Source organism: Hyperolius riggenbachi, chromosome 1 (assembly GCF_040937935.1).
Source record: "Hyperolius riggenbachi isolate aHypRig1 chromosome 1, aHypRig1.pri, whole genome shotgun sequence".
Lineage (NCBI taxonomy): Eukaryota > Metazoa > Chordata > Amphibia > Anura > Hyperoliidae > Hyperolius > Hyperolius riggenbachi.
In genome coordinates this window covers 75,646,735-75,718,823 of record NC_090646.1, presented here as the reverse complement: position 1 = coordinate 75,718,823, position 72,089 = coordinate 75,646,735, and the positions used below count along the sequence as shown (strand labels likewise).

Below are 72,089 nucleotides of genomic sequence, written 5' to 3'. Positions count from 1 at the left end.
ACTTTTCTGAATATAAATCCCAGTCACCCAGTATTCAACTGTGCAAAGTTTGAGAACACTACCATTAACAATGTAAGAATGGCTGCTGATTACATTTTCCTAGTGAAATTTGTATTTTGTCTCCGCCCACTGATGACCAAGTTGTTGCCCGATTATGTATCTGGCTGGTGTTGGCTGCACCCACTTTTCCTAACCCTAACACACAATTAATCAATTACTCAATTACCAAGTTTGTGAGCTTTGCGGTGTTTGGCATCAATAATTTGCATTGGAATGAAACAAATCTGATTGGCTGTTTGTGACTCCACCCCCTTTCTCAATTTGAACCCTAGTCACCGAATGATCAACTGTACCAGGTTTGAGGCCTGTGCCATTAACAGTGCAAGAATGGTAGCAATGTACATATTCCCCTTGAAAATCAATAGGTGTATTTTGATTGGCTTTTATAGGCGCCACCCACTTTTCTGAATATTAATCCTAGTCACCCAGCGACCAACTGTGCAAAGGTTGGGAACCCTACAATTAACAGTGTAAGAATGGCTGTGGTTTACATTTTCCCAGTAAAATTTGTATTTGTCTCCGCCCACTTTTTGGTTATAGGTATAAAAAGTATCCTATTCTTTATTCCAGGTAGTGTACTATGTGTGTGCCAAATTTCATTCAAATCCGTTCAGCCATTTTTGCGTGGTCAAGTAACAAACATCCAAACATCCGAACTTTCCCATTTATAATATTAGTAGGATGTGTGTCTTTGTTGGACGTGTGGAATAGTTACCCAGCAGCAAAGAAAACCACACTCAGATCATGTGACTCAATGCAGTGGCTGCTTCTGCTCATGCTAAGGGAAGCAGAAAATTTGGGCACTGGTGACTAACAGACGATTTGGGTGCTGAGCTGACGTAGGTGCTAATGCAAATATCAACTATTGGGCTATGGGCTGTGAAAGTAGAAATTTGGGCTCCCGGTAGATATCGTTCTGAAAATTAGAACGTTATCATTTTTGAAAATGTTTTAGTTTTGATAACATTAGAATGTTGTCTTTTGTGAAGTTTTTTTTTTTGAAGTTTTTATCGTTTTGAAAATTGAAAAGTTATAGTTATTGAAATATTTTGTAGTTAACAATTTTTCTTTCTTGCAAATTATTGTTTTCAAATGTAATTAGAAAATTATAGATATTGACAATTTTTGTCTTTTGTATTTAACAGGTTTTCCTTTTTTGATACACCCTAACCCTAATGTTTTAGGGTTAGGTGTTAAGAAGGGGGGTTTTAGGGTTAGGCTTTAGGAAGGGGGGTTTAGGATTACGCATCAAGAAGGGCAATTTTAGGGTTAGGCATTAAAAAGGGGTGTTTTAGGGTTAGGCGTCAGAAAGCGGGTTTAGGGGTTAGGCATTAGGAAGGGGGGTTTTAGCGTTAGGCATCAGGAGGGGAATTTTAGGGTTAGGCATCAGGAAGGGGGTGTTTTAGGGTTAGGCATAAGGAAGTGGTGTTTTAAGGTTAGGCATCAGGAGGAGGGGTTTAGGGTTAGACATCAGGAAGGGGGGGTTTAGAGTTAGGCATCAGGAAGGGGATTTTAGGGTTAGGCGTCAGGAAGGGGTGTTTTAGGGTTAGGCACCATGAGGGGGGTTTAGGGTTAGGCATCAGGAAGAGGAGGTTTAGGGTTAGGCTTCAGGAAGGGGGGTTTTAGATGCCAGGAAGGGGGGTTTTAGGTTTAGGCATCAATATGGTGGGTTTTAGGGTTAGGCTTTAGGAAGGGGGGGGGGGGGGTTTAGGGTTAGGCATCGTAGGGGGTAAGGTTCTGTGTGAGAGTAGTGTTAGGTTTCGTTTTCATCTGTCGACCTAATTCACCACGGTATTTATCGTTTAGGCTTATGTTATCTTCACCTGGTCCCCATTTTTCCTCGTGCCTCTATTTCATGCACACATGCTAAGTGCTTGCAAGTGCAAAGCTGATGCACAGGAGCAGATGACAGGCAGTGGATTCACCACCTTTAGCCTCCTGTATCAGAGGCCTCAAGCTATGTGAGAGAAATGCTCCCCTTTCCGCATCCCACCCCACTTCTAGGGCTGTAGAAGGCAGTACTGTATTTGTCTGTGCTCGGTAATTGTTTTTGGCTACAAAGCGCAAACCTTGTTCCGAATTCTGCCAAACGTGAAGGAAAAAGTATGTGAGATCTGAAACGCAACGTGGAGGACAGTGCACAGAGGTGGTGACCAGGGTGAGTTGACAACCCCTGCTGCGGAGTGCATGCACTTAGATTCAGGTTCAATTTGGCAGAATTCAGAACAAGGTTCCGAAATATGCCGAATTCACCAACACCATTCACAATACTCCATTCCCAATACCAAGAAATAATCAAACTTTTTTTTATTGCAGGTTATGACCAACAATGACATTGTCTACAAGAGAATCAGCAAACGAGTCTCCTAGAAGACCAATAATGTATCGCTTTTACTGTGTATAATAAAACGTTTACATGGTAAAAATAATCTCTTTGGCTTGAATGTTTATGAGCATATTTGTAATATAAGAAGGAATTTTGCAGTGGATGATGATCACACAAATAAAATGCCATCATTTATTCTTACAGTAGCCTCTTCAGGGCTGACCCGGGCTGTAGTTTATCCAGAGCTGTGCTACTACAACAAAGAAATTGCAAAGTGCTGTATATTTCTGAAATCATGGAAGTGCGCTATTTTACTGCAGTTCCCAGAGCAATCGCGATTTGGCACTGCAAACCCGCTCCCAAAATGACCATGCGGTATTTTGTGATCGCTCCATAATCACAACGCAGCAAGTCGAACCACCCCCATAGAGTTCCAGCTGCAGCACTTTGCCGTGTCAATAAGAGAACAGCATGGGTATCCTGACCTAGTAAACTACCTTCACTTGGGAGGCAGTAGTTGGGGTTAGGAAATTACTGAATGGAAAACTGCTAGATAAATAAGTAAATCAGTGGCTTCAGCTGTGATTTACTTATCACAGCTTCTGCATCCTCTTCTCTTTTCTTTATCCCTACTGTAATCTTCAAGTGGAACTGAAAGGAAAAAAAATTGTGTGTGCAGAGCAGGCTTGATATACCTTCTGAAGTTATAATAGCATTGGCACTCTACATTGTTCTAAAAGTCACTCATGAGTCGACATCGATCAAAAGACTATGGACTGGCCTAAATAAGCAGCACCCGTGCACATTGCACAACAGGAGAAGCATAAAGCAGCAGGTGATGCTAATAAGGTGATATTAATACAATATTTGGGGCCCGATCCAATTTACTTTTTCTCCTAAATTTTCTCCCAGGAGATAATTTTTCATCCTTTTTTTAACCATTTAAGCCGCCTGGATGTGATTGTCACGGTTGCTGCTGTGCTTCTGCGCGTGCCCGTGTGCCCGTGTGCCCCCCCCGGTAGCCCGGAGATCAATGAATGGGAACATACAGTAGTTCCCTTTCATTGATCTAGTCCCCAGCAGAAAAAACAACAGCTTATGCCGTTTCCCATCCTCCTTATGCTTCCTGGAAGCAAGCACTTCGCTTCCAGGGATAAAAAAAAAAATTCATCTTGTGGCCAAATAGTAAAACTACATCTACATACATTTTTTAATAAAATAAACCCACATTATTACATTTAAAATTAACTGTTTACCTCCAACACCAAAAATTACCCAAATAACATTTTTTAATGAAAAAAAAATTACAATAAAAAACAAAACAAAATCATAAATAGTTACAGTGTGGTGCGAAAGTTTGGGCAACCTTTTTAAACGTCATGATTTTACTGTATAAATCGTTGGTTGTTACGATAAAAAAATGTCAGTTAAATCTATCATGTAGGAGACACACACAGTGATATTTCAGAAGTGAAATTAACTATTTTGGATTTACAGAAAGTTTGCAATAATTGTTTAAACAAAATTAGGCAGGTGCATACATTTGGGCAACACAAAAAATAAATGAAATCAATATTTAGTAGATTCTCCTTTTGCAGAAATTACAGCCTCTAAACTCTTCCTGTAGGTTCCAATGAGAGTCTGGATTCTGGTTGAAGGAATTTTGGACCATTCCTCTTTACAAAGCATCTCTAGTTCATTTAGGTTCGATGGCTTCCGAGCATGGACGGCTCTCTTTAACTCACACCACAGATTTTCAATTATATTCAGGTCTGGGGACTGAGATGACCATTCCAGAACTTTGTACTTGTTCCTCTGCATGAATGCCTTTGTGGATTCTGAGCAGTGTTTAGGGTTGTTATCTTGTTGAAAGATGCAGCACTGGTGCAGCTTCATCATCATGCTGGCCACACAGCCCCACAGCATGATGGAACCACCACCACATTTGACTGTAGGTAGCAGGTGTTTTTCTTGGAATGCTGTGTTCTTTTTCCTCCATGCATAATGCCCCTTGTTATGCCCAAATAACTCAATTTCAGTTTCATCAGTCCACAGCACCTTATTCCAAAATTAAGCTGGCTTGTCCAAATGTGCTTTAGCATACCTCAAGTGGCTCTGTTTGTGCTGTGGGCTACCTCTGCATCACTCTTGCATACAGCATCTCCTTGTGTAAAGTGCGCCGAATGGTTGAATGATGCACAGTGACTCCATCTGCAGCATGATGATGTTGTAGGTCTTTGGTGCTGGTGTGTGGGTTGATTCTGACTGTTCTCACCATTTGTTGCTTCTTTCTATCCGAGATTTTTCTTGGTCTGCCACTTCGAGCCTTAACTTGAACTGAGCCTGTGCTCTTCCATTTCCTCAATATGTTCCATAACTGTTGAAACAGACAGCTGAAATCTCTGAGACAACTTTCTGTATCCTTCCCCTAAACCATGATGGTGAACAATCTTTGTCTTCAGGTCAGTTGAGAGTTGTTTTGAGACCCCCATGTTGCATTCTTCAGAGAAAATTAAAAGAGGATGGAAACTTACAATTGACCCCCTTAAATACTCTTTCTCATAATTGGATTCACCTGTGTATGTAGGACAGGGGTCAGTGAGCTTACCAAGCCAATTTGAGTTCCAATAATTAGTTCTAAAGGTTTTGAAATCAGTAAAATAACACATTTATGCACCTGCCTAATTTTATTTAAACAATTTTTGTGCACTGTCTGTAAATCCAATAAACTTAATTTCACTTCTGAAATAGCACTGTGTGTGTCTCCTATATGATATATTTAACTGACATTTTTTATTGTAACAACCAACGATTTATATAGGAAAATCATGACGTTTAACAAGGTTGACCAAACTTTCGCACCCCACTGTACCTAAGGGTCTGACATTTTTTAATATGCATGTGAAGAGGGTATATTGCGATCATTTTTTAAATTATGAGCTTGTAAATAAAAAAAAACTGAAAAAAATGCACCTTTATTTCCAAATAAAATATTGGCGCCATACATTGTGATAGGCAGGGGTGTTTCTAGCCACTTTGTCACCCCAGGCAAGAAAACCTGTGGCGCCCCCCCCCCCCCCCCCCCACACACATAGCACCAACCCTTATTCCACCCCCGTGCCCCCCACCACAAGCACACACACACTGTACACACACTGTACACACACTGTACACACACACACACTGTACACACACACTGTACACACACACACACACTGTACACACACACACACACACACACTGTACACACACACATACACACACACTATACACACACACACACACTGTACACACACACACTGTACACACACACACACACACACACACACACACACACACACACACACACACACACACACACACACACACAGACACTGTACACACACACAGACACACACACACACAGACACACACACACACACACACACACACACACACACACACACACACACACACAGTACACACACACACACACACACTGTACACACACACACATTCTACACACACACCCTGTACACACACACTGTACACACACTGTACACACACACACATACACACACACACACACACACACACACAGACACTGTACACACAGACACACACACACACAGACACACACAGACACACACACACACACACACACACACACACACAGTACACACACACACACAGTACACACACACTGTACACACACACACACACACTGTACACACACACACATTCTACACACACACCCTGTACACACACACTGTACACACACTGTACACACACACACATACACACACACACACACACACACACTCTACCAACCAGGCCAGCATCAAGTGAAAGTCAGGGTCCCAGTTCCACCCATAAGCAGTATGCGCCGGTGACTTTCTGGGGCAATTTGCGGAAGCTGCAGGCAGCGGAGGTATGTATAAATGTATTTTATCCCCCATTTCAGGTTTACTTTAAAATTAGCCCCCCTCCCTCCCCCTCCCCCAAAAAAATCACACTACCACCAGGTTTAAGCTAATGTCAGGGCCCCCCTCCTGCCTCTGGTCCCACCCACACCATATCGCTACCCTGCACCTCCCCTCCCCCCAAAAACAATCCCATAATCCCACTACCAACCACTGTGGCAAGTTAAAGTCAGATCCCCCCTACCACACCATAGACCTACCCTGCAACCTTCTCACGCCCCCCCCCTCCCGAACCAAATTACCAGCCTGCATCAAATGAAGATCCCACCGACACCAAGTTAAGTTAGAGCCCCCCTTTAACTCTGTCAGCTCCACTCCGTCCTTTCCATTCCAATCCCTCTTGTCCTGCAGTGCATACCCCTCTCTCTGCTCTGCCTGGCCCAATTCAAAGACTACTCACCACCGCACCACAATTCGCAGCAGGAACACTGTCTCGGGCTCAGCCAGGCACTCTCCTCTCTTCCATAAGGCGCGCTGTTGGCCCGGGTGGTGTCGCAGTCTGTCACTGTCAGTGACTCTCACATGTGCCTCGTGCTCTCTCCTCCTACTGACGTGACGTCATCGCTGCCGACGCTGGGCAAGTTTCTCCTTGAGCAGCCACGTCTCTACGTCGGGTTGGCGTTGCGTTGTTGCCATAGAAACGCGCTGCACCGCCGCGGGGGGGGGGGGGGGGGTGTCTTTCTCAGTGGCACTGGCTAGTGGCTACTATGTGTCCCCCTGGCCCCTGGTTAGACCTGCAGAAACAGATCCACCCCGTGTCAGCGGCGGATGGCCACAGTAAGCACGCAGGCACATTTAGGGTCATTTTGCAGCACTGGAGGAGATCGTGGGAAAAGGGGCCTATGAGACTAACTTTCAAAAAGGGGGGTGCTGTAGCACCCCGAGCACCCCCTGTACACGTGCCTGCCTTCAACCACGTGTGACAGGCGGGGGGCGGAGTTAGGGGCGGTGCCAAGCCGCCGACGTATAAACAAACCAGCGTGCGGCGATCGCACGCTCTGCACGGAGAGGGGGCGGACCAGTAGGCGGCAGCATGCACCGCACATATAAACTAACGTGCATGCTGCTCGGAGGCTCTGAATGGAGGAGAGGAAGGGGGCGGACCAGTAGACGGCGCCGGGCACAGGCTGACCTGCCTGTCACAGCCGGCGCCGACCTGGCTGAAAAAAAATTTAAAAAATAAACACACGCACAGAGCGCCCACTGCCACCAACTGCGCCATAGGCAAAAATTTATAGTTGCCTAATGACACAGACGCCTCTGGTGATAGGGACAACATTTAAATGGTGTAATAACTGGGACAAATGGGTAAATAAAATACACAGGTTTTAATTATGGTAGCATGTATTATTTTAAAGCGATAATGGCCCAAAACTGAGAAATAATGATTTGTTTCCATTTTTTCTTCATATTCCTGTGAAAATGCATTTAGTAAAAAAATAATTCTTAGCAAAATGTACCACCCAAAGAAAGCCTAATTGGTGGCGGAAAAAACATGATATAGATCAATTCATTGTGATAATTAGTGATAAAGTTATTGGTGAATGAATGGGAGGTGAAAATTGCTCGGATGCATACGGTGAAAAATACCCGAGGGTAGAAATGGTTAAAATAACTTTTCAGCACTCTTCCATTGAAAATAAACAAAAAATTGGATGAAAAAGTACTATCAAGTATTTTTTTTCTTGCTGGTGGCTAAAAAGGCATTTTATGATAAGATGGGAAAATATCACCCAGGAGACAACTTAGGAGAAAAAGTGAATTGGATAAGGCCCTAGTTTTTTTTTTATAAACTGCCCTGTTGCAATAAACATGGGAGCTCACAGTTTGTAATTAAAGTCAAACACACTAAAATGAAAGCTTTTAACCTCACTTTGCCAATGTTGGAAGATGATGATCCCCTCTGCTTCAGGTTAGTTATGTATGGACATTGTTGTGATCGTCATGTGTAGGAGAACTCATGGAGAAGCATGTGATTTGTTGGATCAGCTGATAGATTTGCAGAGCTCTGATTTGCTGTGATCATATCCCGCTTTAGCACATGATCATGACTAGCAAATCAGAGACTTACATATCTATCTCCTGGCCAAACTGATCAAATGCTTCTCCATGATTTCTTCTAGACATGACCATCACTGATGGTCATGTAGTATGAGATACAAATCTTCATGCTTACGCTGGTAAATCTGGATTCCATTCTCGCACAGGAACTGTGCTGGGTGCATTAAGTTGGCACCTGGGGTAATTTGGTCACGGTGACAAAGAGGGAGCACTGAGAGCAGAGGCGGACTATGGCTGACCACACACCATACAGTCCTGGTTGTTCAATCTTACCACTTTCATGAATTTTAAGAGCTAATTAAAATAATTGTTTCAAAGTACTTTTAATCTGTTGACCCTTATTCTCCATAGATTTGGAAAATGTGTACATTGAAGATTGTGTGGTGCATGACCACCCTTACATTGAGGAAATGACCTGCAACACAGTAGGTAGGAGGTGGTTTGAGCACATGTGGCAGTGTGTCCTGCTTTCAGAAAATTGGGGAACTAAGCAGAACCTCTTTTGGGTTCCTACTGTAGTCTCTATTGGGAACAAAGATCTTTCCTTCATGTCTCAGGGATCTCCATGCCCGCCATGTGAATTCTGGTGGTTTGGGGGACAGATCATTTGGGACAGCACTCTACTGAAAAATAAACATTTTATTTTCCCTACCTTTGTGTTTTATAGGAAGGGCATATTGTTTCCAATAGGATTAGAGATTATAAATACAGTATATATAATGCAGGGATGAGCAGTGCGAATTTACGCATCATAGTTCGCATCTATGCATCGTAGTTTGTAGGTGAAGTTTCAAAACTACGCTTATGAATTTACGCATAGCGAAGTAACACGTCTAATTTTCTGCGTGTGATTGTATGCTTACAAATTTATGCATTGGAAAGGGGAATGTACGCATAGAAGAGTTCCCGGTATAAGCATTTAAGTAGGAATTAATGCCTACAATTTTCTGCATACGGGCATACGCTTACACTAGGCTTCGCACTACGTGTAATTGCGTATTTAACGCGTATTCTACGAAATGCATAGAAAGCGAATATTTGATTTCGAAGCCGTAGTTTGGAGAAGCGTAATTTCGTAAAACTACGCGTAGTTCCAGTGTAGCGAAGTTGACTCACTACGACCATCCCTGACATTTTTTAATGAAATGCTGGCTTGATAAGCAAGTATCATCTTGATGTACAAACAAAGCACGTATACACACATCACAACATCGCAACTGAGTCCATGGTTTTTGGCCCTGCAGGATTGTACTTTATTGTACTTAATCTGAGTATAGAGACTGTGCAAAGTCACATTTTTGTAAGCTCCTCAAGAGTAACTGTCATTAGATAAGTTCCTTGTTAAAGCCGCACAAAAAAAAGTTGGTGTAAGCGATGATTCTGTGAGTTATAGAGAAAGTCTTGTTTACCTTTTTACTTTATATAGTAGTACAGTACTAGGGATTAAAACAATGTCTAATTCAGCCAAATTCTCAAGAAGCATTTATTAGTCATTTTTTGGCATCAGAAAAAGCAAAAAATAATGGAAAAAAATCAGAAAAACTAAAAATCTTGTGATTGGTCTAAAATTAAGATCTTGCTGAAAAATTCTGCATTCCCTGATTGGTTCACGGCTTCTGAGTTTTGTGATTGGGCTAAAATGACTGAGTTACAGTAAACCAGATTTCAGCGGAATTCCGTTTTCCGATTGGAAATGCCGATTTCTGACCGGTAATGCGGTAATTTCAATACCACGGAATTGGAATGAGCATCTCTATACAGCACTTTTTATTAAATATAAATGTTTTTGGATTGAGTAATGGTTCATTTGATTTTCCATTAATCCTTATGGGGAAATTAGATGTGATAGGAGTGGTTTGAATTACAAGCATGTTTCCGTAACGAATAATGCTCACGAACCAAGGTTCCACTGTAGGTAGATGTAGCCAGTGAGTTTTTATATTCAGGGCTGGATTTGTACTTTTTACCGCCCAAGGCCACTATCACCAGCAGCCCCCTGACAAACAACTAACGCCCTACCACACACACACACACACTTTTATTGATCCCAGTAATCAATGTATTTAAAGATGCTTATTAACGATGCAATTTTACTACAAACGACCAACTGTCAATTGTTTTATCGGTCTGTTTTGTGGATCCATTATATCTGAAATGATCGGAATGGTTAATAATTTTTATTCCATTTATGGACCAAATCGATACTTTCCACTCTGATAGGTTGGAGCTGGTGGAGGGTGGAGTTGGACTCGAAAAGCGATGAGTGACAGCTCAGGTCACAGACAATAAGCTGCCCATGTTTGATGCCCCTTCACTCACTGAGTTCCAGACACTTGCCCCACTGCTGCAGTTCACATGTTGGCAGGTTGACTGCATGAGTGTGCCAGCCCACTGCCCACCCCTTGCTTCCTGGTGCCCTAGGCCCTGGCCTATGTGGACTTGCCTTAAATCCGGCCATGTTTATATTATGTAAAAAAACAGTCAGTAGTTCACAGATAGCTTGTGAATGATGTGAAGCTAACATTAGCTGAGCTCTAGAGGTTTCCGTTTGGTCAGTGCAACCTCCAAAGTAAGGACCAATAGGGAGGCTGTGGAGGTGGGAGTGTTTCAGGATCAGGAAAACTTTTATAAGAGATATCTAAGTTTGAATATCACTTTAGCAAATTATAATTTTGGAACCATAAATGATCTGGACAATTTTCACTGCAGGTTACAGCTAACATATTTATTTATCACCTGCTGCTCAGTTAAATTGTCAAAGTTTTAGAGTGTTGAGCTTTTGAGCAGGGTCAGATTTACTATATGGCACTGTAGGCTCGTGCCTACAGGCGCCTGATGATGGAAAAGCGGCTCACACCCCTCCCCGAGTGCCTCCCTCCCTCTTTACCTATGCAGAGTCCTGATGAGAGTGTAAATGAGAGATTACTTACCCAGCTCTCTGCATTCTACTGACGAGATCTCCCTTCCTTCAGGGGCATCTCTAGCTACCTAATACTTGGGGGCACCTCTATCTACTTAATATTGAGGGTACATCTGGCTACCTAATATGAAGGGAGACCTGTAGCTTCCTATGATGGGCAAAGGAACTAAGGAGAAGTGACAGCTGGGCCATTTCGGTATATAATGTGTCTTTACAGGGCTGCATTTCCATAAAGCATTTCCATAAAGCCCTATTTATTCCATTCCCGTGGAAACAACATGAAAAGGTGCATCAGCATTTAAAAATTGTGCTAGCTCTTTGTCTTGTCTGATCATTATGACCCACGCCAAATTAAAGGCCTTTTAACTTTAAAGAGGAACTCCAGTGAAAATAATGTAGTAAAAAAAGGTGCTTCATTTTTTACCATAATTATGGATAAATGATTTAGTCAGTGTTTGCTCATTGTAAAATCTTTCCTCTCCCAGATTCACATTCTGACATGTATTACATGGTGACATTGTTACTGTGGGCAGGTGATGTAGCTGCTCCTAGCTGTTTTGGCTGTTAGAGACAGCTGTAAACAGCTAATTCCTGTCTGTGAACCTTGTTACATTGTGACAAACTACCAAAAGTACCGCGGTACTCAGAGCTTCTTGTGGGAGGGGTTTCAGCACAAAATCAGTCATACAGCGCCCCCTGATGGTCTGTTTGTGAAAATCATTATATTTCTCATGTAAAATCGGGTATCAGCTACTGATTGGGATAAAGTTCAATTCTAGGTTGGAGTTTCTCTTTAAGTCAGTTGCATTGCGTCGCAATGGATTATATTATCTCATCTCAACTCAATGGGGCTTTCAGATTGAGTGCAGTGTGTGTAAGATTGTAACTGCAAATCATGGGGTCCCCAAGCAAAACTTTAGTATTCACAACCCTTCCTTTGCCTCTTCTTGGTGAACATCACTGCCTCGAGGGCCCATCTTACAAGGCTCAGAGGCGTAGCTATGGGTGGGTGAGGGGGGACATATGTCCCCGGGTGCAGCACTGTGTGGGTGCTCCGCATGACTGCTGCACCCCCACATGTGTTAGAGATGGCTCACTGGCTGTCCAAAATGCCCCTGCAGAGGAATGCAGAAGCATTAACAGCAGCAGAAAAATCAGAGCACATCTGGCTGTTAATGGGGGGGGGGGGGGGGGGGCTTCTGGCTATGTAAAGGGGAGCACATTTGTCTATTTAACCACTTCGCATCCAGACCTTGTTTTCCCCTTATTGACCAGAGCAGTTTTGACGTTTTAGCTATGTCCCTTTTTAATCAGCCATAACTTTATCCCTACTCACGACACCTAATTGATCTAGGTATCGTTTTTTTCAGAACAAACTAGACTTTCATTGGCGGGTATTTTGTCCCTAGACCAAAAAAGTTTTCTATGCATTTTAATGGGAATAAGAGGGGAAAAATGAAAAAAAAATGCATTTTTGCTCAGTTTTTATCAATTCCAGTTTAAAAATAAAAAGTGCCACAGAAGATAAAAACACCAGTATTCTGTCCCCCAGTATAGATAGCAAAATGTGTCCCGAGTATCAGACCCCCCCCCCCCCATAGCCAGATGTGTCCCCAATATCAGTCACCCCCAGTATAGCCGATGTGTCCTCTGTTTGGCACCTCCCAGTATAGATAGACAGATGTATCCCCAGGATTACTGCCCCTCATTATAACTAAATGTGTCACCAGGAATAGTGGTCCCCCATTATAGCCAGATGCCCCCTCAGGATTAGCGGGTGCACCCTGGATTAGGGCCCCCCCACCATTATAGCCAGATCTGCCCCCAGTATAAAATGATGCACATTAAATAAACTTGTACTCCCTCTTACTTTATCCTCCCCCCCCCCAGCTGCACATTTTACCCCCCACCCCCCACCAGGGCTCAACAACTCCCATAAGGGCCAGCCAGATGTCCCACCCCCCACCCAGGCAGCCCCCTCGGTGGCCAGATCTGTTAAAAAAAAGGATTAGAAAGTAGCCTGACTCCCCTTTTCCTGTTCCAGCGACCAGCCTGCAGCCCAAGCCTCCGATCGCCGCTCTGCACGCAGCCCTTTTTTTTTTAGCAGATTTTTGTTTGCTACAGCGGTGATCGTTCATCCGTGGAGGGGTTACTAATTGGCTACAAGGGAACATTTTCCCTTTCACCAATTAGTATTGCAGCTGTTAGTGCCGGGAGGTGCGCTCTGAAGCACACCTGTTCCTGCACAACAGGGCTGCAAGCAGGTCAGTATATCTACGTCGCTGTGGCTTGGAGGGAGCCATAGCTGACGTAGATATACTGTATTGAAGGACAAAGTGGTTAAAGGGGAGAAAATCAGGCTGTCTGAATTGGGAAGGGGGCACCTTTAGCTATCTAAACGAAGGGAAGGGGGGCACATTAAGCTATCTAAACAGCATTTGTATTTGACTCCACCCATGACCATAACCACATTCTGATGCGTGGCCACGCCCATGGGAAGGGGGGGGGGCGCAAAAACTGTCTTTGTCCCTAGCTACGCCTCTCAGGGGCGAATCCAGGATTTTCAAGGGGGGGATTCCTGAAATGTCTCCCTCAGCCACGCACAATGCAGTATAATAATATGGTAGCACATCATGCCAGGTACATATAATGCAATTTCCAGTCCGACTGACAGGATCTGATGATTATTTCCTAGATGTCTAATCTGCTCCCAATCGACAACACAATCGATCAGGAGCAGTTTGGATACAGATAATAATGAGGACAGCCGGCATTGCTAATGAAGGGAAAGTGAAGCAATCACACAGCAAGGAACAAGGCTGTGCTCATATGTGACTCTGTGAAGTTCCCCAGAGCTGCTCCATTCTCTGTGCACACTCTGCTGCTCCATTCTCTGTACACACACTGCCGCTCCATCCAAAGTCAGCTGTAGCCGGGAAAGAAAGGGGGCAGTGCTGTGAGCTGCAGGAAGCCTGCAGATATTTCAGTGTCTTAACTTGTGCCTGTCCCCAGACACTGCACAGGCTCTGGTCTGAGGGGAGATTCTGGGCAGCTGTAACCCCCCCCCCTGCGGTTGCCTATGCCTCTGACAAGGCTCATAATACAAGTGTGGCCATCAGCATATTTACACAAATGAGATCAGGTGTTTTTTATGGCTACACTTGTTGTGAAGATGTGATGGCCACACTTTTTTAATGACCCTTGCAAGATATGCCCCCCAGGCTGTGAGGGTCACCCGGGGTGGACAAGGAAAAGGGTGTGATCATTGGGGGGGGGGGGGGCATCAAAGTTTTGTAGGGGGCCCCATGATTCATATCTACGCCAGTGTCTGTAGCCTTTTCTCTGCAGGTTCTTAATTGGTTGTATGTATGTCCCAGTATTAGGTTGGTATATACAGTAAATGACACAGAGCAATGCTTTATATTTTGGAGGCATTTCTGGAAAGGCCTCAAAGGCCAGGGCCTTCTGCGGAAGCAGCCCAAGGGGGCATTTGGGCACGAAAGAGGAGTTGCTACATATAAAAGAGGAGGCTGAAAATAGGGAGCAACACAAGAAAAAGGGAAGCTGAGGCCCAAGGGAGCTGTTCATGGATAATACACATGGAAGAGGGGACTGCAGATGTAATAGGAGGAGTGCTGCTGCACATAGAAGGAGAACCACAACATACTTGGCCTAGGTGCACACAAAGTCCTCGATTCATAAAGCATTCCCGCATGTGGTAATGCTGAAAATAGCTGACTTTACCGAGCATGTCAATTCATAGAAGCAGTTACCGCATGAAAAGTAAAATTCCCAAGCAGTGAGGTAAATTACTGACTTGTGCGGTAATTACCTCAACACGTCAGTAAATGTCAATTCATAAAGATTAGAACAGACGGTAAAGGCACGGAACATGCCGCCTGCTTTGAAGTGGTGATAAGAGAGCAATAAGAGCGAAGTCTATGCGGGACTGTGTGATGTTAATGGAGACTCCCAAGCAGAAGCAGTGCGATCTCCCTCAAGCGAGCAGCAGAGTGACTGGAACAAACAAGGCTTCCCCTAAATACCCTAGGCTGTGTTTTTAACCTCTTGGGTACCTGTTTTTCAGATGTGTATTTGCTGGAAGTGAACATCACAAAGCATGGCATGTGTAAAGTTTCTTGAAGTTCTTCTAAGCTGTGGCAATTAAATATATTGTTGAGAAAAACTAACAGACAGATTCAGGGCAAGCGGAGGCAGTATAACAAATCATGCACATCTAAATTGAATTTGGGGATGCCTCTTTTATTGTAATGCTGTCTCTGTACAGCAAATGTACCGAATCAGCCAGCTACTCTTCTTATGTTACCGACAGTTTAGTTCGGTAAAAACTGCAATTCTATCACAGCTGTGAAAATGTTTATGAATTAGCACACAAAAGTCTGAAATACCGAATGTGGTATTTTCCCAACCAGATTTTTTTTTACCGCACATCCTTTTATGAATTGACCCCTTAGTATAAATCTGGCCTTGTTCATAAAGTAATAGTAAGATTGTTGGGGAGGTATCAGTGCCAATGACAGCACAATCTTAAGGGCCCGTTTCCACTACAGCGAATCTGCATGCGTTTTCTGCATGCAGATTCGCATAGCCAATGATAGTAAATGGGCCGGTTTCCACTTGTCAGGAAATCTGTGCAGTTTGCTGTGCAGAAAAAATCTGCACAGCAGAGCCAGCAGAATTTGCTTGCCGCACACACCGCATGGGATTCGCCTGTAATGTATTTAATAGGAAATTTGCCTTTTGTTTTTGCCATGCGAATTCGCGTACGTTTTTGTGTAACAATCAATGTAAAAGTACACCGGCATTGACATGGTTAAAATCGCATACTTACAAAAATATGCGAAGACGTATGCGTTTTTTGCGGTAAAATTTGCGTACGTATTCGCATCTGCATGCAAAGTTGTTTACACGTTTTCCGCAACGGAATTGCACTGCACTAGTGGAAACGGGCCCTCAAAGAGCTATTCATCCTTCAATAAAGACATGTATAAATATTTTTGCAAGAAGGACTTCCATAACTATTTTGTATTATTCAGGCCAAATAGTTTATTTCTTATTTATTTTATTTTACACGGTAAAAATAATAAACTGTAGCTCTTCTAGGCGACTCTCTTGCTGACTCTGTGGTAAACAAGGTCCTTGAAAGTCATAACCTGAAAGAAAGGAAAAAGAAATATTAAGGAGTTGCTCCGCTTATTTGGAACAATGACAAAAAAATACATTTGAAATGATCTCTGGTGACCCGAAACCTGACTGTAACTTCCTGTAACCTGGCAATAAGTAACTAGGCCTTGCTTTCTAAGGTTCACAGATGTCCAAGAAATTTCATTGGCTACAACATACCCCTCAGCAACCTTGACTATTATCTAATATGACCCAGGCGAGAGTGACAGAATCACCTACGGCTGGATTGATGCACAGCAGTGAGGTCACAGCAGAGCAGGATCAGCCACCAGGCAACCTAGGCAGGTGCTTGGGGCCTAGTGGGTGTGAAGGGGCCCACCTGCCACCTTCTCTGACCTCTCTACACTTCAGCTTACCAAAAACACTAGAATAAGGCCCCAAATCTACCACCATGCCTAGGGCCTCATTACATCTTAATCCATCTCTGGCTCACAGTGGAGTGGATACGCTGTGCCCCGTGGCATGTCTGTTGACACTACTCACCGTTGTGCATTCAGTCTGCTGACGTTGTCATGATGGCAGACACAGAAGACAGGTGAGCAGAGCAGGAACGTAGGCAGTGACCGCCCAGTGAGAACAGACACTTCTCATAGGCTTGCACTAATTCCATCAGCATTCTCTTTGGCAGAGTTCTGGGAATTATCATGCAGGCTTGACATTTCCATTCCGATTACTGCTCATATGGAAGCGTTTATGGCCAGATTTAAGCCAAGGCCACCTAGGTCATGGCCTAGGGAACCACAGGATCAAGGGCGGTGGGCAGCAAGCTACACTAGTGGGAAGGGTCACCTTGCTATCTATACTGGAGGGAGGGGGTCGTCAAGCTATCTATATGGAAGTGTGGGAGGGTCATCTGGCTTCTTATACTACAGGAATGGGAGAAGGGGTCATCAGGATACCTATATTGGAGGAAAGGGGGCAGGGGTCATCAGGCTACCTATAGTGGAGGGAAGGGTCAACTGGCTACCTATACTGGAGGTAAGGGGAAGGGTCCTCTGGCTACCTATAGTGAAGGTAAGGGTCAAATAGCTACCTATACTGGAGGTAAGGGTCAGCTGGCTACCTATAGTGGAGGGAAGGGTCAACGGGTTACTTATACTGGAGGGAGGGGGAAGGGTCATCTGGCTATCTATACTGAAGGGGGCGGCTGCTGACAGTGGCCTTGGGCGGTAAAGAGTGCATATCCGGCCCTGGATGCGTTGCAGACAGACAAGTGTGCACGGATCCTAAAAATATCATAGGATCCCTGAACATGTCCGTTTCTCCGACTTAACAGGCCAGGTCTGTTGGTATGCTAATGATACAGCAAAGTCCCCGTTCTCCGGAACTCAGGCAACCAGAAGTCTCAACTAGCCGGCATGCCTGAGGGGATAATGGGGACTGTGCTTTGGGGGGTTTGCGGTGAATAAAATACTCACCAAGCCTCCTGTAGCACCTAATCGTCTTTCTGCCATCCGCACACGGCTCCTGAGGAATCACATGACCTGACACGGGTCAGGTGACACCCCCTGGGAGCCGTATACAGAGGACACTGGAAAGCCACTAGGAGCTACAGGAAGGCTATAAGACACATGCCCAGAGGCTTGGTTGCACAGGGGGAAGTTTGTGCTTTTTCGGCCGGTCAAACAACCAGCAAGAACACGTATCCAGCCTCAGACGATCCCCACCAGTTCTGAGATACTGGGGATACTTGGAGATCTCTGCCTTTAGCCTTAAAGAGAGACTGAAGTCTCTCAAAAGTAAAGTTTTTATTTTAAAAATCTCTTTAATATCAATACCCTAACTAAAATGCTGCATCCTCACAGCTGCACACTAACTAAATCCCCTCAAACTCCCCGGGGCACATTGCGGAGAGCACTTCCATGAAGAGGCAGAGTTTTGGGCTGTAGCTTTGCCTCTACACGCGTCTATCTGCGCAGATCACGGCCTCCGCCTGCCCCACCTCAGTCTTCTTTCACTGAGAGGGGCGGGGAGAGGCGGAGATACGCGCAGATTGACGTCCATGGAGGCAGAGCTGCAGCTCAAAGCTCTGCCTCCTCAGGCAGCAAAATCAACGACCAAGAAAGTTGTGGATTTTTGCTAGGGAGTTTGGGTTTTTTTTAGTTAGTGTTCAGCTGCGGGAATGCTGCGTTTTAGTTAGGGCATTAATGTTAAAGAGATTTTTAAAATAAAAACATGAATTTTATGAGAGTTCAGAGTCAAACAAAACAAGGCTACCAGTGGCGTAGTTAGAGATCATGGGGCCCCATAGCAAAGCTTCATGGTGCCCTCTGAAGAGATGCCACTTGCCTCTACTCTATAGATATGAGTTGGGTAATTTACATACTCATGCTGTCATGAACACTGCATAGTCCATGGGCAGGGGGAGTGGAGAAACACAGGAAAGTAAATGGAGAATACATTAAATAGAAACTGGGCCTCCTATGCTCCAGGGCCCCATAGCAGCTGCTATGGCTATTGCTACGCCACTGAAGGCTACTATGCAGAAGCTACAAGCCTATACCTAAGAAGTTTCACCTCTTAACACAAGATATGCTACACGGACATGTTTGACCTATGTTGTTTGTCCATGTAGATTGTGAAATAAAATATTTACTTGTTCCAATGCATTGGGATATGTTTTATAATGTTACCACTAGAGATATGAATAATACTAATAATAAAAGCTGTCACTACAACAGCTTACAATACATTCATTTATAAAATTTCATGTCTTCCAAAATCTGTGCTGCCTGTGACCATTGGCTGAATGAAAACCTCTATGATGATAAGTGTATCTGACCTCACCTCCCTTTCCCATGGGCTTAGCCATATAGTAGAATCTGGTTATAGTAAACCCTGATGTAGTAAACCTCTGGCTACGGTAAACTCCTTCCCCAGGTCCTGACCATGCGACTGTATAAATATACAATATATGACCAATTCTTCTGATACAGTAAGTTACTTGTCCAGGTTCCTTGAAGTTTACTACAAGTGGATTTAACTACATAAGTTTTGCCATGGGACAGATGTCAGAAATGCAAATCTTAAAGATCTATGGGCAGAAGGACTCTGGGGAGAAGCCCTGATAGAAATAGTACATTGTTCTCTGGAAAGAGCCATTTCATTATGTAACTGAAAGCAATTGGCGCTATACAGCATCAATGTTGGCAGTATCAACAGAATTACTTTAAACTGCAGTATAGTGTAACGATTGGTGTCAGCAAGCACAGATATTCTTATTATTGGTGATCTGCAGTATCACCAATAATACAGATGCTATACCTGATTATATGGTGATCTGCAGAATCACCAATAATGCAAGTATAGCGTGACACGATACAATCGTATGCAAGAGGGTGCTTGGTACAATAGAGTATCTCTATAGGGCACAGAGATACAACCTCCAGCAAGCTGGAACAGCAGACAACAATAATAATATACAGCGTAAATTCAAGTCTGTGGAAATATCCACCACACTGTAATTCCTCAGAGGTGTGGTTACCTCTGAATGGGAACCCCGTGTGTGAGATCCTCCAAAGGACGGAGTGGAGGATTCTCGGCCTCTAGCAGCAAGAGTTTGCTAGTGGCGGTCGTCTCAAAGAGGCAAGCTTCTGATAGAACCCTACAGTGGGAGACGTTCCACTGAAGGGAGAAAGGTCAGACAAAATGAGGTTCGGCAATAGATCAGGCGGCAGCAGTATAGAAACGTGAGACAAGAGAATAGTCAGAAACCAAGCCAATAGTCGATAACAGTACGGGCTGGCGAAGTACAGAATCAGGAAGCAGAAGAGTAGTCAAGACAGGCACAGAATCATACACGATAAATCAAACAGTATAATATGTGTATATATTGGCGATAAACCAATATATAACACAATATCAGAGAGAAGGCTGACTAGGTCTGAGTGCTGACACAGGGTATCGCAAACACAGACGAAGTGTGACTGAAAAGCACTTCCTTATATACTGCCTGGGAGAGAAGTCTCCACCCTAGGCAGCAACCAATCAGAGCAGGCTAAAATGTCAGCTGACCTCCAGGTCAGCTGACACGCTTTCTAAGAGTATAAAGGCGTGTCTATCGTGCGCGCTCGCCCCCTAGAGGCAAGATGGCAGAGACCTGGTGAGCAGCATGCTGGTGAGTTTGGAGCAGAGTGCTCGGACGGGTTTGCGCAGCGGATGCGGACGAATTTCCGCATCCCGCGTTCGAAGGTCCGCTTGTCGGACTGGATGCGACCATATTTCCGCAATCCATCCGGCGTTGCGGATTTTTCATTACATATAGTAAAGCAACTACAAGATGCCACTGTCTGTAGAAGGATGAGAAGATCTCTATGGTATTGTGATTTCCTGTATTCACTCTATGTTCCTCTCTGTTCTAAAGTAAGATGCACTACCTGATCGTGGTGTATGATATATCTCTGCATGTTCTTCTTCAGTAAAGAGTTCTAATTAGTTATACTGGGTGCCTGTCTGTGTGTACGGACTACTCTGTATCAATAAATACATACAAATGGGCTGCAGGAAGGGGAGTGAATAATTGCTGCATTTGGGGGCCTGGAGGAATTATTGGCTGCACTTAAGGGAGGGGATGAGTTAATGGCTGCAATACTGTATGCAGTGCAGTCAATAACCCCTCCTGGTCCGCAAGTGCAACTGTTAATTCTTCCTGGTCCCCAAGTGCAGCCATTAACTTTGCTGGGTAGACTTATACTCGAGTCAATGAAAAATTATAGCTTGAGAGGGTCAAATATTGGAGTCGACTTATACACGAGATTGACTTGTATTCGTATATATATACAGCACTTTTGTACTTTTGTCTTTGCCAGTCTTACATTGGTAAGAGTATCTCCAGAAATCTCGGTCACTGAGGTCACTCCTTTAAGCTTCACAACCAGCTTGCCATCCTTTAGATTAACGGTTGACTGAAAGAAAAGATTACCGTAAGTATAAGTATGGAGACGATTCTCTTAGTTGCTTTGTTTATTAAAATTAAATACAATTTCCGCTGCTGTTTCTTACCCTAAAATTATTTTCACTGTCCTCTTCAGGCAGTTTAAAACTGTCATGAAAACTAACTTTTGTAGTAGCTGAGTCTGTAGTTCAGTCCAGCCTGCCTGTTGGCTCCAATGTAATCCCTCCCTTCTGATGATGTGCGCTGTCTACCTTTATCTGAATTTAGTGGCCTAGGCTAGACAGCTCATCTGCTGTCCAGGTCTAGTCTTTGAACACCAATGAGAGTTGACAGCAGCAGTTATCAGGATGAAGAGGTGGGGACTCTGGGGAGTGATGTCATGGGGATCAGCAGGCAGGCTAAACTGAGCTGCAGACATGACTAGAAAAGTTATCAATTCTCGTTGCACGTATCATGTGTTATATGATAACATGGAATGGGACGGTGCAAAAACTTTTTTTTTTTTTGTGGGAACATCAGACTTTTATAAGTTTTCTGTTTTCAATTGTGTGCATTGCAAAGCCTAATTCAAAACTGGTATAGTAGTAGCAGTAGAGTATGGCTGACTATTTAAGATGTTAAATTCAAATTTGACCACCCAAAAAGTGGAATGGTTTTAATATAAATTGCTTTGTAGAGTGATTTAAATCTGTATTGCCTTCTCTCATTCTCCCGGGACCACCAAGATTCACTTAAAAACAGTGGACTTTCGTGGAGACGAAAGCCCTTATTCAGTTCACTTTTTCTCATGATAGGTCATTTTTAATCTTCTGTAAAATAATTTTTAGCACTCTGAAACTGAAAAAACGCCAAAAAGTAAGTGAAAAAGTACAGTCAACATTATTCTGAGTATGTGATTGCTTGTTGATGGATTAAAAGGCATTTTATTAAAAAAAAAGGTGTGAAAATATCACCTAGGACAAAACATGGGAGAAAAAAAGGAATTGGTTAAGGGCCAGTGTGAGGGAAGAAAAAAATCCTAGTGGGAACTCCAGGAATCACCAAAAGTGTCAGTTTTCATTTGACTGAAATTTTGCCCAAAACACAATCACTGCAAAATAAGTTATTATAACCAATGGGAGGGTGAAATCAGGTGGATTCTTTTTCCTAACAGTTTTCCTAACTTTTACATTGCAGTTTACAGAGATGCATGGTACCTGCGTTGCAGTGCTAAAAAAAATATGTTCCTGTTCCTCTATGCACCACCCTGTTACACTGCAGGGCCCCCCAATCCAGCCTTCGACCGTTATGTCCATGAGGCCCTCGGGTCTCCACGGAAAGCCACAGAAGTAATTGGATCTCCAAGTACTTCCGAAAATGAGCAGCTCCAAACCGCGCCCATGCGAGCGTAGTACTTTGGAAGTACTTGATGACCCAAGTACTTCAGAGGAGACCCAAAGACACAGCCAGCAAGACATTTTGCAGGGAACCCGAGGTGAGAGAAATATGGAAGCTCCCGTATTTATTTCCTTGAAAACAATGCCAGTTGCCTAGTGAATAGTGTCTAAATCAAAGGTATTATTTTTACAAAACTGTTTTTTCTACCTATATGTTATGTCTGAGAGGAAAGTAAGGAAGAAAAAAGAAAACCCAGCATGCCCTGCAACTTCCTATGTGTGGCAGATGTACCAAATAAGAGCCAGGGAAACTGGAGAATGATCTATTATATAGAAGAAAAGTAAGAATGATTTTTAATTTTTGGATTGCCTGGTTAGCACGCTTATTACTTGTTTACCAGATAAAAATAAATAATTGATTTTTGATTTTATGCCTGACCCTTACGCTCTAAAGGACACCTGAAGTAAGAGTGATTTCGAAGCTGCCATATTTGTATCCTTGAAAACAATGCCAGTTGCTTGGCAACCTTGTTGATTTTCTGGCATAAACAGTGTCTCAGTCAAAGCTCTGGAACAAGCATATGGCTAATCCAGTAAAACCTGAGTCAGCCGAGTCAGAGAACCTGATCTGCTGCATGCTTGTTCCGTGTCTATGGCTAGAAGTATTAGAGACACAGGGTCAGGAGAACTGCCAGTCAACTGGTATTGTTTAAAAGGAAATAAATATGGCAGTCTCCATATCCCTCTCACCTCAGGTTCCCTTTGGCGCTGGCAGAACAAGGGGATGCAGAGAGCCTTCCCTCCTCTTAGGATAGTATCTAACATATTAGTTTAACAAGGTAACAGCTGTCCTTTTGGAGGAACAGAAGCCCCATGCAGCTCCCAATGTCTTGAATTGTTTCACATGAGTCACAAGGAAACAAACAACAACTTTTCATCATGGCAAGTTAGAGCTCTTACTCGAATTTTCTCATCAGTCAGAGTCTCAAGTTCAGTCTCCTCCCCAAGTGTAAACTCGTTATGTAGGACCTTCGGCCCAGTGGTCACTGTGACAACCAAGTGGTTTCCATCTTGCTTGATTTCTGTCACACTCTTAATGTCCTTCCCTTTCTGGATGAGTTCATCTGGCACCCCTGAAATCAGTAAACAGATTTGTCTTGTGAGAAACGCATCTACAAATGTGCACAGAAAGGTTTTTTGTTGTCTTACTTCTCAAAACACAACACAAAATGTCAAGCACAAGCACTCAGTTTTGTAATTAAAAAAATTCATACATGTATATTTGTAATATTCTGACCACCCGCTATTATACTGCACTTGTGACTTCTGACAGGAAACATGCAGTTCCCTGCTTCATCCACTGGTGGCACTGTATTTTAGTACTGTTGGATGTAACTCCATTGGCCAAGAGTGGATGGCTCGCAGCAACACTGCACCTAATTGCTGAATGGTCTTATATGGCTATAGCTCACCAGAGCATTTTTAGCTGCGTCTTGGAATCTTTGGCACACAAGAATATTTACGCTAATTTTCCATTTCACTCTATATAAACATGATAGCCCTGATTTATTGTTGCTCTCTGGGACTGGAGGTCAATAGAAAACCCACAATGGATCCTGAGAACCTGAAAGGTTAGTGAATTAGTGAAGATGTGATTGTATTTTAATATAAATCTGACCTTAATAATTTAGGAACTTTGGGTCTGATTCACAAAGCTTTTCTGTTGAATTTATCTCCCCTTTCTTATTACCTCGCAATTTATCTCTCCTTATATGATGAAGGGCCCGTTTCCACTAGCGCTTGTAATGTGAGGCGATCGCCACATCGCCTCGCATCCCCCCGCAGGTACTTCCAGATGTCTTCCGTACAACCGGATGCAGCGTCATGCGGCTTCCCGTAGGCTGCTATGGGGAATTGGATGCATGCTGCGGAAAACTGCCACATGCTATCCATAAATTCCCCCGCGTCGCATCGTGCTGGATCGCGTAGGTCAATTCGCATCAATGGAAACTACTCCATTGATGTGAATTGGTTGCAGTTTCTTTGCATTGCAATGTTTTTTAGTGGAAACCGGCCCTTAACTCATGATTTATCTCTCCTAGGGCTTGATTCACAAAGCTGTGATAACTGTTAACACGGCTGTGAAAAAGCGGTATGCGTGAGTTTTAGCGTGTTTTCGCGTGCAAAAATTTGCATTCGAGCGATAAGCAATATTTTTTTGTACACTAACCTTCGCGCGATAATGCGAATTTATCCTGTGAACGTGGAACGTTAACGCGTGAAAAATGTGCGTTATCACGCAAATGCGATTCATTTGCACGCGGCAACCATTTTCGTGCTACATTTTGCGCAAAGCACTTTTCACAGCGTGATAACAGTTATCACGGCTTTGTGAATCAAGCCCCTCATGAATTAACTCTCTCTATTTGTTTATCTTATGCATTAGCTCTCCTTTTAAAGAGACTCTGTAACAAATTGTTTGTCTTTATTTCTTCTATGCTATAAGTTCCTATGCCTTTTCTAATGTGGTCTGGCTTACTGCAGCTTTTCCTAATTGCACAGTAGCTGTGTTATCTCTGTTATATGATCTAATCTTCTCTCTATAGTCGGCACAGTCAGGCTGAGGCAGTCAGACTGGAATGTGCAGGGCTGCTTGTGATTAGCTAGAAGCTGTACACACCCCCTGCAGGCTCTGTGTGACTAACACACTCTGCTTAGCTGAGCCTATTAGAAGCTGGTTAGTTTGTTTGTAAACACTGCCTAAAACTGGCAATTACAAGCCAGGTTTGCAGCAGAGAATGGCAGAAACAGCACAGAGGGGACCAGGAGCACATAATGAATAGAATGGTATGCTTTTTATTGTAAGAATTTCAGAGTACAGATTCTCTTTAAGGTACCCATACATCCTGCGATTTTGGCAGCTGATCAACCAATAGACATTCTCTCACTGATCGAATCTGATCAGAGAGAGATTTGATGACCACCATAAACCGCAAGCAAATTAAGCATCAGGAATTGGCCTTTTGACGTCCCTGGATGTGTTATCGCCCCCGGCTGTGTCCCCTCAAATGTAGATGTACCCCCCCCTCCCCCCCGTGCCCCTGCATTAATACTTTACCTGTCCTATGTCCGCACACTTCTTCGGCATTCGCGCCCCACGTGGTTACCAGTATACTGCCTGAAGGGAGCGTGTGCGACATCACACACGAGCCCCTCGTCCAATGCATTGGCAATCACATGTGGCATGAATCCGGAAGAGGAAACAGCACCGGACAAGTAAAGTATTAATGCAATGGGGGGTACATCTACATTGTAGACGGATGCAGATGGGGTTTCCATCGCACTCATCATTCGCGATTATTGCATGGCGTTACTGCTGAGCACCCAATCAAGCATGTCAGTCCGAGATTTTCCATCATGTCCAAATGATACATGCAACCAAATTCAGCTCAAAATTGATTGCACCGTCAATCTCGCATGCTTTTAGCAGCACCGATTTTCATCCGATTCGATAATAATTATCGAATCAATAGTTGATTAGCCGCCAAACCTTCAGATGTATGGCCACTTTTATAGTTAAAGGGAACCTTAACTGTGAAAAGGAAAAAAAGTTTCACTTACCTGGGGCTTTCCCAAGCCCCCTGCAGCCGTCCTGTGCCCTCGCAGCTCCACAAGTGTCCTCCGGTCCCCCGCTGCAGCTTAGTTTCGTTTTCGGACGACTACCAGTCGGCACCCGGCAACGCGTCCATTTCTTCGCCTTCCCCGCCGTGAAGTGCATCATGCTAGCGTACTTAATAATAATAATCCGAACATTTGTATAGCGCTTTTCTCCTGTTGGACTCAAAGCGCTCAAGAGCTGCAGCCACTGGGTCGCGCTCAAGAGGCCACCCTGCAGTGTTAGGGAGTCTTGCCTTGAACTCCTTACTGAATAGGCACTTGACCTCGCCTGCACATGACGTGCTTGACGGCGGGGAAGGCGAAGGCGAAGAATAGGATGCGTTGCCGGGAGCCGACTGGCAGTCAGCCGAAAATTAAACTATGCCGCAGCGGGGGACCAGATGACACTTGAGGAGCTGCGAGCGCGCAGGACGGCTGCAGGGGGCTTGGGAAAGCCCCAGGTAAGTGAAACTTTTTTTCCTTTTCACAGTTAAGGTTCCCTTTAAGGTGAAAAATAAGTAAGCTTTGTGAATCACCCTCATTGCCTCTAAGCTCTCAGAGCCCAGCAGTATTATCCTCTTCATGCATTTCTACTCCTGCACAGGTAATCAGCATACATTTATTAGCAGGGGCGTAACAATAGCCCCTGCAAGGTATGCAGGCACAGGTGGGCCCAGGGCGGGGGGGGGGGGGGTGATGCTTGGTAGGAGGCCCTGCCCAGGGCTGTTTTAAGGGGCAAGAGAGGGGCACAGCGCAGGAGGGGGGAAGTGGGTACACAGTGGCAGGAAGGGGGCCCAACTCCTCCTCTCTCACCAGTGGCGGAGAGGGGGCAGGGCCCCATCCAAGGTTTTGCAGGGGGACTTAGTGATTTTTAGTTCGTCCCTGCTTATTAGTCAGCAGTACTGCGCAATTTGGAAAGCAAGCAGGGATATTTGTACAGGTCAAACATTGCTCACATCAACCACAAAGCAAAGCAAATTAATGTTAGAATTCTGTCATATACAGGTGAAACTCGAAAAATTTGAATATCGTGATTCGTGCACAAGTCCATTTATTTCAGTAATTCAACTTCAAAGGTGAAACTAGGAACCCTTTGCATGTGTTTTGGATTAATCAGCTGATTTGGACACTTTGGCCTTGATTCACTAACCGGTGCTAAGCCGGTTAGTGTGCCTTATTACTTAGTGGGCACAAACTACAGCGCTAACCTTATCTGAGGTTAGTGTGCCTTATCTGAGTTAGTGTGCCTTATCTGAGGTTAGTGTGCCTTATGTGCAGTGTGCGATGTAGATTTGTGCATCTTTTAGTGTGCACAAAGCTATTTAGTGTGCACAAAGCTACTTAAGGGGCACTAAGTTCAGATAAGGCACACTAACTCAGATAAGGCACACTAACCTCAGATAAGGCACACTAACTCAGATAAGGCACACTAACCTCAGATAAGGCACACTAACCGGCTTAGCGCCGGAAAACTCTTTTTTATTCCGGCGCTAACACTTAGCGCCGGTTAGTGAATCAAGCCCTATGAGCCTAGAATATGGAACCTTTTCTCAATATTCTAACGGTCTGAGATTTTGATTTTGGGGTTTTCATAAGATGTAAGCCATAAGCATCAAAATTATAACAAATAAAGGTTTGAAATGACTCGCTTTGCATGTAATGAGTCTATTTCATGTATTAGTTTCACCGTTTAAGTTGAATTACTGAAATAAAATGGACATTGTTGTACCTGTCAGGGGTGATCGGATACCCCTTTTCAAAATCCGAATTGATCCGGATCCAGATACCCAGATAACCGGATCCGAATCGGATATCCGAATCTGAACTTTTTGGTATCTTTTTGAGGTACCATATAATAAATGTGATTGCTACTTTTCAGACAGTCTTTCGTGTCTGCCTTATGGAGGTAAGTCCACCACTTCCTCCAAGCAAATTTTAAAGCTTTTATCCACTTTTATTCTGCTGGCGCCTCTGTTCTCCTACTGCAAAATCGTGTCCACCACTGGTGGAGGGGTGATCTACCCCTTTTTCTCATCTACAGAGAGCGACTTCTTAATCCTGAGTGAGGACAGGTCTAATCTCCTCACCTGCCTATACAGTGGTTGCCTGTGTGGTAACCCACGTTTGTGAGTATATTCTTCTCACTGATTAGCCTTACTTTGTTTATGTTTTAACATACTACACTATATTGGGCTCTCGGTTTCTCTATATTTTTGGTATCCGAGTAGAATCGGATATCCGAACCCAATATCCTGGATATCCGGACAGAAAACCGGAAGTGACCTGAAAACGGCTTAAAATGCTTCCAACAGTCTCTTCAAATGGCAAAAAACCCTTTCGGAGGTCTCTCTCTCACTCTCTCTCTCTCCCCCTCCCCCCCCTTTGAAAGGGATTTTTGCCATTGAAGGTGATTTTGGCTTCTGCTCGGATATCTGAACTAACTATCCGCCCGGATTTCGGATTTTAGATGGGAAATCCTAATTTGTCAGATAGTGCTATTCGGATTTTAAAAAAATATCCGAATTGCTATTCAAAGTTCGGATAGTGGAAAAAGTTCGGATTATCTGGGTAGTTCGGATATCCGAATATTGGATGAGCACCACTGGTACCTGTATCTCAGAGTGAGGAGTCACTCATCATCCATAGAAAACCACAGTGATGTGCAAGGTCTCCAGGCTTTGCTTAGCAGGCTAATCCTTATTTGCACACACATGTACATACAGGTGCTGAGGCTGCAGCTGCCAGTAGGGAGAACGAGAGGCTTTTTTGCCCTAATTTACATTGGTTTGCCTTTTGGCTTTCGGAACCGCCGATAGGAATAAGGCTGCGTTCGCACTGGCATTAAAAACATTCCGTTTGGCAGAACGTAATGGAACAGATCCTATGTAAATCAATGTTAGATTAGAGATAGTGTTAAGGTGGCCACACACAATACATTAAAATAATACAATTTTACGACAACTTGAAAAAATGATTGTACAGAAAAATTTTAATTTTTTAAAATTAATTAATTTTTTTTATATGAATTGATCGGGAGTGGTATATTTTTCAGATCAGTTAGTTAGGGGTACACACAATGCGTTTTTTCAGTCGATTTTCTGTCTGATCGATTTCCGATTCGATTTTCTGATCGATTTCCGAATCGATTCTGTTATCTTTTCTTATCTATTTCCATTCACTTCTATGAGAAATCGATTAGAAAAAACGAAAATAGGATCGGACATGTTGGAAATTATCTATCAAACCATCTATCTAACACAAAATTGTATGGTGTGTACCTAGCATTAGGCAGGACTGGACTTTCCATAAGGCACTGTAGGCACGTGCCTACAGGCGTCTTATGAGGGAGAGAAGACCCCCTCCTCAGATCACTGGCACTGCACTCAGAAACTTACAGTCTAATCCCTGACTCATATCACTAACCTCAGGCACTTACTTCCTTGTCTCATGTTACTAATTAGACATTAAATTAGAGTGTAAGATTCTAAGCACAGATAGTGACATAAGTAAGGGATTAGAGTTCGGAATATTTTACTTGGGGGTGTGGCCTGTGTTCAGGGGAGGAGTTTAAGGCACCAGAATGCATGTGCCTACAGGCCTCTGAGTTGTAAATCCGGCCCTGGTGTTAGGCAGAGAAGAGCTTAGTGTTAGGCAGAGGAGAGGTTAGTGTTAGGTAGAGGAGAGGGAGGTTAGTGTTAGGTAGAGGAGAGGGGAGGTTAGTGTTAGGCACAGGAGAGGGGAGGTTAGTGTTAGGCAGAGGAGAGGGAAGGTTAGTGTTAGGCACAGGAGAGGAGAGGTTAGTGTTAGGCATAGGAGAAGAGAAGTTAGTGTTAGGCATAGGAGAAGAGAAGTTAGTGTTAGGTAGAGGAGAGAGGAGGTTAGTGTTAGGCACAGGAGAGGGGAGGTTAGTGTAAGGCAGAGGAGAGGAAAGGTAATTGTAAGGTAGAGGAGAGAGGAGGTTAGTGTTAAGCAGAGGTGAGGGGAGTTTAGTGTTAGACAGATAGTGTTAGGCACGGGAAAAGGCAGTGTTAGGCAGAGGAGTGGTTAGTGGTTTTCTGTTGAAATATGTTCTTTTCCCGCCACATCAAATCACCTGTTAGCCAATAAGCGGTTATGTGGAAGGGCTAATATGCAAGTACCCTTGCCAGTCTTCTTTACAGTCAACTATAGTTTTCTAAAATTACGATTAAGCTATCAGATCTCACTAGTGTATGGTCAAGTCAACAGCACACTGTTTGTAGGACTCATGGGGCTCGATTTACAAAACGGTGCTAACTTAAGCACTGGCCCTTTAGCACTGGCCTTGCGCGCGCACTGCACAGAGCGCAGGGCGCTCCGAGCGAATTGCCCACTAAAGCCTATGGGACTTAGAGCGCGCATAGGACTTTGTGCGTGCAAAACTTTGCGCGCGGTACTTAGCGCGCGATCTGATTGAGAAAACCGGTGCTAACCTACTTAGCACCCTGGTTAGCGCGCCTTAAGACTTTAGACTTGCTAAGTAGGTTAGCACCGCATAGTAAATCAAGCCCATTGATCTATGGAGCAGCCTCCAGCTCCTATGAGTGATTTGTTTTGTTTGCACACCAGAGATTGATTAAGCGTCTGCTAGAGCCTGACACTCCCTTCTACCATGCTTTGTAGGATATTTACAATGACTGTTGCAAGGGCCCCCTCCCCTTCCCAGCTTATTGACAATCATCTAAAGTATTCTATGAATCAACATCCAACACTATCCTCTACAGCACTGTGTCCTGAAGATGAGCACTGACAACAATAACAACAGAGCGTCTAGCCTTTTCCCACTCTGCAAATTATGTTTAAGATAGAGACAAGCTTTATATCTCTCAAATAAAATAAAAACATTTGTGTTGCACTAGCTAAACACTGGCAGCCTGTAAAGGTCCAGACTGCAGCAGTTAAAGGGGCACTATGGCAAAAAATTGTAAAATTTAAAATATGTGCAAACATATACAAATAAGAAGTACATTTTTTTCCAGAGTAAAATAAGCCATAAATCACTTTTCTCCTACGTTGCTGTCACTTAAGGTAGCCATACACTGGTACATTTGCCATCAGATTCGACCAACAGATAGATCCCTCTCTGATCGAATCTGATCAGAGAGGGATCGTATGGCTGCCTTTACTGCAAACAGATTGTGAATCGATTTCAGCATTAAACCATTCACAATCTGTGGTGGTGCTGTTGCTGCCGCTCCCCCCCCCCCCCCGCATGCATTACCTGCTCCGTCGGTGCGACTCCCCAGGTCTCCGCTGTCTTCTCCGCTCTGGTCTGGTCTCCTGGTCCGGCATGTTTCACTCCCCCCTGTCTGGGGGAAGTTTAAACAGTAGAGCGTCCTCTACTGTTTAAACTTCCTACCGGGATAGGAAGATGTGAAGCCGGACCCGGAGACCAGACCAGAGCAGAGAAGACAGCGGAGACCTGGGGAGTCGCGCCAGTGGAGCAGGTAATGTATTGCAGCTGTATTGCGTCGGTCGTCGGGCACTCGAACGCCGCTAGCGATGCAGTGGGATGTGGGTGTCAAAAACACCCTCTAGTGAAAAGATACAGGAGACAAAAGTGGGAGCCCAATGGTGTAGTATGTCAAAAACAATGGAACGTAATAAAGGTAAGACACTACTCACAAAGGTGGGCTCCCTTTGCTGAATCTGTCATTTAGTTTGGCACTGTTATTGGCCTGAGGAAGCGGGCTCTGACCCGCGAAACGCGTTGCCTGTGCTACTAATAAAAACCTTTGTAAAATACAAAGATTTTTTCGTCACTGAGGTAAGCTACCTCAAATTTATTTTCCGTTTTTAAACTGCTTTTAGATGCTTTTATTACACCAGGGCTCCTCTTATACCCTTATTGTGCCGCTAGCGATGCGCTCCCTACCCGCGGGTGATCGACGGTAATTTCCCACACGGAGCGATTGACGGGATTGATCTATTTCGGGACGAAATAGATCGAAATTTAGCGTGTAGCGTGAGCGATGTGACAGCAGATTCGATCCCAGTGATCGAATCTGCTGTCGATCAGCGGGGAATCGGCCTAGCTGTATGGCCAGCTTTACAGTAATTCTAATTCTAATACAGTAGGTAGTAGAAATCTGACAGAAGCGACAGGTTTTGGACTAGTCCATCTCTTCATGTGGGATTCTCAGGGATTTATTTATTTTCAAAAGCACTTAGTGAATGGCAGTTGCTCTGTCCAACTGCCAAAAAACTGTGTAGCGAGCAGGGAAGCTGGCCAGCATCATTGTTTAAATCCTTTTTAGGGAATATCTTTATAAAGAATAAAAGCCTTGCTGAGAATCCCCTATAAAGAGATGGACTAGTCCAAAACCTGTCGCTTCTGTCACATTTCTACTACCTACTGTAAGTGACAGCAACAAAGGAGAAAAGTTTATGGCTCATTTTACTCTGGAAAAAATGTACTTCTTATTTGTCTATGTTTGCACATATTTAAAATTTTACAATTTTTTCGCTATAGTGCCCCTTTAAGGTAGTGATCTAGCGATGATGGGCAGATTCAACCTAGAGACAAGGCTCTCTCTAATTGAATCGGACTAGAGAGATCTGTCAGCTGCCCATACACCGCAGGTCGATTCCCAATCAATTTCAGCATGAAATCTCTCGGGAAACGTCTGAGCCTGCCGTGTCTGACGCATCCGCCGCCTCTACGCTGTTTTCCTAATGTATAAATGTGTATGTAATGTGTACATTTATACATTACCTGTCCCGTGCCGCAATGCCTGTCCTTCTTCTGAATCCGCTGCTCTTCCATAGCCGTATACACGCCGACAGTGTGGCACGCACACGGCGGCATGCTATGCACCAGCGGTGTGTATGGGGCTAACAGAAGAGCGGGGATTCGGAAGACGGACAGACAGACACGGGCCAGGTAGTGTATAAATGCACACATTACATACACATTTACACATAAGTGCAACAGCGCCGGGGGTTTTGTCACATTTGTCGCTCATCCAGATATCGTTCGCCGTTACCAACGCGCACCCGACCAACCACGACGGCCCGACATCTTGCAACATGTCTGACTGATATATGCAACCAATTTAGGCCCAAAATTGGTTGCATTTTCGGTCGGGCATGCACTTGCCAGCAACGATTTTCATCCGATTCCGATTATAATAATCAAATTGGATGTTGGATCGGCTGACAAGTCGCCTGATGCTCTCTGACCTAAATGACTGCTCTGACTAGTGTTAGCTAGTGTTAAAAATGTGGTATTTTTCAGGTTTTCTTAAAAAGCTGTGATGTGATCATCATAAAGGGTCAATGCTCAAAAGATAGAGAATAGATCAGCGTGTTTGTGTTGGAATTTGGTATCCTGCATTCGGAAACGCAAATTCTGCTGAACACTGAACTTCAGCACCAAACCTAATGGACAGGGTCACAGAGTTGCGGTCCATATCACACTTCACGGGATGTCGATACTTCCTCCTTCCAAGCCGCAAAGAGGAAGCATCAGAGTAATGTGGACCGCATGCGAGTGACCTCCCCGTGACCCTGTCCGGCAGCTTGGCTCCTGAACTGCAGTGTTCAGGTTTCCGTATGCAGAATTTCCAAATTCAAACACCAACACCAGCTCTGGCTGATCTATTGTCTATCTTGTGAGAATTGCCACTTTATAATTATCACATCACAGCTTTTTAAGAAAACCTGAAAAATACCATATTTTTTAGCATATTAGATGCACCAAAAATGGGGAGACTTACGGACGCCATCCGATATGAACCGCCGACCCGCCGTGATGTCGGGGACTCCCTGTATTGTACCCCATGTCTCCTCTGCTCCCTCCCTGTCCTCCTCAGGCCTCTCCTCACTCACTGTTCTCCTAGTGCTGGCTTCTGCTCTTGACGTGCTCAGCAGGAGCCAGCACTAGGGGAGGGACGGGAGAGGTCTCTGATTGCCACTGCAGCCAATGGATACTGCCATTGCTTACAACTAATCAGAGGAATGGGGGACAGAAGGGAACACAGATGGGGGACACAGGAGGACACATGAGGTACAAGGGAGGCACAATAATTGAGGAGAACATCTACAAGACGCTCCTTGACCATGGATGCACCAGGTTTAGTATATTTTTTTTCCTGTTTTTTGCCCTCTAAATCTACACTGGTTGATTTCAGCCATCGATCGATCGATTGATTCTATAGATCGAACAGTCGATCAGAAATTGATTCTTTCAAATCTATTGATCGATCGATTTGCGGCCGATTTTGATCAATTTGATCTATCTGACATCTGAAGATCTAGGTCGATCTGCCGCTGGTAGCAGATCCATGGCCCATAGAGTTGCATTGCATTGGATCTAATGGTCCAATAATGCATTTAGATAGATTTCCAATAGATTTCTGAAATCTATTGGAAATCTGTACCTAGAGTGTGGCACACATCAGAAAGATTCCTGTCAGATTCGACTTAACAGGCATCTGACAGAAATCTATCTGATGGTGGAATCTGCTGCAAAACTATAAGTGTATGGCCACCTTTATAGTCCAGAGCAGAAAAAAACGGCAATACAATTAAAAAAAACAAACTCCTCTGTACAATCCAAAATTTACTTTTTCTGCAGCTTACTCAAGATATAATGCCAGTAGTAGTAATAAAAAGAACAATAATAACAGCAGTAAACGTTTGAGATGCCACTATTAGTCTTACCAATAGCTTTCATGAAAGCCTCAAAGTTCTCATGCTTCTCCAGCTCGTAGGTTCCAGCGAAGGACATTGTGATGGTGATCTTCTATGCCTACCAAGAGAAGCAGAGAGAGAGAGAGTGTGTGTCTCCTCCTCAGCTGCCCTTGCTTATAAAGCAGTCGCTCTAATCTCTGTGGTGAAAAGCCAGGTGATGTCATCGGTTTTACAGCTTGCTTTAGAATTAGTATCTACCTTGCAGTACAATGGTCATGCAAACCAAATCAGCTCTTGTGATAATAAATCATATTTGATGTGCTCAGCTGAGCTTGGTCAGGCTGGATCTTCTATGTGTCACGGTGTCTTTCAACTCTGCTCACAATTTCTTTATTGCTGTACATGTCACCACAGTGTTCATGCTTTCGAAGAGTGATGTAGGCACTGATGATACACGCTTGCATGTCTGGACTTCTTTGACTAAAAAACAAGATCAAAGACACATATATTTAATGATACTGTCATTTTTGGTAGCTTACACTCAGCTCAGCCACAGTAGCAAAGAAGGCAACTGGATAGTCTCTTGGATCAGCTGGGGGAGCTCTTCTAAAGGTGGCCATACACTGGTCGATTTGCCATCAGATTCGACCAACAGATAGATCCCTCTATCCCTCTCTGATCGAATCTGATCAGAGAGGGATCATATGGCCACCTTTACTGCAAACAGATTGTGAATCGATTTCAGCCTGAAACCGATCACAATCTGTGGAGCTGCCACTGCTGCCGCCCCCCCCACCCCCACCCGCATACATTACCTGCTCCGGCCGGCGCGAGTCCCCTGGTCTTCTTCTCCGCTCCGGCCCGCCACGCTCCGGCTACTGTACTTCCTGTCCAGGGGAAGTTTAAACAGTAGAGGGCGCTCTACTGTTTAAACTTCCTGCCGGGACAGGAAGTTCTGTGTAGCTCTGGAGCCCGAAGCCCGAAGCAGAGAAGAAGACCAGGGGACTCGCGCCGGCTGGAGCAGGTAATGTATGTATTGCATCGGTCGTTGGGCATTCGAATGCCGCTAACGACGCACTCCCGACCAGCCGGCGACTGAGAAAAATCTTCCGCACGGATGGGTCAACGGGAATCGACGGGAACGAAATCGATCGTTCTGTCATCGGTGTGCGCGGCGATTTCACAGCCGTTTCGATCACTGTGATTGAAACGGCTGTATATTGCCAGGAAAATCCTTAGGTGTATGGGCCCCTTAATAGCTCTATAGTTTGTGTACAAATCTGATTTTTTTTCAGACACAATGGGCCATATGCAGTTCACTTTTTCACCTGAGTTTTCTCCTAGGTTAAATTTTCAAACGTGTCAATAAAATGCCTTTTAAATCACCAACAAACAAATACTCAAAATAATTTTTATAGTACTTTTTCCCCTACTTTTTGGTACTTTTTCATTGCAAAATCCTAAAAAAATTTTATAAATCAAAGATGTAAAATTATCTCTTAGGAGAAAACTCAGGTGAAAAAGTGAATTGCATATGGCCCCATGGGCCAATTCACTTTTTCACCTGAGTTTTCTCCTAGGAGATAATTTTTCATTTTCAATTTAAAATAACTTTCCAGCACTCTTCAACTAAAAATGTACCCACAAAAGTTGAAAAAGTACTATCAAAATTATTTTGAGCATTTTCTTGCTTTATGGTGGCTTAAAAGGCATTTTATTGAGTTTAAGTTTAAAAATGTCAACTTGGAGAAAACTAAGGAAAAGTGAATTGCATACGGGCCAATTTACCAAGATTTTAGATCACTCAGGGCCATATGCAATTCACTTTTTCTCCTGAGTTTTCTCCTAGGAGATAATTTCTCATCTTCGATTTAAAATAATTTTTTTAGCATTTTTGCAACTTAAAAAGTACCTAACGAAAAAGCACTATAATTTACAACTGTGAAAATACAGTATCAACTTGGAGAAAACCAAAGAGAAAAAGTCAATTGCATATGGGCCTCAGTGAGCAATTAAAAAAACTTTTAGATTGCCTCGCAGAAGAATTGAGTTCCAGTTGCTAGAAAATCTTCTAAAATGTGTAAAAAGTGATGAGTCAAAATTTTGCGTTTTTGTAATTGCGAGACGACACAAAATTTGCAATTACTATACAAAATTGGGATTCTGAATAATCAGAAAACTTGCAATTTATAATTTTGTAATTTGTAATTTTGTGTCATAATTTTGCATTAAATTTTAATTTCGTGTTTAACTTTGTGTTACTTGTATTTTTGTCATGAAATTACGGGTAACATGAAATCGTAATTTCCTAATTCTGAAAATGTTCGTAATTCCAAGAATGTCATCATGAAATCGATCGTAATTACGAAAATGATCGTAAATACAAAGTCTGCAGAGCCAGTTCTGCTCCATCAGAGTTGGACAGAGTGAGTGTAATAAGCTGAGGCTAGGAGCACACTCATCTGTCAGTATTCTGCACACGTTTTCTGCACACCATGTGGGCCAAGGGGGCACCATGAAAAGTTTTGCAGGGGGGCCCTGTGATTTCTAGTTACGCCACTGCTTAAAGGTGAATTAATTGTTAAAACAGAAGTTTATCTTATAAGAGTTGTTGCCATTCTCTGCTTCTGCTTATCTTTCAGGCTCACGATTGCTGGGATCTACACTTCAGCGTTGGCTCAGCAAACAAAGCAGATATTATGCAACTTCCAGTATCACATTTATGATAGACGGTTATCTTATAATTCTCACTGTACAGCACAAAACTAGAACAGTGAGGTATCCTCCTCTGTGCAGCAGTGTGATTGGTCAGTACCTGTCCTTACCACCTGGAAACATCTGTGTACAGAATTTACAAGTGTCTGACACTAGCCAATGAGATGATTTGCATCATATATTAATATTGCGCCTGCGCTGGATCCCTAAGGTAAATATTGCCGCGTGCTGCAGGCGCTACTGCACCTGCGCTTGTCGGTGGATTTCCGGGGGAGCCAGTGCTGGATCGGGGCTACGCAGGAGGATGGGGGAAGGCTCATAGAATCCAGAAGCTTCCCGCTCCCGAGGTAAGCACCCCAGTGGCATTTTTTAATTACAGATTCCCTTTAATGGTGCATACACACATCAAATTTTATTCAGCCAATGATTGGCCAATTTAATCACTTCAATGTAGGGTGGGACACATTAGATTTTGAATACTATGAACAGATTGTGTAGGTAAAGGCTGGTACACACGATGCAATTTCCTGACAGATTAATGGGCTAAATCTATCATTTCTGGCATCTCCGATCTGCTCCCTATTGAGAACTGGATTAATTTTTCAGATCAATACTGCACAAAATATATCCCGTTCTTGATTGGGAGCAGATTGGACATGCTGTAAATTATTAATTAGACCCATCGATCTGACAGGAAATTGCACTGTGTGTACCAGCCTTAAAGAGGAACTCCAGTGAAAATAATGTAATAAAAAATGTGCTTCATTTTTACAATAATTATGTATAAATGATTTAGTTAGTGTTTGCTCATTGTACAATCTTTTAAATCCCTGATTCACATTCTGACATTTATCACATGGTGACATTTTTACTGCGTCAGGTGATGTCAGTTGAAAGAGATGCTGCTTGTTTTTTTGGCAGTTGGAAACAGTTGGAAATGCTATTTCCCACAATGCAACGAGGTTCACAGACAGGAAACTGCCAGGACCGTGGTCCTCACAGTGTTCTGTGGGAGGGGTTTCACCACAATATCAGCCATACAGCGCCCCCTGATGATCAGTTTGTGAAAAGGAATAGATTTCTCATGGGAAAGGGGGTATCAGCTACTGATTGGGATGAAGTTCAAATCTTGTTCACGGTTTCTCTTTAAGCTCTCATACCAGATGGATGTGGTAAAATTGGCCAATGACTGGCCAATCAAAATTGGATGTGAGTACCAGGCTTTACTTTTATTCTCATTGTTGAAATTGGTGCATATGTCATCTTCAAATGCAAATAAGGAAAGATAATGATGGACGACAAGAAGCAGTGTGGCTGAATAATGAAAATGCGTCTTTTGTTCATGTAATCAACTGGAATTGTAATACCTTTGTCTTATAGGTTGAATGAATTGCAAGAGTCTGAAACCTCGTACATAGAGATGGCTCGAATCTCCGATTTTAGGTTTAGGGAACCTTGAATTCGAACTTTCGCAAAAGTCTGCGAACCTGCGAACTCGGTGAACCGCAATAGACTTCAATGGGAAGGCAAACTTTGAAAACTACAAACATTTATGCTGGCCACAAAAGTGATGGAAAAGATGTTTCAAGGGGTCTAACACATGGAGGGGGGCATGGCAGAGTGGGATACACACCAAAAGTCCCGGGGAAAAATCTTGATTTGACGCACAGCAGCATTTTAAGGGCAGAAATCACATTGCAATGCTAAATTGCAGGCATAAAGTGCTTTAAAACATCTTGCATGTGTATACAGTACATCAACCAGGTAGTGTAATTAGTGTACTGCTTCACAGTGACACACCAAACTCACTGTGTAACGCACCGCAAACAGCTATTTGCGTAGTGACGGCCGTGCTGGACTGCACCATGGCCAAAGTGTAGGCCGTGGCGGTTTTCAAACCCATATGGTCGCCAGGCTGTGGTAGCTCAATGATAGAACAACAGTGACTGTCCAGCTGATCGAATTTGGTCTGTCCACAATAAAGCAATGACCTTATTATCTTGGGTGTGCCCCCCCCAAAGCACTCATATAGCCGGCGGTCATTGCTTCATTGTGATATGCAAGTCCCTTCACCGCGGCAAGATAACGATCACGAAGGGGAATTGACACACGTATATGCCTTTTGTGTTGTCGTTGCAGCCGCATTGCAGCCAGAAAAATTAGGCAGGCATGTACACGCACCAGAAAAAATTATTATAGCGGCCACTGCTAGCAGCGGCCTTAAAAATGTAGGAATCCACCTGGAGTCCTGGACCCTGTCGGTGGTGGCTGAGAAGGCAGTGAAGCGGCATGCAGGCAGAGATGCTGTGTGGGGACCGACTTAGTCTTGGGACAGGCAGTCAAACGGCGTGTAGGCAAAGATGCTGTGTGTGGGGACTGACTTAGTCTTTGGGCAGGCCTGACCGTGCTTTCCAGACCACGTGGTCAGATGGACCCTTGACCCAGGGCTGTGTGCCAGAGATGACACCATTTGCCTTGTTTCAACATCACGGTACAGTTTGTGTATCGGTTTTTTTTTAGAAATAATTGCGGCCTGGTATCTTCCACTGTGGTGTGTGGCTTTGGTTTTGTGTGCTGCTTTTCCTCAGGTGGTCATCCCATTGCAGTTTGTGCTTTGTAATCATGTGCCTTCGTAAGGAAGTTGTCCCTACACGGGTCTTGGTCTTTCTACGGCTCAATTTTTGGTGGCAGAGAGTACAGATTGCATTGCTCTCATCTGAGGCAGACACACACAAAAATTTCCACAACGCTGAGCCCTGTGATGATGGCACTTTGGTGATGGCTGCCGACGGAGTGTTAAGTGAGGTATCGGAATCAGAGCAGGAGGAGGAAGCTATGTCACAGTTCCGTGCGTAAGCTGAGGAAGATGAGGCGTTCTATGTAAAATAGTCAACTACGTACTGACAATCTTGGGGGTTGATGGCACGTGCCTTCTGAACACTGTACTTTGGTCCAGGGCCTCACGAAATCACGACAGCATGACCTTGAACAGACCTGCCGGGTGGTCTGCCTCTGCCTGTTTTGCCCATATTGGGGGGGATGAAGTGAAAGGTATGAACTGACTTGACTAATACAATGTGCTGTCATGCGGGTGCACTGAACAGGTATGCAGTGACTAGTATTACAACTGAGCTGCTGTCACACACACAGGTACCGTGAACAGTTATGCAGTGACTGCTATATAACATTGCGTGCTGTCACACAAGTGCACTGAACAGGTATGCAGTGAGCCAGTGACTGGTATTACAAATGAGCAGCTGTCACACACACAGGTACAGTCAACAGCTATGCAGTGACTGCTATATAATATAACACTGTGTGCTGCTTTCATGGACTGAACAAGGTATGCAGTGAGTCAGTGAGTAGTATTACAAATGAGCAGCTGTCACACACGTGCAGTGAAAAGGTAGTCACTGAATGTGCTGGAACTTGCAGTATAGGAATTAGTAAGGCCCAGCTGCGACTGACTGACAGACAGGGCTGTATATGCAAGTGTCAGTGGGCCACAAACACACACAAAATAAACAGATCACAAGAACAACATTAGCTCTCAAAAGAGCTGTTGTGGGGTGCTTTTTAGCAATAAGTATCAGCAAGGAGCAAGCTAACAAGCCTAACTTTAGCCTGACTAAGCTTTCCCTAATGTCTCTGCAGCAAGCTCTCCCTTCTCTAATTACTGCAGCTACACAGAGTAAGGAAAATGGCCGACGCAGCTGCCTTATATAAAGGAGGGGGGGGGCTCAAGGAGGGAATGTAGGAGTGTAGCCTGATTGGCTACCATGTGTTTGCTGACAGCAGGGATGGGCTGCACCTTAATGGGGAGGGTGCAGCTGCATTGGGGGAGAAGATGGCTAAACGGTTGGAGGAGGTTTTAAACTAGGATCTGGGGGGATGCGGGAGGATAAAGTCTCAATACGTAGACAAGATAAGGTAAAAAGACAGTGGGAGCCTAACATTATAGGGGGTGTAGAGGGGGGTGGGGACAGTGTAAAGATTAAGGAGGTTGGTAAAACTTCAAGTAGCCCATTTCATGTAAACAAAATTGGTAAATGTGGTGGTAAAAATATAAAGTGCATGGTAACCAATGCTCGGAGCCTTGCAAATAAAATAGATGAACTAGAGTTCTGAATGACAAAGGCTATGACATTGTGGGAATAACCGAGACATGGATAGATGAAAGCCATGACTGGATAGCTAATTTAAAAGGATACAATGTGTTTAGGAGGGATAGAACAGGGAAAAAAGGTGGAGGGGTTTGTCTCTTTGTTAAGAATTCTTTTACAGCTGTCCTCAACGATGAGATGGAGGAAGATTGCGAAGATGTGGAGACCGTTTGGGTAAATATTCAGGGTGGAAATAAAAGTTGCCAATTGCTTATTGGGGTATGCTACAGGCCACCTCATATTAATGAAGCTGCAGAACTGCAGATTGAAAAAGCTGCAAGTAAAAATGAGGTCATAATTATGGGCGACTTCAACTTTCCAGACATTGACTGGAGTATTAAGGCTACCCATTCTGGTAAAAGCAGCAGATTTCTGGCAGCACTACAGGACAATTACTTGACTCAAATGGTAACGGAACCAACTAGGGGGATGCGTTACTGGATCTGATAATATCTAATAGACCAGATAATGTATCAAATGTGCAGGTTAAAGAACATTTGGGAAGTAGTGATCACAATATGATAACGTTTGATCTGGTGACTGATAGGCCACGGGGCAGCGGGACTAGTGTTGGGCGAACATCTAGATGTTCGGGTTCGGGCCGAACAGGCCGAACATGGCCGCGATGTTCGGGTGTTCGACCCGAACTCCGAACATAATGGAAGTCAATGGGGACCCGAACTTTTGTGCTTTGTAAAGCCTCCTTACATGCTACATACCCCAAATGTAGAGGGGATGTGCACCTTGGGAGTGGGTACAAGAGGAAATTTTTTTTTAGCAAAAAGAGCTTATAGTTTTTGAGAAAATCGATTTTAAAGTTTCAAAGGGAAAACTGTCTTTTAAATGCGGGAAATGTCTGTTTTCTTTGCACAGGCAACATGCTTTTTGTCGGCATGCAGTCATAAATGTAATACATATAAGAGGTTCCAGGAAAAGGGACCGGTAACGCTAACCCAGCAGCAGCACACGTGATGGAACAGGAGGAGGGTGGCGCAGGAGGAGAAGGCCACGCTTTGAGACACAACAACCCAGGCCTTGCATGAGGACAAGAAGCGTGCGGATAGCAATTTGCATTTTGTCGCCATGCAGTCATAAATGTAATACAGATGAGAGGTTCAATAAACAGGGACCGGAAACGCTAACCCATCACAGATGTTCATTGTTCATGTTACTTGGTTGGGGTCCGGGAGTGTTGCGTAGTCGTTTCCAATCCAGGATTGATTCATTTTAATTTGAGTCAGACGGTCTGCATTTTCTGTGGAGAGGCGGATACGCCGCCGATCTGTGACGATGCCTCCGGCAGCACTGAAACAGCGTTCGGACATAACGCTGGCTGCCGGGCAAGCCAGCACCTCTATTGCGTACATTGCCAGTTTGTGCCAGGTGTCTAGCTTCGATACCCAATAGTTGAAGGGTGCAGATGGATTGTTCAACACAGCTACGCCATCTGACATGTAGTCCTTGACCATCTTCTCCAGGCGATCGGTGTTGGAGGTGGATCTGCACGCTTGCTGTTCTGTGTGCTGCTGCATGGGTGTCAGAAAATTTTCCCACTCCAAGGACACTGCCGATACCATTCCCTTTTGGGCACTAGCTGCGGCTTGTGTTGTTTGCTGCCCTCCTGGTCGTCCTGGGTTTGCGGAAGTCAGTCTGTCGGCGTACAACTGGCTAGAGGAGGGGGAGGATGTCAATCTCCTCTCTAAAGTCTCCACAAGGGCCTGCTGGTATTCTTCCATTTTGACCTGTCTGGCTCTTTCTTCAAGCAGTTTTGGAACATTGTGTTTGTACCGTGGATCCAGAAGGGTATAAACCCAGTAATTGGTGTTGTCCAGAATGCGCACAATGCGTGGGTCGCGTTCAATGCAGTCCTAGGCCGAAGAGGTCATAGCCTAGGGTCACAAAACCTGTTTATTTGGGCAATTTCAATGGTGGCGAGTCTGACGTACATAAATCGCAGCAATGGCCGTTAGCAACGTCTGAATCTCACGAAATGTCTCATGCAGGTAGAAGACATATTGTTAGACTTGGGCTCCAAAGATGGGTTCCCTACATCTCTGCAAACCAGAGTTACAGGGCTCCAAATTTGGTAAAATCCCCCATAGGCTTTCATTGGGCCTCCTATTTACAGTTCCAAAATCTCACATCTTTTCAAAGGGCAATTACTCAGCAGTGGAAAATTTTCTAGCATTGTAGGGACCCTTAGGGGGAACATGACTGGTGAGTTTCGGGCCCCTAGGCCAAAGAGGTCATAGCCTAGGGTCACAAAAACCTGTTTATTTGGGCTATTTTAATGGTAGTGATGGTGACGTACATAAATCTCAGCAATGGCCGTTAGCAAAGTCTGAATATCACGAAATGTCTCATGCAGGTAGAAGACATATTGTTAGACTTGGATTCCAAAGATGGGGTCCCTACATCTCTGCAAACCAGAGTTACAGGGGTCCAAAATTGGTAAAATCCCCCATAGGATTTCATTGCCTCCCTATTTCACTTTCCAAAATCTCACATCTTTTCAAAGGGCAATGGCTCAGCAGTACCAAATTTTCTAGCATTGCAGGGACCCTTAGGGGGAACATGACTGGTGAGTTTCGGGCCCCTAGGCCGAAGAGGTCATAGCCTAGGGTCACAAAAACCTGTTTATTTGGGCTATTTCAATGGTAGTGATGGTGGCGTACATAAATCTCAGCCATGGCCGTTAGCAACGTCTGAATCTCACGAAATGTCTCATGCAGGTAGAAGACATATTGTTAGACTTGGATTCCAAAGATGGGGTCCCTACATCTCTGCAAACCAGAGTTACAGGGGTCCAAAATTGGTAAAATCCCCCATAGGATTTCATTGCCTCCCTATTTCACTTTCCAAAATCTCACATCTTTTCAAAGGGCAATGGCTCAGCAGTGGCAAATTTTCTAGCATTGTAGGGACCCTTAGGGGGATCATGACTGGTGAGTTTTGCCACTGCTGAGCCATTGCCCTTTGAAATGGTGTGAGATTTTGGAACGGTAAATAGGAGGCCCAATGAAAGCCTATGGGGGATTTTACCAATTTTGGACCCCTGTAACTCTGGTTTGCAGAGATGTAGGGACCCCATCTTTGGAATCCAAGTCTAACAATATGTCTTCTACCTGCATGAGACATTTCGTGAGATTCAGACGTTGCTAACGGCCATGGCTGAGATTTATGTACGCCACCATCACTACCATTGAAATAGCCCAAATAAACAGGTTTTTGTGACCCTAGGCTATGACCTCTTCGGCCTAGGGGCCCGAAACCCACCAGTCATGTTCCCCCTAAGGGTCCCTACAATGCTAGAAAATTTGGTACTGCTGAGCCATTGCTCTTTGAAAAGATGTGAGATTTTGGAAAGTGAAATAGGGAGGCAATGAAATCCTATGGGGGATTTTACCAATTTTGGACCCCTGTAACTCTGGTTTGCAGAGATGTAGGGACCCCATCTTTGGAATCCAAGTCTAACAATATGTCTTCTACCTGCATGAGACATTTCGTGAGATTCAGACTTTGCTAACGGCCATTGCTGCGATTTATGTACGTCACCATCACTACCATTGAAATAGCCCAAATAAACAGGTTTTTGTGACCCTAGGCTATGACCTCTTTGGCCTAGGGGCCCGAAACTCACCAGTCATGTTCCCCCTAAGGGTCCCTACAATGCTAGAAAATTTGCCACTGCTGAGTAATTGCCCTTTGAAAAGATGTGAGATTTTGGAACTGTAAATAGGAGGCCCAATGAAAGCCTATGGGGGATTTTACCAAATTTGGAGCCCTGTAACTCTGGTTTGCAGAGATGTAGGGAACCCATCTTTGGAGCCCAAGTCTAACAATATGTCTTCTACCTGCATGAGACATTTCGTGAGATTCAGACGTTGCTAACGGCCATTGCTGCGATTTATGTACGTCAGACTCGCCACCATTGAAATTGCCCAAATAAACAGGTTTTGTGACCCTAGGCTATGACCTCTTCGGCCTAGGACTGCATTGAACGCGACCCACGCATTGTGCGCATTCTGGACAACACCAATTACTGGGTTTATACCCTTCTGGATCCACGGTACAAACACAATGTTCCAAAACTGCTTGAAGAAAGAGCCAGACAGGTCAAAATGGAAGAATACCAGCAGGCCCTTGTGGAGACTTTAGAAAGGAGATTGACATCCTCCCCCTCCTCTAGCCAGTTGTACGCCGACAGACTGACTTCCGCAAACCCAGGACGACCAGGAGGGCAGCAAACAACACAAGCCGCAGCTAGTGCCCAAAAGGGAATGGTATCGGCAGTGTCCTTGGAGTGGGAAAATTTTCTGACACCCATACAGCAGCACACAGAACAGCAAGCGTGCAGATCCACCTCCAACACCGATCGCCTGGAGAAGATGGTCAAGGACTACATGTCAGATGGCGTAGCTGTGTTGAACAATCCATCTGCACCCTTCAACTATTGGGTATCGAAGCTAGACACCTGGCACAAACTGGCAATGTACGCAATAGAGGTGCTGGCTTGCCCGGCAGCCAGCGTTATGTCGGAACGCTGTTTCAGTGCTGCCGGAGGCATCGTCACAGATCGGCGGCGTATCCGCCTCTCCACAGAAAATGCAGACCGTCTGACTCAAATTAAAATGAATCAATCCTGGATTGGAAACGACTACGCAACACTCCCGGACCCCAACCAAGTAACATGAACAATGAACATCTGTGATGGGTTAGCGTTTCCGGTCCCTGTTTATTGAACCTCTCATCTGTATTACATTTATGACTGCATGGCGACAAAATGCAAATTGCTATCCGCACGCTTCTTGTCCTCATGCAAGGCCTGGGTTGTTGTGTCTCAAAGCGTGGCCTTCTCCTCCTGCGCCACCCTCCTCCTGTTCCATCACGTGTGCTGCTGCTGGGTTAGCGTTACCGGTCCCTTTTCCTGGAACCTCTTATATGTATTACATTTATGACTGCATGCCGACAAAAAGCATGTTACCTGTGCAAAGAAAACAGACATTTCCCGCATTTAAAAGACAGTTTTCCCTTTGAAACTTTAAAATCGATTTTCTCAAAAACTATAAGCTCTTTTTGCTAAATTTTTTCCCCTCTTGTACCCACTCCCAAGGTGCACATACCCTGTAAATTTGGGGTATGTAGCATATAAGGAGGCTTTACAAAGCACGAAAGTTCGGGTCCCCATTGACTTCCATTATGTTCGGAGTTCAGCCATGTTCGGCCCGAACCCGAACATCTAGATGTTCGCCCAACACTACACGTGACCCGTTCGGCCAATCACAGCGCTAGCCGAACGTTCGGGTAACGTTCGGCCATGCGCTCTTAGTTCGGCCATATGGCCGAACAGTTTGGCCGAACACCATCAGGTGTTCGGCCGAACCCGAACATCACCCGAACAGGGTGATGTTCTGCAGAACCCGAACAGTGGCGAACACTGTTCGTCCAACACTAAGCGGGACCACTAAAACTATGAATTTTAGAAAAGCAAAGTTCAATCAAATTAGGCAGGCACTAAGTTTGGTGAACTGGGATAATGTACTACAAGGGGAGGACACTGAAGGGAAATGGCAAGCTTTTAAACTTATACTCAATCAATATTGTAGTATGTATATCCCATATGGAAACAAAATATCTAGGAATAAAAAAAGGCCTCTATGGATGAATAGAAGAAAGGTTAAAGATAAAATGAAGAGGAAAAAGAATGCCTATAAGGTCCTAAAACAGGAGGGGACTGAGGCTGCACTAAGCAATTATAAGGAGTGCAATAAAAATTGTAAAAAAGAAATTAGGCTGGCAAAGATCAAAGCTGAAAATCAAATCGCTAGGGATATCAAATCTAACCCAAAAAAGTTTTACAAGTACATCAACTCTAAAAAAAGAAAGGTTGACTGTATAGGACTCCTAAATGATGAGGGTGGGAACCCAATGGTGGATGACCAAGGTAAGGCAGAGTTATTAAATGCTTTCTTTGCTTCTGTCTTCCCAAAGGAAACAGCACTGTTGCAAATTACAGAGACAGAAGAGTCTCAATCTTCTAACTGTAATATTAAATACTTAACGCAGGAAGAAGTGAAGGCAAGACTAAATAAATTAAAAATACCTGGCCCGGATGGCATGCATCCTCGGGTCCTAAGGGAATTAAGTTCAGTTATAGAAAAACCCCTTTATCTTATCTTTTGTGACTCTCTTTCAACTGGCAGAGTCCCAGTGGATTGGTGTACAGCCCAAGTTTTCCCATTATTTAAGAGGGGCAAAAAATCAGATCCAGGAAATTATAGACCTGTAAGCTTAACATCAGTTGTATGCAAACTATTTGAGGGGTTACTAAGAGATACTATACATGACTTCATAGTAGAAAATAATCTTATTTCTCAGCATCAACATGGGTTTACTAAAGACAGGTCCTGTTTGACTAACATGCTCAGCTTTTATGAGGTAGTGAATGCTAATATGGATATTGGGAATGCTGTAGATGTGATATACTTGGACTTTGCAAAGACCTTCAACACTGTTCCCCACAAAAGTCTGGTGCAAAAGTGGAGGATGCAAGGACTGGGGAAGAGTCTGTGTGCATGGATAGGGAACTGGCTAATGGACAGAAAACAAAGAGTTGTGGTCAATGGATCGTACTCAAAATGGGAGACTGTTAGCAGTGGGGTACCACAGGGGTCTGTTCTGGGTCCAGTGCTCTTCAATTTATTTATTAATATCTTAGTAGATGCAGTAGTGAGCAATGTTGCTATTTTTGCAGATGATACAAAATTGTGCAGAATCATCAACTCTCTGGAAGATAGTGTCATATTGCAACAGGATCTAGATAGGATGGCTATATGGGCACATACATGGCAGATGAAATTCAATGTTGAAAAATGTAAAGTCATGCATTTTGGTCGTACCAATGGTCTAGCACCATACAAAATAAATGGGATACAGTTGGGGACATCAAACTTGGAGAAGGACTTAGGAGTACTCATCAACAACAAGTTAAATAATCGTACTCAATGCCAAGCCGCTGCAGCTAAAGCTAATAAAATTTTGGGATGCATTAAAAGGGAAATAAAAACTTGAGATGCTAGCATAATATTGCCCCTGTTTAAAGGGATTCTGAGCTCTACTTAAAAAGTAAAATCGTACTCACCGGGGGCTTTCTTTAGTCCAGCGCTGGTCGGGAGGTCCCATGACGGCGTCCTGGCTCCTCTCCTAGGCCCCGCTCCGGAATGGCTGGACGGCGGCAGCCCGGGCGACACTCGGCTGAGTGTCGGGCTGCTCCTTCCGCGTATGACGCGGCTGACGTCACACGGCAGCCGCCTCGCGTCATCACGGCGGCCGGTGTGGCAGTACGGCGCATGCGTGATTAAAGCGCGCATGCGCCGTACTGCCACGCCGGCCGCCGTGATGACGCGAGGCGGCCGGCGTGTGACGTCAGCCGTGTCATACGCGGAAGGAGAAGCCCGACACTCAGCTGAGTGTCGCCCGGGCTGCCGCCGTCCAGCCATTCCGGAGCGGGGCCTAGGAGAGGAGCCAGGACGCCGTCGTGGGACCTCCCGACCAGCGCTGGACTAAAGAAAGACCCCGGTGAGTACGATTTTACTTTTTAAGTAGAGCTCGGAGTCCCTTTAACTCTCTAGTAAGGCAACATCTGGAATATGGAATTCAGTTCTGGGCACCACATTACAAAAAAGATATTGCAGTTTTAGAGCAGGTGCAGAGACGAGCAACAAAATTGATACGTGGGATGGAAGGTTTCACTTACCAAGAAAGTTTAGATAAACTGGGTTTATTTAGTCTAGAGAAAAGATGCCTTAGAGGGGATCTAATTAACATGTATATATACATCAGAGGGCAATATAATAGCTTGGCGGATGAGCTTTTTGTCCCTAGGCCTTCTCAAAGGACTAGAGGACATGATCTGCGCATGCAGGAAAAACGTTTTAGTCATTTATTTAGGAAAGGGTTCTTTACAGTAAGAGTGATTAAGATGTGGAATGCATTGCCACAGGAAGTCGTTATGGCAAACGCTATACCTGCATTTAAAGGGGGCTTAGATGCTTTCCTTGCGTTGAAAGACATCCATGGCTACAATTACTAGGTAATGCCTAATGATGTTGATCCAGGGATTTTATCTGATTGCCATCTGGAGTCGGGAAGGAATTTTTCCCTTTTGGGGCTAATTGGACCATGCCTTGTAAGGGTTTTTTCGCCTTCCTCTGGATCAACAGGGATATGTGAGGTAGCAGGCTGGTGTACTTTATACTGGTTGAACTTGATGGACGTATGTATTTTTTCAACCAAAATAACTATGTAACTATGTGATGCGGAGGGTCAAAGTTGAGCCTAATGATGTAGTATAGGGGCGGGTCGAACTCGCCATAAAATTCGCAGTTCACCGTGAACGCTAACCACCTAAGTTCGCTCGAATAAGTTCGCTGTCAAACCGTTTGGGCCATTTCTACTCATACACACGCTACATGAAAATGACTTTGGAAACAGCCAATGAACTGCAAGTTGTAGTAATTTGTGTAGCATACACATGAAATCAATGACATCGGATGTAGATAAATGACCGATCTCGGCCAAGAAGACTGATCTAGCCTACCAGGTCTGCTCTGCTGATTTTCTTTTAACCATTTTATCCCCTAGGGTTTTAACCCCAACAGACCAGAGCAATTTTCACCTGTCAGCGCTCCTCCCTTTCATTCACCAATAACTTTATCTCTACTTGTTACAACAAATCAATATATATACCTTGTTTTTTTCTGCCACCAATTAGGCTTTCTTTGGGTGGTACATTATGCTAAGAATTAGGTTATTCTAAATGCATTTTAACAGGTAGAATAAGAAAAAATGAAAAAAAAAATCATTTTTTCTCAGTTTGCAGCCATTATAGTTTTAAGATAAAATGTGCTATTGTGAATAAAACGCACATATTTTATTTGCCCATTTGTTGCGGTTATTGCAACGTTTAAATTATGTCCCTAGTGCAATGTATGGCGACAATATTTTATTTGGAAATAAAGGTGCCATTTTTCAGTTTTGCTGAATATACCCTCATGCCATACATAGATCATGATTTACAAGATCATGCCATAATCTTTGCTTTCCGGGCATTTTGATTGGTTCAGGGAAGTCTTCTTCCCTCTTACCAATCTGGCTCTGCAGGTTCTGACGGGTAAGCTCGGCGGGTAGAGTTGGGGGGAAGGGGGTACCATCGCTCAGGGATGGTAGCGGCGGGGTAGGACATTTTAAAACGTCCTATGGTCCGTTAAGATGGACCAACAGGACATTTCAAAATGGCAGGTGGGCAGCTAGTGGTTAAACACAGTTTCTGATTAAAGGGATACTTAGGTGGTTCACAAAATCCAGTTTTACTTATCTGGGGCTTCTACCGGCCCCCTGAAGTTGCTCTATGCCTGCGCTGGATCTCAACAATTCTCTGGTCCCCCGTTTCCTTTCCGCTGACTGAGCCTGTCGCCAGCCACTGCGCCTGCGCAGCCCTGGCCACGATGTCCTCGTTCGCGCTACCGTCTCCGGGAGCGTCATGCACATGTGCAGTACGACTCTGCTGCACCTGCGCAGGATGCTCCTGGATATGGGAGCACGAACGAGGGTAATTGAAAGAAGTGCTCTATCCCTGTAGCCAGATTCGTACTACATTCCAGCTGAGTGCACAGGATTCCACTAATATGACTGAGCCGCAGCATGATGACATCATTATTGTGTGTACGTTGTCATTTCCACAATGCATTTCTTCTGGATATGGCATTATCGTTAACAATCGTTCATTTTCAACTGTTTTAATCTAGAAAGTATGCATAGCTTACGTTACTCCACTTGATGAATACTAACAAGGTAAGTACCATATTTACAAATCAGATACTGTATCAAATTGCATCATATACTAATGGTCTTTGTTACAGTTGTATAGATTTGTGTGTCTTAGCCTTATGGCTCATACACACGGGGTACGGCTGTCGCTGCAACGCGCGTGTTGCGGCGACAGGTCGCCCGTGTGTATGACGCGCACGCCCTGAACTGTCGCCCGTCAGAGCTGTCGCCAGGCAATTAATAAGGCATAAGCTGGAAGATGGAGTGAGCAGGGTGAGAGAGGTCAGAGGCAATCCTGGTTGACCTCTCTGTACACCTGCTAGCGTAAAAGGCCCTGCAAGAAAAATAAGCAAGTGACGGTTGGTGGGAGTGGCCTAGTACTGCATTAGGTACTCTGCTGAGTGTAAAATGACAGGACCATAACCAGCCTAGCATGTAAGGTTATGTCACTCATACACTGAGTGGTCAAAAAATTAGATGCACCCATTACACTTCACTTTGGACAATGTAGTTATCATGGGAGTTAATAACAAAAGGGGTCAGACGAAAAATGTAAGTGACTTTGAATGAGGGATGATTGTCGGTGCAAGAAGAGCTGGCTCTAGCATCTTTGAAATGACGACTCTTTTAGGATTTTCTCGCTCCAACAGTATTTCGGGTGTTTAGAGAGTGGCAGTTGAAAAAAAGAATTCAAGCGATAAGGACTATCATGGTCGAAAAGGCTGGTGAACGTGATAGGTGATAGGCGAGTTTTACACATAGTCCGCAGCAACAGAAGGGCAACAACACGACAAATTACAGCTGAATTCAATGCTGTTGCATCATAAAGCATATCCCAATGCACAACTAGACAGACTTTGCAAGGATGGGCTTTAGCAGCAGGAGACCATCAAGAGTGTTTTTGGTATTACAGAAAAGAGTCTAGGGATGGTCAGTGAGAAGCAAATAATTCCATTCTGAGGATTTTGCAGATTTGTATGCAAATTTATGCAACTCGAAAATGGACCAATCAGATCCCACCTTGGCAGGATTATTTGGTTCATATTCAAGCTGTATATATTTGCATGCAACATCTGCATCAGCTTCAAATTATTTACATCTCATTGTCCGTACCTTACTCTGTTTTATTACATTTTGGGGGCACTTTGCCTGCCTAGTTATGTTTGGGGTCATTTAGCATATTGCCTAATTATTTTTCAGGGGGTAACCTGGAATAATTGTGTTTGGGGCGCACACTTCCTCAATATATTTTGAGAGAACACTGCTTAATGATATTGATGTTATACACTTCCTAATTGTGTTTGGGACTGGAGCACACTGCCTAATTAATATTGGAAATCATTGACTTATTAGGTTTGAGGGAAACTGTGCCTGAATAAACTAAACGTTGCTCTATGCCTATTTATGTGTGTGAGAATATATGGTGCCTAATTAAGTTTGGGGACGTATGCGGTCTGATTATACTGTTTAAGGAAACGCTCTGCCTAATTTTGTTCGGTGGAGGGGCATTTAGAGAGAGGCATGCTGTTTAATTACGTTGTATAGGATTATGTGATGCCTAAGTATGGTAGTTTGCTTGGCAAGATATGCTGTCTATGTATGTCATATTAGAGGACACTTTGCCTATTTATGGGCGCTATCCAAAGCTTTGCTGGGGTGGTGGTTGTAAGGTGGGATGGGAGGCAGGGGCGTAACTAGACTTAATAGGCACCCCTGCAAAAAAATGATAGCATGAGGCCCACTTGGTCTATAAATCCCCATGCCGGTCATGTGATTGGGAGCCGGCAAATGGTAACAAAGAGTGTTCTGCTGTTAAGCAGCATTGGGAAGCAGGAAAAAATGACACGTTCCCACTACTCGCTACTCTGCATGGCTGGAGGAGGTGGCGGGGACTTTTTTTTGCTAATTGGCTGTACTTACAGTTGAGGAGAGAAAGGAGAAGGGGCCCCCAAGGGCCTTCTGGCCCCCCTGTGATAACAGGGGTCACAGGGGTGATTTTTACGCCCATGGTGGGGGGTTTACACTTACTCCTAATCACACTCTTGCTGGTTAACTTAAGTTATTTGGCTACACTCACAAACTGCCTTGAACACACCTGCTTTTTTTCTGTAGTGATCCATTGGAGCCCAGAGATGCCCCAGATCTTCTAGCACCCTTGCAACACCTGTGCAGCAGTACACACATTACAAGTGGGAAACTGGCTTTTAGTCATATCTATGGCTGGCTCTTTGTTTCGAGCCAATGTCTACAGGTACTGGTAGACAAATGTCAAGAATGTTTGGGGTGGCCCTGGTTGATTTTAATGTCAGGCCAACTTTACAAGCGGTTACTGCATATTCGCGCATGAAGGGAAGCTCAGCCACAAAAGCATGACCAACAAGTTTTTGTGGGTTGTGTTCAGAAGGAACCTTGGGCAAGAATAGTGGACTCGTGCATAGATTGGGAAGACTCTGAACCATACAGGAGCCCCTCCATTTTAATAAGTATGTAACTTTAAAAAAAAAATTAAAACTTACAGGTTTGCTATAAAGTTTAATTGTCACTTCCTGCAATATTATGAGAGGCGCTCTGCACCTGGCTTTTGAAACCCTTCGACACCTTATTTGGCCTGAGGAAGTGAGCAGAGACCCACAAAATGCATTGCCTGTGTGTGTATGTATATATATATATATATATATATATATATATATATATATATATATATATATATATATAAAAAAATAAATATTTATTGAGGTAAGCCATTTCACCCTTTTTCTCTTTCATTTGTTTTTAACTCTCCTGGGTGCTCCCTACCCCCTTTGTGCTTGTTTTCCTTGTGAGAGCTAAGTCTGGTCATCACATGACTAATGCCACATGCCTGGACCTTACTGCTGTTTTTCAAGAGTGTGACCATCACCACCCTCTTTGGCTACCCTAGTGGAGCCAGGTTTGTGCATCTCCACCTGCTTCCCACTTGCTCCCTACGCAACCTCCCTTTGTGAGTATTAATTTCAACTAATTTCATTTTTATATACTTTGTGATGTATTGCACCAATTGGGCTCCCCGTTGTCTCAGTGTTTTCTTCATAGGGTGATTGCTCACCCTTCCACACTTTTCTTCCAGTATTATGTTTTTATATATAGTATATAAGAACAGAACACTGCATGTTATATTTCAAGGTAATAATCCGTATCATTGTTAATCACAAGATAATGTTTAATAGCAACTCTCATTCTTAAAAGAGAAACGCCTCTCTTTAACGTGTACCCTCGACTCAGGTACAATATTACACACAGGGACCAGAGGACAACATAGGAAGCCTCTATAGCATACATGTCAAACTCTGATCCATGGGCCAAATCTGGCCATCAGAGCCATTCAATTTGATCCTCAAGTGGTTTCCCCACTTTGCATTATGTTTGGCCCACTCTAGACCACCAGAGAAACTATATTGGAGGTGAAGCCCTAGAACACCAGGGAGGTCATATGGAAAAGGTAAGGGGAAAGCACTAAACACTAGGAAACTGTATAGGGGAGGGTGGGGGCCTCATCTAGACACCAGGAAACTGTATAGGGGTTGGAGGGGGGGGGGCATTAGATACTTGGGAACTTTAGAAGGGAGGAAGGTGGCCAGTAGACATTGAGGATGAAAATAAACAACAAGTGTCAGCGCCAAGGCAGAAGGCGACCGCAGCCGAGAAGGACAATGTCCAAAAGTCCACACAAGCAATGAATATATAAAGTCAGCGCAGGTCTATAGTAATACAGCTTTCATCATTTTTTGGTATACAGGATCTTCGAACAAAAGGGTAAAGAAGCAAGGCTTACCAGATTCCAACAACCCACATTATAAGGTTGTAAACGAGTTTGATAGGTGGTCCACAGAACTTTCAAATGGTGTCGTTTCACCAGCGATGTTGCACACTACATATTCCTCCGGAATATAGTAGATATCCTGAGATCGCAGAGACTCACCAAAGGGGAGTCCAGTAGGATAGTGACATGAAAGAGATGTACGGCACATCTAAGTGTAAACCGTCTTTATTACATAACAAGTAAAACAATTAAAAACAAGGATAAAGGAAAACTCACATACGGGGCCCGTGCACTGGGAACCCCGAAAAAGTAGCGCGCATAAAATGGTCAATAGAAGACCTCAAATAAAATGGTCTTCTATTGACAGGCGGCACCATTTTATTTTAGGTCTTCTATTGACCATTTTATGCGCGCTACTTTTTCGGGGTTCCCAGTGCACGGGCCCCGTATGTGAGTTTTCCTTTATCCTTGTTTTTAATTGTTTTACTTGTTATGTAATAAAGACGGTTTACACTTAGATGTGCCGTACATCTCTTTCATGTCACTATCCTACTGGACTCCCCTTTGGTGAGTCTCTGCGATCTCAGGATATCTACTATATTCCGGAGGAATCTGTAGTGTGCAACATCGCTGGTGAAACGACACCATTTGAAAGTTCTGCGGACCACCTATCAAACTCGTTTACAACCTTATAATGTGGGTTGTTGGAATCTGGTAAGCCTTGCTTCTTTACCCTTTTGTTCGAAGATCCTGTATACCAAAAAATGATGAAAGCTGTATTACTATAGACCTGCGCTGACTTTATATATTCAGACATTGAGGATGGCCCACAACTAGGTCCCAGTGTATGATTTCGGCCCACTTTGTATTTGAGTTTGACTCCCCTGCTCTACAGGATCCAGAGGCTTCCTTCTTCACAGGTAAGTGTGTGTTTCTGAACTTGAGCTTCAGCTAGAGTTTTCTTAAAATATTACCCCACAACAAAGACCTCTGCAAGTGTTTTATATTATTCAGGTCAAACAGTTTATTTTTTTAATTTAGTTTTTTTTTTACATAGTAAAAGTAATGAACTTCTTCTAGGAGATTTTCTTGCTGATTGTCTTGTAGACAACATCCTTCAGAGTAGCAACCTGAAAGAAAAAAAAGTCAAGAAGTGTTTCAAATACATCTTTCAAAATGAAAAAAAATTAGATGAATACACAAAAGAAATCAAGATTAAAATTAATGAAGTATCTGTGCTGAATTGAATACCCGATTGGTTAAGATTGTATGGCTATTTCCAGAGTACAATAAATCCCTTAGGATAGATTTAAAGGAGTCATCGAGCAAGATTAAGTACCCCTCAATCTACTTACCCGGGGCTTTATCCAGCTCCTTGCAGCTAAGATGTCCCGCGCCGCAGCTCCGCTCTTAGCTGCCAGCTCAGGGTCCCCGCATGGTGCAGAGGCCGACCGCGAGGCGTGAAGCGCCGCTGTCAATCAAGTCCACATTGTCCACTGTGCACTGCGCAGGTGCAGTAGTTCAGTCCGGACAACAATTGACAGCAGCGCTCGTGCAGGCGCAGTAGAGGACGCCTGGCGAGACACCGTGCGGAAACCCTGGGCCGGCAGCTGAGAGCGGAGCTGCGGAGTGGGACATGTTAGCTGCAAGGGGCTAGAAGAAGCCCCGGGTAACTTGATTGGGGGGGGGGGGGGGTAGTTAATATTGCTTAATGACTCCTTTAAGCCTTGATGGTGTAAATTAAAAAATTGGAAGCCTTGGCATGCAAATTGGTTTATGCACATTGACCCATGATGGGCCTTATCAGTAACTTCAAATAAGCATTAACAGGGCTTGAAGGGTGGGGGAGGTGGGTATATGTCCGAACTTGCGATTTCAAAGTAGCGATTCATTCATCCTCAGCTCTACTTGGAGACACAATTAGTTCTGAAGTGTTTTTTGAAGCTTGGCTGAGCCCCAAGGGAGCGATCAGTGGGCTATGAGTGGTAGATAGCAGGTTCGAATGGCTTTACCAGTGGATGGCGGAGGAACAACAAGACAGAGGATCAAGAGGATCAGGAAGCCTCTATGTATCTACTTTGGTATGTATCAAAATTAAAGTGAGTTTTCTCACTTCAGGTCCCCTTTAAAACTGACCACAGTGCCTCTATAGATTTAGGGTCCATGCACATTATGAGCATTGCAGTGCATTTTAACCACTTAAGGATCACAGGCTTACACCCCCTAGTGACCAGGCTATTTTTAACAAATTAGTGCTCTGCAGCTTTAATGGCTCGCTGCAGAGCCATACAACTGAGCACACAAATGACCCCCCCCCCCTTTCTGCCCACCAACAGAGATTTCATTCTGATGTCTGCTGAAATCTCTGAGACAGCTATCTGTATCCTTCCCCTAAACCATGATGGTGAACAATCTTCAGGTCATTTGAGAGTTGTTTTGAGACCCCCATGTTGCTACTCTTCAGAGAAAATTAAAAGAGGAGGGAAACTTACAATTGACCCCCTTAAATACTCTTTCTCATAATTGGATTCACCTGTGTATGTAATTCAGGGTCACTGAGCTTACCAAGCCAATTTGAGTTCCAATAATTAGTTCTAAAGATTTTGCAATCAATAAAATGACAACAGTGCCCAAATGTATGCACCGGCCTCATTTTATTTAAACAATTATTGTGCACTTTCTGTAAATCCAATAAACTTCATTTCACTTCTCAAATATCACTGTGTGTGTCTCCTATATGATATATTTAACTGACATTTTTTATCCTAACAACCAACAATTTATACAGTAAAATCATGACGATTAACAACGGTGCCCAAACTTTCGCATCACACTGTATTTCATGTCCAGGTGCCCCCCGTAGCCTGCAGCCATCCAAGGCCTGGGCCATTGTGGCCTTTCCATAAATCCAGCCCTGTATGCACCTCTAGCCACAGCTGTGTCACAAGGACAGGATCAGTGTTAGGCAGTTCAGAATATAAATTGCAGTGCACTGGGGATGTCAAAGGGGCTGGAACTAAGGCCTGATAGATGTAGAGCATTGACCACCCGGATATAGGGGAATATCAATCAGGGTCGGGCCGAGGTAGAGGCGAGAGAGGCTCCAGCCTCAGGGCGCAGTGTAGGAGGGGGCACACAACTCACTCAGCTATCATTCCCCTATTTTCTTTGAAGCAGAGAGAAATAAGAAAAGGTGATACATGTCAGTGACTGCAAGCCAGATAAATAGAGATTAAGGTGTTGGGGGCCCTGGGGCGCCTCTTAGTCTAATAGCAATCAGTGTGTGACGGCTGGGGTCAATGAACAGACAAAGGATTTTGCCATTGCACAAATCTTACAGCGATGAGCGTATCTCCAGAAACCTCAGTCACCGTGGTCATCCCAGCAACTGTCGAGACCAGCTTGCCATCCTCCAGGTTGACGGTACCCTGAAAATAGAAGACTAATGTATAATCACATGGATTAATTTTTACATTCATATCAGAAAGATGAATGAATACTGCAGTTAGATGGTAGATATTATTATTATTGTTATTTAGTATTTATAGAGCGCTGATGGAGGGATCACACTTTTTGCCACAATGTGAAAACGCATTCAAAAACGTGCATTTACTGCATTTCTAAAAAGCAGAACCAGGAAGCTATAAACCTATAAACTTCAAAGGAATCAAAACGTGATAATAAGGTGACCAGTTGAACTTACCTGGAGCAGGGCAGTCTCTAGGCAAAATTGCTCCCAGGGCGAGGGTGTAAAAATTGTGCTCCCCGTGGGCTCGAAAACGTTATTTGCAATATTTAGCCCCCCAGTATAGGTATCCAGCTATAGGTGCCCCGGTATAGGTTAGTCAGCCATAGGTGCCCCCGCAGGCTGTGGCAATACAGAGAAGGAGGGGGAAGCAGTGACACAATGTTCCCCCCTCTATTGAAGTAGTGTCTGTCAGTGGTGGCGGGGTGCTAGCAATAACTCACCTTCCAAGCTCTGTTAATGTGCCACTGGGCAGCTCTGTGTACAATGCTGCTCACAGGAAGTAGTGTAACTATTACCAGGAAGTAGTGTAACTGCTACTTCTTGCGAGCAGCGATGTACACAGAACAGCCTGGCAGCATGTGAACATTGCCTGGAGCCCAGAAAGTGGATTATTGCTAGAACTCAACCGCCGCTGCCAGGCACTTCTTCAATGGAGGGGGGAGCACGGAGCGTGGCAAAAGGAGAGGGAGGGAGGAGTCAGCCCCTCCCCGTGGCTGGGTCCCATTGTGCTGTTGCTCCCCCCTCAATTATTGCTCCCCCTCCCTCACTGCTCCCGGGGGGGTTACCAGCCGGGGAGGGGGGAGGAGGGGTGCACATGCACAGTAGCCCGTGACTGGCCCAGTCGGCCAGCTTTTGGAGGGTCACAGCGGCTGAAGGGAGATGAGTGGGACAACAGCAAGGGGCCAAGAGGACTGCAGGGGGCTGAAAGAAACCACAGGTAAGTTAAACTGCCCACCTTATTGTGACTTTAGGTCAGTTGTGTGTAAATTGTTCGGTATCCTAGGGGATGCTATTAAAATGTATGTAGCACAGAATAATCTCATTTCAGTTCAACAGCATGGATTTACTAAAGACGGGTTCTGTTTTACCAATCAGTGGAGCTCGAATACCCCTTTTTAAAATCCGAATAGATTCGGATCCCCAGATATCCGGATCGGAATCGAATATCCGAATCCGAACTTTTGGGTATCCGAGTAGAATCGGATATCCGAACCCAATATCCGGTCGGTCGGATTCGGATATCCGGATTGAAAACCGGAAGTGGCCTTTAAAATGCTTCTAAAACGATTTAGAAGGTAAAAAAATCTCTCTCTCAGGAATTTTTGCCATTGAAGGTGATTTTGGCTTCTGCTCGGATATCTAAACTAACTATCTGCCCGGATTTCAGATTTTAGATAGGAAATCCGAGTTTGCTCGGATAGTCTATTCAGATTTTAAAAAATATCTGAATTGCTATTCAAAGTTCGGATAGTGGAAAAAGTTCGGATTATCTGGGTAACTTGGATATCCGAAATCTTGCTGAGCAGACCAACATGCTCAGTTTTTATGAATTGATGAATGAAAACTTAGATCTTGGGAAAGCTATAGATGTAGTGTACTTGAACTTTGCCTGCCTGCTGCAGAAGTGGAGGATACAGGGATTACTAGAAAATGTATGTACCGGTATGTGAATAGAGACCTGGTTAAGGGGCAGAAGGCAAAAAATGGTGAAAAACGCATCATACGCACAATGGGAAACTGTTAGCAGCGGGGTTCCACAAGGGTCTGTATTAGGTCCAATTCTTTTTTGATGTATTTATTAATAATTAAGTAGACAATGGAAAATGATAGAACATTATGTAAAATTACACTAAACAGGATAGTGACAAAAAAAGGATCTTAACAACATGACCATATGGGCAGGCATATGGAAGATTAATTTTAATGTTGATAATGGTAAAGTTATGCACCTTGGACATGCCAACAATAACGAACCACATAAAATAAATGGCAGCTGGGAACATTTCACTTGGGAATACTGGTTGAATAGGTGCTGGCTTACTGAACAGGCAGAGCCAAGATTCAAACCCTGGTCTCCCATGTCAGAGGCAGAGCCCTTAACCATTACACTTTCCAGCCACTTGAAATGGGCGCCGGTAGACTTGAGGGCAGGATACAGCCTGTATATGGCTGATCCTGCTTCTGCACAAGTCCGGGCCGTATTAAATACTATTCCCCCTCCAGGCCGCCATGGATAGTGGGGGAATTATATAATTCGGCTTCCAGCGATTGCTCGAGGCCGAATTATTGTGTTTTTTAAGCAACTTTGGCTCCATCTTCTGACAGAGTCGACATTACTCACTGAGCGCGCTATAGAAGTAATTACCTTTATAGTCTATGGTGGCACCAGCTGCGCCCAAATCTTCCTGCGCTGAAAAGGACTGCTCCAATGCCAAGCAGCAGCAGCAGCAGCAGCAGCAGCTAAAGCAAACAGAATTCTGTGATGCATAAAATCTTGAGATGGTAGTTTACTACTCTCTCTGTATAAATCACGTGTAAGGCCACATCTGCAGCATGTGTTACAGTTTTGGGCACCATACTGTAAAAAAAGGATAGTGCCGTTCTAGAACAGGTACAAAGATGGGCAATTGTTCTTGGAATAACATAAAATGAATGGAAGATCTTGCTTATCAATTATTTGGACAAACTGGGTTTATTTAGTTAGGAAAAAAGACGACTGAAAGGTGACCTGATTGACATGTATGATACATGAAGCTGGTGGGTGGGTATGTGCATCACTAGCTGGGTGGCATTGGGAGCAGTGACATGTTCAGCTTCCAGAGCAAGTTATATTGCATTTCCAAGAATATTTTGGCCATTCCATGCACTGTTTGTATTCACTTATTTCCTTGATTGCTATTAGAATTAGTTTTGCTCAGTTTTGGGGTTCAGCTGGCCCATGCAGCTCTTGTTTTTTGTTTTAAAGGACATCTGAAGTAAGAGGGATATGGAGGCTGCCATACTTATTTGCTTTTAAACAATACCAGTTGCCTGGCAGTCCTGCTGATCTTTCTGGCATTTAGTAGTGTCTGAATCACACACCTGAAACAAGCATGCGGAAAATCCAATCATACTTGAGTCAAACGTCTGATCTGCATGCTAGTTCAGGATCTATGTCTAAAAGTATTAGAAGAAGAGGATTAGCAGGACAGCCAGGCAAAATGCATTGTTTAAAGGGAAATAAATATGGCATCCTCCATATCACTCTCACTTCTGTTGACCTTTAAATTCTTTCACATATGCACAACAGCTAAAAACATTTGAAGTGAAGTCCCTAACAGGTTAATTTCCTTACCCGAGCTTTACCACCAGTTGGCGTCTGTAGTTCAGTCTCCTCGCCAATAGTGAACTCGTTGCGGTTGACGTGTGAGCCTGTGGTAATTATGGTGACAAAGTGATTTCCATCTTGCTGGATTTCTGTCACAGTCTTCAACTGCTTGGCTTTCTCAACTACATCATCTGAAACCCCTGTAATAAGGAAAATAGGGTTGATTTGTGATGTCAGAAACCAGAACCGCATCCACAGGTCTTCAAGCAGAGGCCTGGACTGTGCACAGCTGAAGGTGGGTACACACATCAGATAAAAGTCTTTGGAAAATTACAGATCACAGACCAATTTTACCCCCTTCCATGTAGTATGAGAGCCATACCTACACAGTCTATTCTATTGAGCTGAACTCCCCATCAGATAAAAATCTTTGCAAGATTTGCAAAAAAGATTTGCAAAAAATCTACACCTGACTGGGTATGCAAGAGGGATTAAGTGAAATGGATTAAGATGAAATGGGGCCCTAGTGGCATAGCTAAGCAGCATTGGGCCCCAATGCAAGTTTCACATTGGCCCCCCTCCAAGCATTCTATCTATAACAATTCATATGGTGCAACAAAACGTGCCAAAGTTTCCACAGTATAAGAGGTGTAAACACAGGAGGGGATACGCTTGTCAAATATTACCATTATTTAAAGCACATATAGAAGTGATCATTACCAGGGGCATAGCAATAGGGGTTGCAGAGGTAGCGACCGCATCGGGGCCCTTGGGCCAGAGGGGCCCCGAAGGGCCCTCCCTCAACTACAGTATTAGCTCTCTATTGGTCCTGTGCTCATAATAATCACTTCTATAGATACTTTGAATGTGGTAATCATTAACAAACTGCTCCCCATCCCCTTCTTGCACCTCTGACACTGTAGTTGCCATTGGCAGGTTTTGGTGCGCCGTATCAATTGTTATGTATGGAGTACTTGGGGTGGGGCTCAATGTAAAACTTGCATTGAGGCCCACAGCTCCTTAGCTACGCCACTGATCATTACCAGTATAGCACCATTGAAGATCTAATACTGAGGTTGAGGGAGAGCCTCTTGTGGGCCCCTCTGGTCCAAGGGCCCCGGTGCAGTCGCAACCTCTGCATCACCTATTGCTATGCCACTGGCCCTAGACAAGGTAGCAGTTTTTGCCCACTGCTGATGGTCACCTAATTTTTTTTACTTAGATTTGTTGGGGGCTAGCATCCACCAGGCCCCTAGACTATCTCCAGGCCCTAGGCAACTGCCCAGAATTGCTTTGTGGATGATTCCAGCTCTGGCAAGAAGATGATTGGGTTGGGGGTGGGGTGCAGCATTTATCTGTAGCAGGGTCACAGGGGGACAAACAAACAACAAATCTTGGCGTTGGCTGTTTGGCTTCCTATTAAGCCATGTTTTCTGCACTATGGAGAAGGATAGGCATGTGAGTGGCACCACTCTGCGGACGTTCTGCATTGGGCATTATGTCCTGGCCAATCACTGAAGATGAGGCCAGTTATGTTGCAGGACACTTGTACACACTATGGGTTTTTGCCCAGAATGATTAGGTACAATAGTTTCAACCTAGCAAAACTGGCGGTTTTTATGCAGAACAGAGATTTAATTTATTACAAAGGACTGCTTGAAACATCACGCTAGCACGGTCAGAGATTCGGAGCTGTCGGTCGCAGATATTTACATTCCTATTTATGAAAATTATTACAACAAATAATGCCTTTGCATTTGTGGTCCTGATCTATGGGGAGGCTGATGATATACAGTAGTACATACATACTGTGCATGCAAATAATGAACAAATGCTGCCAGGAGGTGGAGGTTCCACCAAACCAACACAAAGCATCTGTGACCAGTCAAAGTACATCAACATTTTAAAGAGTCTATTTTCATAATATTTTATTTATCTTAATTTATTTCTCAAAATCCAGTAAAGGCGTGCATGAAATACAGGCGCGGGGAAAAATGGGTGCCCATTTTTGTTAATAAGATATCGTTAATATCTACCGATATTCTTTATTTTGAAGTGTAAATAGTGTAAATTATAGTAATAAAATATGGATATATATTAATAATATTTTACTACAACTTAACCCTACTCCCACACAGAACCCTCTCTTCTTCGACACCTAACCGTAAACTGATGCCGTTAACTTCCTGATGCCTAACCCTAAACCCCCCCCCTTCTTGATGCCTAACCGTAAAAGCCTCCCTTCCTGATGCCTCACCCTAAACCCCCTGCCCTATCTCCTAACCCTAAAACCCCCTCTTCCTGATGCCTAACCCAGGGGTTCTCGGATGTGCCTCATCCACGAATTCGGCAATCCGCGTGGTTGCAAAAAAAAAAAATCCACATTCGGCCCCGCCGCATGCGGATTTTCGTCCGCGTCCACGCAACCACGCGGATTTTCTGCCGTGAATGGCGTAATCACGCGTGGATTCCCGCCCGGAGGCGGAATTTCTTTTAACGTTAATAACAAAGCCCCCATACATGCTACAATCCCCCAAATTGCATGGATTATCGAGGTGATAAGGGGCAACATAACTTTTTTTTTTTAATGGATTTTAAAGACAAATCACCACTGTAAATGGGGCTATTAATTGGTAATACGTGGTTTTAAAAAGGGATATACGCGTTAAGCAATCAAAGAGGTGAAGGCGAGTTCCAATGGCACTTGGCGGCGAAGGTACCGCTGGAGGAGGATGAGTGGCTGACGCCAAAAAGGCCCCAGAGAGGTTTTTGTAATTGTTTTTTTTTTTTTGCAGCAATTAGCAATGACATCGCAGCAGAGTTGTCAGTGGACACGGGCAGTGTGAACGCAGAGTGCAGTGGTGGTAGCGACTGAGTCAGGAGAAGGACTATGCGGGCGGTCAGTTCAGCAGCACAGAAGGACCACGGCAACATACTGGTAGTAGTAGTAGCAGCACAGCGTCATAGTGCTGGCCAAAAAATTAAATGCACCCAGTGACCCGGGCAGTGTGAACGCAGAGTGCAGCAGCGGGAAGCGACTGAGTCAGGAGGAGGAGGACAATGCGGGCGGTCATTTCAGCAGCAGCAGCACAGAAGGACCATGGCAACATACTGGTAGTAGTAGTAGCAGCACAGCGTCATAGTGCTGGCCAAAAAATTAAATGCACCCGGTGACCAGGGCCGGATTTGTACTTTCCAGCGCCCTAGTCCGGCTGTCACCAACCGCCCCCCCCAAATTCTGTCCAACTCTGACTAGTGATCACTTACATGGGCTCCTGTCTGTTTTGCTGCTTTGCCCCCCCCCCCCCCCCCCGTTCAAAGAAGCAGTGCATGCTCTGTCCACTCCATGTAATTTTGCACTCCAGCCTGGATGCACAGCAGCCGATAGTGTTCTGGGCTTGCATAATTCAGAAATGATGCTCATATATGAGCAGCACTTGTCAAGTACACATACCCATAACACTCCCAGCCTCGGCTGCTGTGCACATCAGTACAGGAGTGCGTTATAACAAAAAGCCCAAGAGGACAGAAAATGCACTGCTTCTTTGTCCTTTGTGCGACTTGCTTCAGTCAGAGTCACAAACAGGTGATGGTGCAGCGCAAAGGAGAGAAACCCATCCAAAGCAGAACAGTTAAGTAGAAGGATCCAACACTACACACGCTGGCATAGATGTCGTGTAATGCTAGGTACACACGATGCAATTCTGACAGATTTACTGTCAGATCGATTATTTCCAATAGAAAAAGGGTTCTGAAGGGCACACCATCAAGGTTATTGTCGGGTGCTTGACACTGGGACATAGGCAATGTCTCAAGTATATCTATGGAAGAATGTGTCAAGCTCTTTTAATGAGCCATACGTCACAAAAGGTACAAAACCGACAACTACGCCTTAAAGGGGGACCCTGTGAGGCCCCCGAAACAATTGTCGGTTTTGTACCTTTTGTGACGTATGGCTCATTAAAAGAGCTTGATTTAAAGGAAAAGCGGTGTGCTGACACATTCTTCCAACGATTATTTCCAATGTCTGATCTGATTTCCGATCAATTTTTCAATCGATTTTCCGTTCATTTCTATGAAAAAAATCATTCAGAAAATCTATCGGATAGCAGATGGGATATGTTGGAAATAGTCGATCTGACAGTAAATCTGTCAGAAAATTGCATCATGTGTATCTAGCATAAGCTCAGGTGTACTTTACACAGTGACAATTTAGCACTTGGGGCAAGTTAAGACAGATCTTAATCAGTCAGCAGGAAGTTTTTACGTTTTGTAATAGAATGATAATATTTATTGGCTAACCAAAAGAAAATAGTGAGCCTTTGGCTAATGAGTCATCTTCAGACTTTGTTCCTGTATACAAGATGTAAGATGTTGGGGAACCCAGATATATATAAAGTCAGCAGGAGATGCATACATTGTTTTGTAAATATAAATACATGTAATACAGTTGTCATTCTGTTTCAAAACATCCTGATTTCACTGATGGCTAACACAGAACAATGCTTTGCTGCTTCTAAAACATGTCAGGAAAGAGTTAAACTGTAGCAAAGAGAATGTTGCTGTCAGGAAAGAAAACAAACCATAAATTCAACAGGTCTCAGGTCTTTAACAGCTCTGACCAAGTAATAAAACATCAGTCAGGGGGAGAGGAGAGCTGATAATTCCTGTCCGTGAATGCGTGCTGCATAAAGAAACTAATCTGAACTCAAAAGTTCTACTACTTGAGCCGATATATTTTTCTTCTCACAGCAGCTTGTATGTCCCCACTCATTATACTAAGGACAAGATCCTCAGATGACAACAGATGCTGACTGTCATCACACACACTCTGCAGTGAGAGAGATGCAGGGATCTCTGGAATTCAGGCAGAATAGAGCAAAGCAGAAGTGATTTACTTTGACATTTGACCTCTTATCTCTCCAAGTCCTGCGCCCTGCTGAATTTTATCGCCCTAGGCCTTGACCTTTGTGGCCTTTCCAGAAATCCGGCCCTGCCGGTGACCCGGGCAGTGATAATGCAGACAGAGTGCATTCGTGGTACCGTGGTAGCGACTGAGTCAGGAGGAGGACAAAGCGGGCGCTGGATATACAACTAGGTCACTGAAGGATGCAGTGGGCACAGCAGTGGGCACTGGATATACAACTAGGTCACTGAAGGATGCAGTGGGCACACAAGGATGTCACACTGTGTAATGAGATGCTTATATGCCAGCGAGCGAGCAGTGGGCACTGGGCACGGCACAAGGTCACTGACAGAATGAATGAAAAGCGCTGGCAGAGAGTGGCGGTGCCGGCGGTGTGACTGGCTGCCTGCAAATAGTACAAGTGAAGAGTATAACTGTCACTGAAATAATATACAAGTGTGTAATGAGATGCTTATATGCCAGCGAGCGAGCAGTGGGCACTGGGCACGGCACAAGGTCACTGACAGAATGAATGAACAGCGCAGGCAGAGAGTGGCGGCGCCGGCCATGTGACTGGCTGCCTGCAAATAGTACAAGTGTATAACTGTCACTGGAATATACAAGTGAACACTGCAGCTGCACTAACCTGCCTGCCTGCACTACACACAGATAATCCCCACTCCCACTACACTGACTACACTGCAGCACTGAACCTGCCTGCACTACACACAGTTAAATAATCACTAGACTCCCACACTCCCACTACACTACACTGACTACAACTAACTACAGCAATCACTCACTGACTAGCTAACTGTGTACAGTATAAGAGCAGTGTTAGCAAAAAGAAACGCTTTGTTTTTAACACAATAAATGCACTTGCTCAAACAACAATGGCCTGGAGATAATCCTCTCAGCACCACAGTCTAGCAAGGACAGAGCTTTTCCATCATGGCCGCCGCTTTATATTCAGGAGGGGAGGGCATAGCTCCCCTCCTGTGATTGGTTGCTAGGGCCTGGCTGGGGCCCTCTGATTGGCCTGCAATGTGTCACTTCCGCATAGTTTGATGCATTTCCGCTAACCACGACTTCAGTGCCGGGTTTCACGAGCGTGAATGCGGATTTCTGTCCTCATTCACGCGAAGCCGAAGCAGATTTTCGTGGTTGAAAATCTATTCACGGCTTAGCGTGTCCGAGGCGGAATGCGTCAAAATGGTCGTGAATGCACGCGTAAGCGTGATCACGACCTGGCGGTGAGCACCACTGGCCTAACCCTAAAACACCCTTCTTGATGCCTAACCCTAAACCCCCTCCCCTAATGCCTAACCCTAAAACCCCCCTTCCTGATGCCTAACACTAAAACCTCCCTTCTTGACGTAAAACCCTCAAACCCCCCTTCCTGATGCCTAACCGTAAAACCCCCTTCCTGATGCCTAACCCTAACCCCCCCCCCCCCCCTTCCTGATCCCTAACCCTAAACTAGAGATGGCCCGAACAGTTCGCCGGCGAACTTCCGGGGTTCGCAATCGCAGAGAACCGCAAACTTTTCCGGAAGTTCGGTTCGCCCCCATAGTACATCATTAGGGTCAACTTTGACCCTCTACATCACAGTCAACAGGCACATTTTAGCCAATAAGGCTACACTCTCTCCTGGAGCCCCACCCCCCCTTATAAAAGGCAGGCAGCGTCAGGCATTTTACTCACTCGTGTGCCTGAAGTAATTAGAGAAGGGAGAGCTGCTGCAGACTCTCATAGGAAAAGCTTAGTTAGGCTCTTGTCGGCTTATTAGCTTGCTCCTTGCTGATTCTTATTGCTAAAAAAACACCCCTCAACAGCTCTTTTGAGAGCTAATCTTGTTCTTGTGATCTATTTTTTTTTGTGTGTGTGGCCTACTTGCAGTATATACAGCCCTGTCAGTCAGTCACAGCTGGCCTTTGGGGTAATTCCTAATGTGCCACTGCCAGGCCCAGCACATTCAGTGACTACCTGTGTGTGTGACAGGCGGCTGCAGATTTGTAATCCCAATCACTGCACCTGTTCACTGTTCAGTGCACCTATCTACCTACCTACGTGAGTGCATGCATTGTTAATACCACCAGTCATTGCACCTGTTCACGGTACATGTGTGTGTGTGTGACAGGTGCACATTTTTAATACCCAGCAGCACTGCATATACCTACCTGTTGTTCAGTGCACCCACCTACCCATGTGAGCGCGCGCAGTGTGATATTTAATACCATACCAGTCACTGTACCTGTTCACAGTACGTGTGTGTGACTGGTTCACATTTGTAATACCCATCCCTGCATATACCTACCTGTTGTTCACTTCAGTCCACCCACCTACCTGTGTGAGCGCACGCAGTGTTATATACCACCAGTCACTGCACCTGTTCACGGTACCTGTGTGTGTGACAGCTGCACATTGTATTGATACCAGTCACTGCATACCTGTTCACTGCACCTGTGTGACTGCACATTGTATTAGTCAAGTCAGTGCATACCTTTCACTTTATCCCCCCAATATGGGCAAAACAGGCAGAGCCAGAGGAAGACCACCCGGCAGGTCTGTTTGAGGTCGTGCTGTCGTGATTTCGTGAGGCCCTGGACCAAAGTACAGTGTTCAGAAGGCGCGTGCCATCAACCCCCAAGATTGTCAGGATGTAGTTGACTATGTAACACAGAACACCTCATCTTCCTCAGCTTCCGCATGGAAGCTTGACATATCTTCCTCCTCCTGCTCTGATTCTGGAACCCCACTTAACACTCAGTCAGCCACCACCACCAAAGTGCCATCACCCCAGGGCTCAGCGGTGTGGCAGTTTTTTGTGTGTGTCTGCCTCAGATGAGAGCAATGCCATCTGTACTTTCTGCCACCAAAAATTGAGCCATGGAAAGACCAAGACCCGCGTATGGACAACTTCCTTACGAAGGCACATGATGACAAAGCACAAACTGCAATGGGATGACCACCTAAAGAAAAGCAGCACACAAAAGCAAAGCCACACACCGCAGTGGAAGATATCAGGTCGCAATTATTTCTCAAAAAAGGCGATACCCAAACTGTACCGTGATGTTGAAAGGCAAGTGGTGTCATCTCTGGCACACAGTGTTGGGCGAAGGGTCCATCTGACCACGTGGTCTGCAAAGCACAGTCAGGCCTGCCCCAAGACTAAGTCAGTCCTCACTCACAGCATCTCTGCCTGCACGCTGTATGACTGCCTGCCCCAAGACTAAGTTGCTCCCCACATAGCATCTCTGCCTACAGGCCGCTTGACTACCTTCTCTGCCACCACCAACAAGGTCCAGGACTCCAGATGGATTCCTGAATTTTTAAGGCCGCTGCTAGCAGAGGCCGCTATTATAATTTTTCTGGTGCGTGTACATGCCTGCCTAATTTTACTGGCTGCACTGCAGCTGCAACAACAAAACAAAAGGCATGTACATGTGCCAATTCCCCTTCGTGATCATTACCTTGCCGCGGTAAAGGGGCTAGTCTATCACAATGAAGCAATGACCTCCAACTATATGAGTGTCTCGGGGGGGGGGGGGCACACCTACGATAATAAGGTTGTTGCTTTATTGTGGACAGACCAAATTTGATCAGCTGGACAGTCACTGTTCTGTCATTCAGCTACCTCAGCCCGGCGACCATATGGGCTGGAAAGCCGCCATCACCTGCACTCTCGTCATGGTGCGCACCAGTCCAGCATGGCCGTCACTACACAAACAGCTGTTTGCAGTCGCTGCATACCTTTCACTGCATCTTTAACTGCACATTGCATTATACCTGGCAGTCAGTGCATACCTTTCACTTGAATGGATGGCAGACTTGCCCTCCATAACAGATTCTCGTTAAAGGTATTACAGTTGATTAGTCTCATATAAAGCAGGGCCTCGAAAGTCCTCCTGTATTGTTATTTTTTGTCACTACCTCGGGACTTGCATGCCATGCCTGCTGCCTTCCTTGGATGTGTGGTGGTAGCCATTTCTCAGGCTCCAACTCCGGACCAGAATCGAACCCTGATTCCCCAGCCATTACCCGTAGTCACCATGGTACTGAGAAAGTACCATCGAAAGTTGCATACAGTTGAATCATTGGCAGACTTGCCCTCCATAACAGATTCTCGTTACAGGTACTGAACAGCCAGCAGAAAAAGTAATTTAAAAAAATACATGTAAGCTTTAACTATGGTAGAGAAAGAACCAATGAAAGTTGATAAGGCAGTCAAACATTACCTGACATCACTGAGTGAGGAAGAGCAATCTCGCCATGGTGCGCACCAGTCCAGCATGGCCGTCACTACACAAACAGCTGTTTGCCGTGCATTACACCGTGAGTTTGGTCTGTCAATGTGAAGCAGTACACTAATTACACTCCCTGATTGATGTATACACATGCAAGATGTTTTAAAGCAATGTAGGCCTCCAATTTAGCAATAAAATGTGAATTCTGCCCTTAAAACGCTGCTGTGCGTCAAAGCCAGATTTTTCCCTGGGACTTTTGGCATGTATGCCACTCCGCCATGCCCCCTTCCAGGTGTTAGACACCATGAAACATCTTTTCCACCACTTTTGTGGCCATCATAAATGTTTCTAGTTTTCAAAGTTCGCCTCCCCATTGAAGTCTATTGCGGTTCACAAAAGTTCGCGCAAATCAAAATTTTATGGAAGTTCACGTTCGCGGTTCGCAAAGCGAAAATCGGAGGTTCAAGCCATCTCTACCCTAA

General features: G+C 44.4%; 3 protein-coding genes across 6 annotated transcripts in view; 1 reads left to right on the top strand and 2 right to left on the bottom strand.

Moving 5' to 3' along the window:
- The window catches only part of LOC137555554 (fatty acid-binding protein, liver-like), a 44,268-nt gene extending 41,838 nt beyond the window's left edge, over positions 1-2,430 (top strand). Inside the window, exon 4 of the mRNA XM_068271580.1 lies at positions 2,377-2,430. Coding sequence (XP_068127681.1) covers positions 2,377-2,430 — 54 coding nt within the window. The remainder of the gene's footprint in view (positions 1-2,376) is intronic.
- Positions 2,431-16,371: 13,941 nt separating this feature from the next.
- On the bottom strand, positions 16,372-35,280 carry LOC137545552 (fatty acid-binding protein 1, liver-like). Its single transcript, XM_068266917.1, has 4 exons — positions 35,144-35,280; positions 23,765-23,937; positions 21,349-21,438; positions 16,372-16,503 (listed from the first exon to the last, which is right to left on the bottom strand). Exons 1-4 carry the CDS (start codon positions 35,208-35,210, stop codon positions 16,450-16,452), a joined length of 384 nt encoding a protein of 127 aa, XP_068123018.1. The 5' UTR covers positions 35,211-35,280; the 3' UTR covers positions 16,372-16,449.
- Positions 35,281-56,637: 21,357 nt separating this feature from the next.
- LOC137545532 (fatty acid-binding protein 1, liver-like) overlaps positions 56,638-72,089 on the bottom strand; it is a 226,034-nt gene continuing 210,582 nt past the window's right edge. For all 4 annotated transcript variants that reach the window (XM_068266879.1, XM_068266894.1, XM_068266887.1 and 1 more), the window contains 3 exons: positions 62,482-62,654; positions 58,957-59,046; positions 56,638-56,748 (listed from right to left, as the gene is read on the bottom strand). In XM_068266879.1, the coding sequence (XP_068122980.1) occupies positions 56,695-56,748; positions 58,957-59,046; positions 62,482-62,654 (317 nt within the window). In that variant the 3' untranslated portion in view covers positions 56,638-56,694. The remainder of the gene's footprint in view (positions 56,749-58,956; positions 59,047-62,481; positions 62,655-72,089) is intronic.

Bases quoted from the DNA above. Each gene is read 5' to 3' on its own strand.
- LOC137545552 (XM_068266917.1), bottom strand. From the start codon at position 35,210: ATGTCCTTCGCTGGAACCTACGAGCTGGAGAAGCATGAGAACTTTGAG. The intron at 23,938-35,143 runs GTAAGACTAATA...TACTGATTTCAG, and splicing joins GGCTTTCATGAAAGCTATTG to GGGTGCCAGATGAACTCATC. The intron at 16,504-21,348 runs GTAAGACTGGCA...CCTTTCTTTCAG, and splicing joins CTGGAGATACTCTTACCAAT to GTTATGACTTTCAAGGACCT.